Source organism: Myotis yumanensis, unplaced genomic scaffold (assembly GCF_028538775.1).
Source record: "Myotis yumanensis isolate MYYU_CA2020_CCGP unplaced genomic scaffold, mMyoYum1.0.hap1 SCAF_6, whole genome shotgun sequence".
NCBI lineage: Eukaryota > Metazoa > Chordata > Mammalia > Chiroptera > Vespertilionidae > Myotis > Myotis yumanensis.
The window spans coordinates 26,115,896-26,187,984 of NW_027223757.1; the positions used below are offsets into that span (position 1 = coordinate 26,115,896).

General features: G+C 39.2%; 1 protein-coding gene across 1 annotated transcript; it reads right to left on the bottom strand.

Moving 5' to 3' along the window:
* Positions 1-211: 211 nt before the first annotated feature.
* Positions 212-44,316, bottom strand: TXLNB (taxilin beta). The gene is made up of 10 exons (XM_070417797.1): positions 44,218-44,316; positions 41,247-41,698; positions 32,471-32,562; positions 25,949-26,119; positions 21,714-21,908; positions 19,636-19,755; positions 15,800-15,874; positions 8,329-8,421; positions 6,197-6,292; positions 212-5,016 (listed from the first exon to the last, which is right to left on the bottom strand). The coding sequence occupies exons 2-10, from the start codon at positions 41,683-41,685 to the stop codon at positions 4,228-4,230; spliced, it is 2,070 nt and encodes a 689-aa protein (XP_070273898.1). The 5' UTR covers positions 41,686-41,698; positions 44,218-44,316; the 3' UTR covers positions 212-4,227.
* Positions 44,317-72,089: the final 27,773 nt, after the last annotated feature.

The window sequence follows — 72,089 nt, forward strand, 5'->3', positions numbered from 1 at the left end:
CATGTTCTATTTTCCTTCCCTTCTTCTCCTTCTCCTTCTTCTCCATTATTTTCCTCCTCCTCCTCCTCCTCCTCCTCCTCCTCCTCCTCCTCCTCTTCGTCTTCTCTCTCTCTCTCTCTCTCTCTCTCTCTCTCTCTCTCGCCAAGAGATTTTGCAAAATGTTCACTCCACTACATTATACTCAGACAGAGATAAAACAATCAACCAACAGCAGAATAAAACCATAATCTTTGTTAGGTGTTGTTGAGACATAGAAGCAACAAAAGTTAACATAAACATAAATTAAAATTAAAACATAAAACCACTGCCAGAGTATTTGGGGTGAAAAATACCTTTTTAATAGGTAAATTATACTTACTTCATTTAGAAAACACACCAAACAACTTGTGTTTTTGGCATCTCTAGAAATAATTACATAAAGTTGATAAGGACCTTATTCTTTCAGTTCTTACAAATTACTAGTGGCCCGGTGTATGAATTCGTGCACATTGAAAGGAAATTAATTAGAAGAATATTTTAATATTGCTATTTGCCCTTTCTCTATAATAGAAGTGTCAACCAAATTCACGATTGACAATGAGAGATCAAAATACACATGTGCGTGCGATTGGTGCCAGTGAGAGCTTTATATGTATCACTCATGCTCGAGTCAACTTAGCCTTTTATGGATATAGAATAAACTTGCTTAATTAGACCTGATTTCTGATTTAGCTAAACTTTTTCCAGCCCAGTGAAGCACCCCAACTTCTCTTTCAGGTAATTGTCAGCAATAAAGCAGTAAATATCAACACGAAGCAGATTATTATTGTAGATCATGCAGGGAGAACAAGGGTAAATTTGACTATATTCTGTGCAGTGAGAAAACCTGAAGTCATTTTCAAGGTCCACTATTTCTTACTTCTTTTCAGTTGGATCAAGTTTCTAAGCTTTCTAAATCTCCATTTTCTGGCTAATGAAAAGAAAATAGGATTCTACTGAGTCTCCTATCTACCTACTCCAGGACTTCTGTGAGGATCAAATGAGATGAGGCACAGGAAAATGCTTCACAGACATTTGGTTAAAGTGTAAAAATGTTTGCCCCTGGCTATAAAGCAAGTCATGTTCCTAGGCTGAAGAAACTCCAAGGAGGCTAGTCGCTAGGGAAAGGAAGCCATGTATTGCTACATGACATCATTACCTGGTGCCCACAGTGACTGTTTCCGGGCTGGGCTGGGCTGTGGGCCACATTTTGTACCATGGGGTCTTGGCAGCATTGGCTGTAATTTGGTGGGGTGTTGCTCCGGGGTGGTGGTGGGGCCTGTGTCCCACTTGCGGGAAGCTGAGTGTTGCTTTGTAGGCACCAGGTCTATAGTGCCATTTCTCTGTAAATGGCCAGTGCACATCACGGCAGCTCCTGCGTTGAGTGTCTGTCCCCTGGTGGTCAGTGTGTGTCATAGCGACCAGTCAGACGGTCGGACACTTAGCATATTAGCCTTTTATATATATACTAGAGGCCCGGTGCACAAAAATTTGTGCACTTGGGGGGGTGTCCCTCAGCATGGCCTGTGCCCTCTTGCAGTGTGGGACCCCTCGGGGGATGTTCACCTACTGGCTTAGGCCCGCTCCCCAGGGGATTGGGCCTAAGCTGGCAGTCAGACATCCCTCTGGCAGCCCAGGAGCCCTCGGGGGATGTCCACTTGCCAGCGGCAGGCCTAAGCTGCAGCCGGACATCCTTAGCACTGCTGAGGAGGCGGGAGAGGCTCCTGCCACCACCGCTGTGCTGGCAGCCATAAGCCTGGCTTGTGGCTGAGCAGAACTCCCCCTGTGGGAGCGCACTGACCACCAGGGGACAGCTCCTGCATTGAGCGTCTGCCCCCTGGTGGTCAGTGTGTGTCATAGTGACCAGTCATTCACAGTCGTTCTGCTGTTAGGGTCAATTTGCATATTACCCTTTTATTATATAGGATATAGAGATTGTTATAATTAGTAAGGCCAGATTCTAACACAAAGGACTCTAATAAAACATTCTTTGAATATTAAAATAATTCTTCCAAAGCCTAGAGTTTTGCAAATTTCAGGCAAGTTATTATATCTGAAACTCTGCCCAAGATATATAGTGAATACTATGTTGCTATGAAAGCTTTTTGGATGAAAAAAACAAACAAAAAACTTTGGGTATTAGAATATTTGATTTACTGGATTTTGGCTCCTCTTGCTAGACATGCAGACTGAGACTTTACTATGATTATCAAATCTTAGTCCATTCTTGGAAGTTTAGCCTATGTAAGTAGTGGAAAAAGGGACCCTACAGAATTGTTATGGTGAATATTTGGCTCTGAATTAAATGAATCTTCAAATCTCTAAGACTTCATGTAATGTTGAATTTGGCTGGATACCCTCTGGTTGTAATATGTTAAGTCTTTAAAAATACATGGGTTCTTAAATAGCGATATGCTCCCCCCCCTCCCCAACTAGCATTTTGTTATTATCCTCACTGTCTACTTCAAACAAATTTTATGCAGTTTACAATTCTTGTAGCATATGGTTGCTGCCTACAAGCACTTTGTGTGCCTTGGCAGACAGCCACATGTGACACTGAAGAATGATTTCCTGCATAAATAATAGAGGATCTTGCTTTCATCCATTTTTCTACTTGAGTTCAACTTTTAAGGTAGGGCTGGGTTAGATCTTTTTTTTTCTTTCTTCTCTCCTCCTTCCCTCCCTCTCCCCTATCCCCCCTCTCCCTCTCTTCCTTCTTATTGTTTTTTGTTGAAGTCTCCCTTTACCCTAGGCAGAGTGACTTATGCTGTTTTCATTATTAGAGGTTCTTGCCAAGCAATGATAATGTAATACTCATATACACAACCTCAGGTGTTTCTAGCTTTTGCCTTCTCCTGGATCCTCACTTATTTTTCAAGTCATTTTGAGTAGGAACCCATTTTTTCCTTTGCTTTGTACTTCTGGCATTAGAGAATTACTCAAAATAGAAACTGTGTTGGTTTGTAAGCCTCATCACTCATATTGAGACCCTGTTCTGGAAAGATAATAGCTTTTACTTAACAATAATTGAAATGAGGATTTCCTGCTGGAAAGAAGGAGCAGATGCTTTGAGATTCTAGACTGAGGCAGTGACAGCAAGAGGTGGTGAGAAACCCTCTGGAGAGAGTGGTAGGTGACAGGGAGGGAACTGAGGAGTTGGCAGGGCCAGGTGAATATTCTGTCTCAAGACCTCTGTGTCACAAGAGGCAAGGGGTGAACATGGCCTCTCTTCATAGGTTCCTGCAACCCTTTCTTTGCAGGAGGCTATAAGTAGGCTGGGTTGCAAGGCAATAGGCTAAATTGAGTAGAAGCAGAAGCTAGAAAAAGTGAGCAGTTTATAACTGTGATTTCCCCCTTTTCTGTTTAGAACCTGTTGTGGTCATCTTTGTGTTTATGTATTTTACACAGACTTGCAGTCTAACCCAAGTGCTATTATATGATTTAATCAATTGGTTGAATTTATTGACCTACCACTGGGTTACTTATTTTTGCCCAACATTACATGGCCTAAATACTTGTATTCTGAACCTACTACTGATTCATAGAGCATTAGTCCCAAGTACAAGTAAGAGATCATTTTTTGACTAGCATCTAAATATTTTGCATGAAAGAAATTTTTAAAAGGATGAAAGAAATGTATGTAAATATATACATTTTTTGATACACACATGTGTATATGTGTGCATAGTACACATATGTATAGATTCACACACATATATTGTATGCCTTTACATACATGTACACATGTATAGTATATGTACACATATGCATACGTTACAGATATCATGTTTAAATAGAACCTGGACATCCATTACTTATTATGGACTTAATTAAACTACATATGGAAATAAATAGAACATCACATTTTCAGTATTTATATATTGTAGTGGGAGTCTTTAAATACCAAATCTTACTGTTGATTAACAAATTGAGTGAAGTACCATCTTAATGGCAAATTAATATAAATTTTCTATTAGCATGTTTTGTTGCCATTTGGGAAAATTATACTATCAACCAGTGATAAATAGAAAAGCTCCAAATTGAGAACAAATAGCAAAGGCTGAGTGAGCTCTGCATAACATTTAAAAATGTTTTGATTCTAATTAAGTCTCTTCCATTAGACATCCCTAGCCCTTATGCCTCTTTCAGAAGTCTGTTATGATAAAGATGTGAAGTCAGGAAGAACAGCCTCCGGAGGCACCAAGAGGCTTAGTCTACTTCCTCCACGTTGGTGTCAGCCACTTTGGGCAGCTGGGGTCCAGCTGAGTCCCCTCCTAGCAGGCCTTCTGCTGCTGCTGCTGGCGGAGGCTGCCTACTGGGCTCACATCCAGGCACCTCAGCTGGAGCTCTCTCACCTCCTGGGGGTGGTGGAGCAGGACCATTGGCCTCCATCCCCCATAGGGAGGCCTCTACTGGGGACTGTGGGGTCTGACCAGAAGCTTCTGCCTCCAGAAGGGGCTCCAGATCAGCCAGTACTTCAGTGGGGAGACCCTGGTCTTGGGGCTCTGCTCGGGACCCCACAGGGAGATTACTGGCCTTGGGGGGAGGTTCTACCTCATTGCCTCCTTCAGTCTCAGCTTGAGAAGCTGAGGGAGGTTGGCAACTCTCTGAATGGCAGGAAGGGCTCAGAGAGGGCTGTTCTGGCTCCTTGAGGGCCATGTCACCGCCCCCTTGAGGACTGCTGAATTCTGGTTGGAATTCTTTGGACTGGTCAAGGGCCAGCTCTGAATGGTGAATAACCATAAAGGCTGCGGCCAGATTTTTCACAGCATTGTGAACACTATTGGCGTTCTCAGCGTCGGCCTCTTCACCCACAGAAACCGTTGACTCGGGCTCTTCGTCGGAGGTGTGCTGACCTTGGTCATCCTTCTCAGGCATTTTTGCTTCTCTAATCTTTTTGTAGAGTTCGTTTCTCTCTTCTTGTAAAGCTCGACAGAGATTCTCTAGTCTCCCAATTTTCATCACGAAGCACTCATATTCTTTGGCTCTTAATGCTTTCTGTGATTTGAAAATACACACACACACAAAATGTCAAAAAGCAAAATTGCCAGAATGTTCTCTGGAGATAAGCAAAACCATTTGTCTAGGAATTTGCCTACCAGGCTCTGGGGTTTGACCACAGAGTGGTGGCTGGACGGACACTTGGTCAGAGGCATCAGTTATTATTATTATTATTATTATTATTATTATTTGCATTGTATGCTAGGTTCTGGTAGAATTTAGGAAAGAAAGATGGCAAAGCCTCTCTCTACTTCAGTTCAGGGCCTCTAGAATTGTACATGCATGTGGTAAAATGAATGAGATATATTGGGTCTTGGCAGTCAGCAATGCCTTATCTATTCTATAGATAAACTGCTATATGCTAATCCAGCAATGGTTTGATTTATGTTGATGGATAATAAACTCATGCTTTAGAATTGGTTGTAATTTGGGATGAATTGTTAGGACAGTAATTATAACCAGAGAAACTCACCACACACTAATTCATGATGCTGGCTGCTCAAACTGTTCTATTTTCCTTCTCTCTAGAAATGTCAGTGTGTTTGTACATGAAATTATTCCTAATTATCTTACTCCCTCACCCCATCTTTGTGCTACTCTGTACCCTTTAAGATGCTTTTTTTACTTGTTTACATGGATAGACCTTTACCTGTAAGTCCTGCCTCTCAGGTCAAAGGCCATGTATCGTTGCCTTTATAGTCTCTAAACCTCCTCAGGGCCTGACATAACATCAGTGTTTAAATGCCTGTTGGAGGAATTAAACAATATATCTCCGTATCTGTCTATAAAATAGCACGTACCCTGGGTGCTTGGGCTGGTGTCTTCTCTCAGTATGTTCAAATCAATGAATTAATTCATTCTGTGCCTGTTATATGCCAGGCACCAGGGAAATTCAAACACAAGTAGGACACTCATCAAGCCTTTAAGGAATTCACAGCCCTGCAGGCCTGCTGCTACTTGGGGGGACAGTAGGCATGTGACTTAAGGGACACAAGGCTCTTTAGGAGTCTGGGTAGAATTCTAAATTACTTTCCTCTTATTACTCTATTATAATTTCATATATCACATCCCAGAAAAAGTCAGTCCTTTTTCAAAGGTAAGCATTAGGGTATAATGTTCTAAGTATGAATCCTTTGACTGGCCAGGGGAGAGTAAGCTAAGGGGAAAGCTCCCTCACCTCTTCAATCATGTCCAGCAGAGCCTTGTTACAGTTCTCGAACCTGCCCTTCCACGTGGCTGTGTCCTTTTCCAGCTTCTTCATTTTCTTAGTCGTCTGCAGAAATTAGAGTGTTTTAATATTCATCCTGAAAAATTAACCTACCAAAGAAGCTATCAGTTTCATAGGCGATGTCAAGGAAAGTCCTTTTGTTCCAGCTGTTGAAGCAAATATGAGTTCTATGTGAAGGGATGAGGAGTGAATGGGGAAGTCACCATTTATTCCTGTGCCATCAAGGTCAGGGGTGGACACACGTATTTGCACCGGAGCCAGTTCAGGAAAAAGGAAACTACTTAGGGCCATGCTGTTTTGTCACTGGCTTTTCTCTCTTAAAAAAAAAAAAAAAAAAAAATAGCTCATCCTTCTCAGGCATTTTTGAGTCTCTAATCTTTTTGTAGAGTTTGTTTCTCTCTTCTTGTAAAGCTGTCTTTTTGAAGCTGAAACTGCTCACGATCCTGATTGTAGGATCTCCTCTCTGCTTGGATGAAGTAAAAGACAAGGCACATAACGCAGGAGCAGTGACCTGGATTTACCACAGCTGGCACTTGCTGTATGTGCCAATCTGCCCGAGTCTGGGTGCCCTCAGCGCTGGGCCCGTCTCTGGCCACTGGCCTCCATAGAGGAGCCTCGAGTGTTTTTTGTTTGTTTTTATTTCTTAACTAAGTTAGTAGTTTATGAACTTTTTAGGGTAATTGAGTTCTTTAGGAATTTGATGAAGTCTATGGGACCACACTCAGAGAAATGCAAATATACATATCAAATTTTTTTGGCTATAAATAAACTCCAGATTAAGAACTCCTCCTTTTAATCTTTAAGATTTAGATTTCTCTTTAAGATTTATCCCAATCTTAAAGCTATATAATTTTAAATTAAAACAAATTTTCATGCTTTAATTTTCATCTTAAAACTCTATAGTTAAGTTTTTTTAAACGGACAGATCCCTCCAGGGGTAGAAAAACTGTGATTATTAACAAGAGCTAGTCTACTTATGTTTGCTCACTGAATTGTGAAACTTATCTTATAATTTTATGAAAATATTTTGAAGAGGAGGCTTTCTACACTTAAAAATGTTTAATGCCAATGTTTTAGAAACACAATTATGATGCTGATTTTGTTTTGGGAAAACACTGAATTAAATAAGAGTTAAGTGTTATATCCCACAATAATATGAGCACCTTTTATTTGTAAAAAATTGTTTTTAAGTTGAAAGCCCTCTTAAAATATGTTAATTTATTTGAACTTCATATTCTTATGAAGGAAGCAAGGGGGACATTGCCTTGAATTGTATTAAAAATAAAACTGAGGGAAGTTGAGTGAATTGTCCAATGCTACTTGAGGTGTAAGAACACACCAGAATTTCAATTCATCATCTCATTCAAATACTCTGTCAGTTACATCATACTACATATCTTCTCTTTTAGGAAGGATCCTATGAAATGGCATTTTCTGTTTTAAAATTCTACTCTTGCATATTTATATGAAAGCTTTTTAAAAAATATATTTTTATTGATTTTAGAGAGAGGAAGGGAGAGGGATATAAGGTATAAATATCAAAACATGGATGAGAAACATCATGGATCGACTGCCTCCTGCATGCCCTTTACTGGGATCAAACCCACAACTCCGGTGTGTGCCCTGACCGGGAATCGAACTGGTGATCTCTTGGTTCTTGGGTCAATGTTCAACCGCTGAGCACATCAGCTGGCTGAAAGCTTTATTTAAAAATTTTTTAGATCATATATATATATATATATATATATATATATATATATAATTTCAGTATGAACAGCATAATGTTAAACTGCTAAACTGCTAGCTCTTTTCTTTTTTTTTAAAAAGCCATCCATGAAGTAGGAAAAAAAATCTTCCTCAGAATGAAAATGTGTCCTAGTGTTTTGGAGCTCTTTTTAAGATTAATACACTAGATATTTACCAATGAAAAAATACAACCCAAATCTCATTGGCACCTATAAATGTTTCATTACTTCATGAAACGCACTGGAATATCTTAGCAAGAGAAAAATGAACCCAAAGGAGAATTGCCCGTCAAAATAGAAAATGTCAATATTTTGTGTGGGGTAAGCTGTACTCACTTTATCCATTTCCTGTTTGAAAGTGGCAAACACCTCATTGCTTTTTGTCAGTGTGCTCTGGAACTCTTCAAACCGCCCAGAGTAGAGGGTGAGCTGTAAATGGGAGAGAGAGGATCTATTTTAGGGCTCCTTTCTGAATGCTTCCAGAACAAAACATGTCATTGTTCATTATTTGTTAAGATAAATGATTTAAGGGAATTCTAATGCAGTGTTAGTAATAAGTTCAGTTCTTTTATTTACTACGAGATCAACCGAGGTCAGTGACTATGATTAAATACATCTTTAAAGAAAAATGAAATAATAAAATATGTCATTACCACTTCATTGTATCATAAATTTTTACCAACAAACATTTCTTGAGCTCTGAACATTTGCATGGATTGTATATACAAAAGTATTTGACATGTGGCTCCCACTTTTGAGGGACTTGTAATCTTGATGGAAAGACAATCCCAAAGACAATCTGACTAGTGTTCAGTGAAAATACAGTGCCAATGTGGAGGAGCAGCCATGTTTCTGTGGGGGAGGTGAGCCTTGAACTGGGCCTTGGAGGAAGTGAGAATGTAGACAAATGAAAAAAAGTGATAAAGGAAATGTGGGCTGGACATGGACTATGGCTGCTGCCATGATGCAGGTTGTGCCACTGTAAGCAATTTCCATTGTAGACATTGTGGTTTTGTGTATTTATGAATATAGTGTTCTAGCCAATAGCTGTTAAATGTCTCTTCTCATCTAAATCAGTTTCTTATATCAGTTTTCTACAGATGGAAATAATGAGTCTTGAGGAAGGAATGCCTTTTTGTGATTTGCACAAAACAACATTGTATGGGTTAGCATTGGCAAGTGTGCAGCTCACCACGGGAGTATAGGGAGAAGCCTTTGTGTCTCCACATCCTTAATTCCAAAGCTTTCCTTTGGGTGGGAATAGAGAAGAACAGGAAAGGAAGGTGTGTAAATACTTGATGGTTAGTGACAGTAATACAATAATAAAGTTTTGTGTTTGAAAATAATTTTAGGATAGCATATTTTTGGGTGATTGATTTAATATGGCTGATTTAAGTGACAGAAGTCGGCATTTTAAAATGAGTCGTTGGTAGGTGCCCTTGAGTGCCTGGAACAGCCCCAAGTCCTCAAATGGGCACAGAAATGTCTTTTGTATGAAGAAGCAAGCTTACAACACCCAGCAACAAACAAGAACCCGAGACTACCGTTGGTTGGTAGACTGGGATGGTTGGATTATTGGGCAGATGGTAGGCACCAACTTAACCAGCTGGTGATACTTGTGATATTTTTCTTTCAAAAGCAGAGAAGAGCTGACCAATTGAAAGCCAGTAGAATGTAGAGTTCTCAGTCTTGGAGGTGGGAGTGAGAGGGAGCGTGTGGGAATCAACCCTAGAACTCATAAAATATGCTTATCTAGAATAGTTCATTCTCAAATGATTCAGAACAGCAGAGTTCTTATTGCAGTAAAGATCAACAAAATGATAACATAAAACCTTTTCATTAGATATAATATTTCCAAAGAAAAGCCAGACTACAGCTGACCATCATTTGAAATCATTCATTAGCACTGTGAATATGTGACAGAGTTTGGGGCAGCTCTGGTGGTCTAAAATTTGATTCCATGCATACAGATTAGGGAAGGTTGGGTAAAGGGGCATTGGGGAATTCATGGCCAGGGAAGTTCTGTGCGCATGCACGCACTCATACACACACACACACACACACACACACACACACACACACACACAATGTATAAGACAATAATTTTATTGCCTGCAATGCAGTCTCAAAACAGATTTAATTCTGTTTTATTTTTTTTCGAAGTCCTGGCTGGGATCCAATGAATTTATTTTCAGGGCCCATGAATAGATCAAGCCTCTCAATTTGAGAGGCTCCATCCTAGTGTAAGTTCCTGTGGGGCTGGCTACTAATATTGCACATGATCTGGTAGCCTCTGGTGGGAGTAACTACCCCTAACTGATCCTCTTCACCCTCTATCACAAAATCCATTTATTTGCCTTCTTGGCCAAGCATTCCTATTAACTTTTTTCTTGCTTCCTCTCTTTTCTTTTTCAAATTTTCAGTAATTCCAGCAGAATTACATGGATGTCTCAGATCCTATGGTCTCCCAAGCCCTCTTGCAGCCCTTTAGTTGCAGGTTGCAGACTGGAGAGGGCAGGAATGATCGCATGCATGGTCCATCTCATAGAGGCAACCTTGACACTAGAAGTGTAGAGTAACCACATCCACCCCTTAATTTAGGCATAATGTTATTTTTATTGTATCAGTTGGGCTGATTGAGATGACAGACATATCCAGAGTGCCAGGAAATAATGTCTTGCTTCATTACCACCTTTTCTGGCCTTTTTCTAATGATTTTTTTTCAACATTTCCCTTTTAAACAATTTTAAATTTTGGTAAAATATACATATCATAAACTTGACCACTTAACCATTTTTAAGTGTATAGTTCAGTATTGTTAAGTATATTCATATCATTGTGCAACCAATCTCCAGAATGTTTTCATCTTGCAAAACCGAAACTCTATATCCATTAAACAACTCCCCATTTTCCCCTTTGGGTGACTGTTCTTAATATTCTGCTTTTCTTTGTATTTGACCCTATTGCCATATGTGGCAAAACCTGTGTGGGGTATACCTTTCTCAGGTAACCAACTCTGACCCTCCACTTATACTACCTAAAGATGTATACTTCCTGTTTACTATATGGATATTTGTTTGGTCGTATTTTTCCTCTCACTACCAAACATGGTGCGCGTTTGTTTTGATGTGTCATACTCCTGCACTCTGGTATTTCAGAGAAGTGTCGAAGGAACATCCCGAGGTCATCCACAGTACCTCTCTCTCCTGCCAGAGGCCGAAATAGAAACAAACTGTTCTCGGGTTAGTAAACAATAATTGTCTCAACATTTCTATTTTAAACGGGCTGACACGCACATTCTTTTAACCGAGCGCCAAATTTAATTACAGTCATTCAAAACATATAGGGAACAGAACTGTGCTCAGGGATTTTCTTAGCAAACTTTTGAGATTTGATTTGGGAATAAATCCAAATATAATAGTAGTTGCAGAGGACTCTTCTCCCACTGTATATTGATAAGGTGAGGATTTTGGGGTTGAAGGATGACGATTACCCATCTCTAACAGTTTACTCGCTGATCTTTCCCCTTGGGCAGTATTTCGTGTCTGCGTTGCCAGGGGTTGCTGACTTTCCACATCTACTACCATCTTCATCCTGATCGATCCAGTGAACACTCTATTTGTAGTGATGATTGCATCCCATTGATCACCTCTGACATTTAGTCTATTGCCTTGGTTTGTATAATTGCAAGCCAGACATCTCTTCCCTAAGTGAGAATCATGCCCCAAACTGGCAAGCTGTTTGACTGAAAAGTGACTTCCGTCAAGGAAAACACAATCCGTCTTGACATTTCCCTTGCTCAGATGGAAGAAATGAGAACGGAGGCCTCCCTTTCCTGTCATCCACCCATTTAAAGACATTGTAAACCAATGGCAGTGTTTGAGTGCTGTGCGAAATAATCTGTGATAGACTTTGCTTTTCAAGGTTTAGAAGTTTTACAAGTATAATATTGATACTTGTCAAGAGGAACTTGTCTAAACATGATTACACACAGGGATTCAGGGCCTCTTTATTCTTCTTGACGATTAAGTAGTTATTGGAGTTTTGAAAGTGCCTTGAAGGCAAAAGACACAGACAAAGGTGGATCCTTGTAGAGAGAGCCACGTGCCATGGAAAATGGGGCAAAAGAGGAGAAGGCAGGGTTAACTCAGTTTATGGCTACACTTCTTCAGCTCTGGAAGTTCTTTGCATTCATGAACTAGAGCTGAACAGGTTCTTGATATCATATTTCCAGAGGTTCTTAAACTTTTGTGCAAATAAAGACTTCCTTAGACTCATATATCACTGTGTGGTCCTCACCTATGAAATAGTACTGATATTAGCTCATATACTCATTGTTATTAACATTATTGTTATAACTAGAGTGTAAATTTAATTAGGGAGGGATTTTTGTCTCTCACTGATTATATCTCCAAAACCTACAAGCATGCCTAGCACTTAGTAGGTGCTCAATAAATATAAGTTGAATGAATTATGTTTATTATGATCTAGGCACTGAGCTAAGTGCTTTGCATGCACAATATGAAAACAAACTTCATATACTACATATTCATGAACTAATTTTTCTTTTAAACATTTAATCAAATATATGAATAATTGCCATCCATAGCCATAGGTGCGTGATTGAGAACTGATATAATGTCAAAAACAACTACATTTTGGATAGCAACTGCCGCCTTGTGTGCTGTTATGTTTTGGAAATATTGAAAACTAATGGGCTTCCCAGAGGACTCCAGCTTGGGATCATTAATCCATGACATCATCCTATTTTACAGACAAGGACATTTAGGTCTAGGGAGGCTTAGGTGCATTGCACAGGGTCACCTAGCTTTTCAGCAGAAGAACCAGGACTCTGACCCTGGTCCCTGGACTCAGGTCAGTATTGAGGGATGAACGAGAAACATTGGCAAGTCTAGAACCCCGGATAGATGCTTTTTCAAGTTTTAGGGGGATATAGGTGGAAAATTAGGGCACACCTTTATTTTTTATTTTATAGGTCACGTCATCTGAGTGAATCACTCTTTAGCCCAGAATCATATGATATTAATATACTCTTCTCAAGTTCATTCTCTTTATTTAGCAAAGAGGAATAGAGATTGCTTGTAACATGATGTGAGTAGTTGCAAGTATTGCCGCAAGGCTCTGTGTTGAATAGGGAAGAGGTAGGGCCAGAAGCCCTGGCTTGATTCTCTCATGCCATCAGTTGGTGAGGTCACACCTCCTCCCCCTGCCTGGCTCTGGTTAGAGTGCCACCTTTGCCTGTCATCGCCCCTACACAGTGATGTGATGGGCCTTGTGACTGCCTGAAGGATGAGCTGGAGTTTATGACTCGAGACTTTAGTCTTTTAACTCTGAGTTCCTTCATTCTATTAATAGTCAAAAACTTTATGGCTCTAATGTTGATGTAATTAGTATTTTTAAACTATTTTGATATATTACTGGGGGAAAACAATTCATTTTGCATTCAGTACACACATTGAAAAAGTGTGCTTTAGGAAGGTTAGCTTTCCAAATGTTATCTATGCTTTTGTCTATGTGTGGAGAATGGCTACAGCGTTTGGACAGGATCAAGCCTCGGATTGACTTGTGGCAAAGCCACATACAAGTCCCAGCTTGGAGGGCAAAGCCCTCTCAGCACAATTATAGCCGAAGGCTATCGTTGTAAGCTTGACCTTAGAGTCCCACCCTGCAGTCCTAGGTAGCTAAGGGATGTGGGCTGTGGGCGGGGGTGGGGGGGGGGGGGGGGGGAGGGGGCGCGGTACAGCAAGTGCTGCCAAAACAAGGCTTGATAGAGTTCAGAGAATGGCAACAATAGGAAAGAAGCAGATTTAAAATTCACAAGAACATTGTAAACATCTTGCCCTTGTTTTGCTTTGTGACTTGACTATAAAATAAAGCTTCGGCTCACAGGCATGTCACTGTTTCCTTATCCAGACACAGTGATCCACCTGGTCCCAACTGTATTCTCTTGTCTGTTTATTTTAATCCTTCACCGCCCCTCCTCAGGTTCACCCCTGGCCATGCTGGATGCGGTTCATCTATGTAGTGGTATAATTTGTGATTTTAACTTGCTTGTTTTTCTCATTTGCCTTTTCTTTTATAACGAACAAGTATTCAGCAGTTAGTGCATAAACATGGACAAACGAATTGCTCACATCTTTATGCTGTCCAGTTTGGAAGTCTTCTGATTTCAGCACCTTGTGTGAATTTGTTCTATGTGATTTCACAGTTCCTGTAGGACCCTGGGCATTTCTCCCAGCAGGGGAGCCAGAGCCCCTGTGTGGGCCAGAGCAGAATGGCTCTCCTGGAACCTGGGAAGGTTTGCCAGGAGGCACAGAGGCCCCAAGGCCCAGGAATGATGGACAGGTCTTGCTTTCCCCCAGAGTCAGATGCTGCATGAGGCTTTATTTTTTTATTCTGAAATATGAATTCCCTTAATCTAGTCAAAACACACATATGACATCTTAAAGCCAAATGAGAACAGTTCCTGACTTGTCTGCCATTTAGTCATTTGCCACTGACAGAGCCAACCTCTGAGAGCACAAAAGCTTGGGTGCTCATTCTAATTTCCCTTTGTTATGAACTGGAGGCCCTATGCATGAAATTCATGCATGGGAGGGGGGTTGTCCCTCAGCCCGGTCTGCGCCCTCTTGCAATCCAGGACCACTCAGGTAGGGTCCCTAGGCCTGGCCGGCAATCAGGGCCTATCAGGCTTTCCTTCCCCCAGCTGCTGGCAGCTGGCCCCGCCCCCGCTGCTGCCACTGCTTGCCATCTGTGCAGCGCTGCCCCCTCCTCCCCCTCCACTGGTCACCTACCTCTGCGGGCGACAGGTGTGGGGTGTGATTGCTTGGCTGGCCTGGACCTCCCTCTCTGGGGCGATCAATCACAGGGCCCCTAGATTGATCGCCCCCGCAGAGGGAGGCCCCGCCCACCTGGCTGGGGCTCCATGATCAATCTCTGCGCAGAGGGTGGCCTGGGCCTCCCTCTTTGGGGTAATCGCGGAGCACCCCCTCCCCCTGATCGATCGCCCCACCAACCAGTGACCTGGACCTTCCTCTGCGGTCCGGTCGATGGTGGGGTCCCCCCAACCAATTGCATTGCACCACCTTGGCTGACCTGGCGCCAGTGCGTGTCATAGCATGGTCATCCGGAAGATTGTTCAGACAGCGGTTCTGCTGTTTGGTCATTTGGTCGATTTGCATATTATGCTTTTATTATTACAGATAATATCAAGCAAGCAAGGACATTTTCAGTATTGACAGTATAGATCAGAGGTGGGCAAACTTTTTGACTCGAGGGCCACAATGGGTTCTTAAACTGGACCGGAGGGCCAGAACAAAAGCATGGATGGAGTATTTGTGTGAACTAATATAAATTCAAAGTAAACATCATTACATAAAAGGGTACGGTCTGGATTTTTTTTTTTTAGTTTTATTCATTTCAAACGGGCCGAATCCGGCCCGCGGGCTGTAGTTTGCCCACGGCTGGTACTGAACAGTTTACATTTTATTCTTACCTTAATAGGGTGATGTGGGGAGAGAGAGAGAGAGGACATATGTATGAACAGGTAGGTGGGAACCTGGACACCAGCTTATTCTCATTGACTATTTTGGTGCCCTTTTTTGCATGGATGCTGTTGGTGCAGAGCTTTTGTTTTTCTTAATAGACATGAAGTTATTCTTTATTTTCAACTCCTGCCCCCCTCTCCCTGCCACAAGTGAGCCCTCTGCAGACCACCTTTGGTTCACAGCCTCTGACTTGGGGACAGAAGGAGAGCACACCCCATGCATGTTTCCCCTCACTTCACCTGAGCCTGCAGGACTGTCTCTTGTTCCTTCAGCACTTTGGCTTGAAGTTTCCACTCTGCTGCCTGGTTCAGCAACTGTGAGAAGAGAGAATGCAGGAAAAAACGGTCAGATTGTCTTTTAAATTATCATTTGGTTGTAATATGAGTATAAGACATAATAACTTGCTAATTCACCCACTCAAGTAATTTTGGGAGAACTTTGTAGAGACTCTAAGAAATATAAGAAAACAACTAGTCTCAATGGTTGGATTCTCAACTAAAAAGTAGTGGTTTTATTTGGGGAGAAAAGGGGAAATCATTTTCAAGTCAAGCATGAATTACACAAAATTTGACCTCCCACCAAATTCTGGAGCCTTCTCTAGCAATCCTGCCCACCCATTATTTGTCCTCTGCTTGAACATCTCCAGAACATCCCCACCTGGGGCACTTTTGTGAACAACTGTTTCTTTATATTAAACCCAAAGTTTGTCTCCTAACTAACCAGTGTTCTCCACCAGAACAAGTATTAGAATCACTTAGGGGGCATGTCTAAATTCTGATTCCTCTCAGAGAACATGAGTAAGGAAGTTTAGGATGTGTGATTGGAATCCATACTTAGAGCAAATACCCAAAGTGGTTTGGATGTTGGTGGTCCATAGATTACATTTTGAAAAACACTGGGTTAGAAATTGACCTATTGCCCCAAATCCTGTGTTAGGTTTAGAAAATAAGTCCTGTATAAGTTTACAAAATAAGGTCCCTCTTCCATAAGGTAGCCTTTCAAATAAAATCAAGGCTCTCATAGGAAACTGGATCAGAACTCTGAGCTGTGGGGTTAAATTGAAGAACTTGTTTTAGGCATAAAAATGACACAAACATGTTATTTTTGACTTAAGAGATATGTTCACTTATCCATTTTGATGTAGGGCTCTGGTCTTTTTTTGGGGGTATGGGCCTTCATGATGGAACCTAGCAAGGTTTATTTTGTTTTACAAAAATGATATCCATGATGTGCCATATAAGATTTAGAATTTTTTCTTTTTTAAACAAAGGTGCTGGAGTGCTAGACTGACAGATACTTGTGAACCAGCTTGATTTTTTTTTATTCTGTAGAGATTTACAACATTCTCCCTGTCTTTTATAGCTACTAACATCTGATTTGACAGGTGTTTCTTGCTGTTTGCTTATATCTAGTCTTTCAAAGAAGCATTATTCATAATTTTCATAGAAACAACTTTCTTTTCATACTCCTATTTCTTCAGTTAATGTGTGATTCTGTTGATTTACAGAATAGAAACACAAGGATAACTGGACAGAAAAGGTTTGGGAACAAAGAGCTGATTCTTGGTCAATTCCATCTTACTTATTGGGGGCAACCATGTGTAGACAATCCAGATCAGCTTACTAGCCACAGGACTCAACATGTTGTGGGCATCTGTCAGCAGTGTGTTTACAGAGAGGATGGTGAACATCATGAGTTAATCTGGTTAGTTAGGCAGGTGGCTGTCAGTTAAGAAGATTCTCATGTCTTTGAAGAAAGGCTGATTTAAATTTTCTTCTTTGTATTTGTCTCTATTGTATAAAGGTGTCCATGAGGTCCATGTATTACATTTGTAATCAGAACAACAACAACAAACAAATGAAACCATTTTTTAAACCCTGAAGATATCTTTTTTCTTAGTTTGTCTTTTTTTCTCATGGCTCGATCTCTCCATTTGTAAGATGGGTTTTATATATTCCCCTATACCTCCCAGTGTGCGGTGAAGATGGATTATTATAGAAGTGAAGTAATTTGAGTGCTCTGGGGCAGCTGTGAGGTGGAAGACCCCTCTGGCCATCTGAGCAGCATGGTGGCCGTGTACATGGCCCCTGCTTTCTAAGTGGGTTAAGGAGCCCTGTTGTTCTGGGTGGTCCCTGGCAGAGGGGAGGCAGGTGGCTGCCATTTCTACCTGGAGTGAAGGAACCTCCCAGCTTTGAAATGATTTTATTACTTTCAGAGAAAAGTATCAGAGCTAGAAACAGGGTCAGTGGCCAGCCAGCTTTGAAGAACTGAGGCAGGCTACTTTTCTTTGACTCAAAACCTGCTATGTTTTACTAACCTGGGATAGGAAAATAGATAGCCTGGGAGTTTCTTGCTAAGGCTGGGCCAGTCACCCCACGTCTGCCCCCCAGTCTCCTTCACTGAACCTTTACCTAGATGTCCCTCTGTCATGTCTCATATATTATAGACCACAGGTACTGATCTTCTAGGAAGCATATTTTACCTACTGGAGTAATTATGACAACGGTAGAGTATCTGTTTTCTTAAATGTATTTCTTTCTTTGAGAGCTAGGTTATTATAGATGGATTAATAAATTAATCTTTTTTTAAAGAGCACATGGACTTCTGATTTGAAATTATTTAGTGACCACTAGGTTATGTACTCGAAAATTTGTCCTTTTGTTGCTACATTTGAAAACCAAAGTTATTTTTAAATTACTATTCTAACAAATTGAAGTGATTCTGATCTGATTTTCAGTAAAGGCAAAGCTCGTGATCAATTATTAAATGGCCAAATTCCAATGACTGGCCCATTGACTATGTCTTAAATCTCTCTCTCCCCAGCAATAGACACACACTTCAACTTTTGCCTGTGAAACATGCCCTTGAGTGTGATGTACTATCACAGAGCTTGGGCTTGGGGGCAGATACACTTTGGTGTACTATACATCTTGGTCCCTTAGCAGCGTGTGACCTTAATTATAAAATTGCGTATCTTCTTTGAGCCTCTCATCTGTAGAATGGCCCTACAGCTGTCCTGGAGTATTTGGGGTTAATGAGATGTCAATAAAAGCCACCACTTGGTTTCTTAAGCCAGAAACTCAGTAGCCAAGTTTAACTCCTTTTCTCACTATTACCTTCAGATCACTGCATTGCCTGCTGGCTTTGCATTGAAAACGTAACTTTTATGCATGTCCAGCTCTCCTTCACCACTGCCTCCCTTCCTAATTCACACCATCATCATAGCTCAGCCCGATTGCTGCAGTAGCCTCCTAACTGTCTTCTTGCTTTCTGGTCCCTCTTTCATTTATTTGCCACCCAGGAGCCAAATTCATCTTTTATAGATGCCAAGCAGATCATGCCACTTCCTTTGCTAAAGCTACCCAGTCCTTTCTCATTATTTTTAGAATAAAATCCAAACTACTTTCCAGGCCTACAAAGCTATACAACTTGGCACCTGCTTCCCCCTCCAACTTCATTTTGAAACTTTCTTCCATGGGGTCAACATGTTCTTGCTACCTTAACCTTTTCCTATTTCTAGAGGATGCCAAGCTGGTTCCAGCATCAGGGCCTTTGTCACTGCTATAGACATTGCTATTTGAGACATCCTTCTCATCAGGTAGGGCTCAGCTCAAGCCACCTCCCCTGTGGGAGGCCTTCCTGGTCACCTGGTCTAAAGTAGGTCCCCTCCTTCTGCCCCTTCTCAGTTCCTCCTTATTTCCCTAGTAGCACTTATTATTATCTGCAATTACCCTTCCTTGTGTGTTTGCTCGTTAATTGCTTTCCTCTTTCCGGTTAGACTCTAGTCTCCAAGGGTCATGACCTTCTCCATCTTGTTCACTGTACCCCAGGACCCAGGATGGTGCATGGCATATGACAGGCACTGGGGAAAGATTTGTTGAATGGATGCATGACTGTTTTATGTAGAAAGTTGTTTAGGTACAGTGCCTCCTACCGGGCTGGCCAATTTAGGCTCCAGGGGAGCTCAGGCTCTTTATCAGTCTATGGCTCTGAGACCATTCTCAAAAACAACTTTCTCAGGGTCCTCTGACCCCGAGGCAGACCAGACAAGCACACTAACTCAGATGATAAGTACATATTCCTTTTCGCGTTTGTGTCGCTCCTCTGCTTCCTTCATCATCTCTTGCGCCTGCTCCAGTTTCGCATCCACTAGCTTCTGCTGCAGTTCTCTGTGCTTAAATATTTTGTCCAGATGCTAAGGAAAAAACAAAGTGCACATATCAACCTTGACTTGTTATTGGTGCTGAAAAATATAAAATAAAAAGTAATATTCATATAAACACACAGTCTCCAGGTTTTAAGATTTTTTAAAGAGAGGGGAATAAATACATTAGCATCACTTATGGCTTTGCAGAAGACCATAAATTGGTGAAGTCCCCTGCATTTTGCATTCACAAATGTGGTGGCAAAAGGTGGAGGTGCTAGAATTCAGCAATTATATCTCCAAAAGGCCCCAACATTAATTTTCTAGAATTGGTAACTATTGATATGATGCTGGTAATAGACCAGGCAGCACAGACTGTGATGTATATCATAACAGCACTATCACTTGGTATTTTGGCACTTTCTATGAATATAAAACTAATTTTAAGCACAACATTAATATAGTTTATCATGGTGAACTCTCCTCCACATCCTCCATGTTCTTGCTTCAAGGATTGTAAGGAAGTTCTGGCGTACCAGTATGTGGCCCTGGATCAGGGACTAAGGCAGGAGCCCCCTGACTTCAAGTCTGTTGCTCTGGTGGGCAAGACAAGGCCAAGGGCCATTACGTTGATAGGCAAATGTGCAACTGTGTGCCTCCGTACCTTTTGACCTCTCTGCTAGCTTGGTCAGGAGAGGCTTCCAACTCTACCCCAATGTGGAGAGTTTCTTGCTCATTAGGAGGTCCCATTGGCAAGAGGACATATGGAATTCTATCCTTTGGCCTTACTTAGAACCAGTCCCAGAAATTGACAACCAGTCTACCAGGCCATTTCCATTTGAGATCTTCCTGAAGAGTATGGCTATTTTCTTTTTAGCTCCTTCCTTTCTGTTTTCACCTGGTCCTCCACTCTGGAGCAGTGTTGATCTTCCTGACAAGATGAAATGGTCGCTTGGCATTTTGGCTTATTATGAGGAGTTTCTTGATTTACCTAAGTCAGGGGTCCTCAAACTATGGCCCGAAGGCCACATGCAAATACAAATATTGTATTTGTTCCCATTTTGTTTTTTTACTTCAAAATAAGATATGTGCAGTGTGCATAGGAATTTGTTCATAGTTTTTTTAAAAACTATAGTCCGGCCCTCCAATGGTCTGAGGGACAGTGAACTGGCCCCCTGTTTAAAAAGTTTGAGGACCCCTGACCTAAGTGGTACTCCCATGTGCCTTTGGCTCAGTGGTTTCCTTAGCATGTTGCCAACAGAACCACTTTGACTAAGTTAAAATGAGGAAAGTTTAAAATGAGGAAAGAAATATGATCAATCAAAATCCTGATGGGACTTTAGGAGTCCTAAAAACATATTAATTAATAAAATATAATTTTGGAATAATTAAAGATCCCCATAGTCCCCTTAAAGTGAACTATTAAAGCAAACCTCCTTTTGTGACTGTGGGTGATTTAATCTCATAGCCTCTGCTTCCCATCTGTAAAATGTAGATAATATATTATTATCTAGTGCATAAGATTGTTGAGACAATTAAGTGACATTGTATGTATAGTTCTTAGCACATGACCAAAACTAAAGTCTGAATCAATAATACCATGATGGTTATAATTATTACATTATTAATACTGGTATTGGTTTGTGGGGTATTTAGAATACAGATCCTTAATGACATGGCGATTCTTAAGAGGGAGTGTGTGCAGCATTTCTTGGCTCTGTAGAGGGCATTTTAAAAAGGCTGAGGATAACTGTGCTCACAGCCTATCACTTTCTATTTATTGCCTTTGCTTCACAGTGATTCCAGTTTTGAAGAAATTCCATATGACTTTCAGCCAGGTATTGCGCAATACCATCTGTTTTTATTTGGCTAGTAGAAGAAATCCAATCCTAACTATTAATCAACTGAGAAGGCTGGTCATAACTTTCTTATTAACCACGTTCCCTACCTTCACAACCCAGGTCAGGATCTGTATCCAGTGCTTCTACGTTGTTTGATGTGGTTCTTACCTCCTCCCTGAGCTCATATTGATCAATGATGCTTTTCAGTTTCTCTGCGAGCTCCGTGTTCTCCTGACACAGCTTCATGTTCCGCTCGCTCTGCTGCTCAATCTGGGCCTGGATGTCTGTCAGGGTGCTCTGGAAATGATTCGTGATCTCCTTTCTCTTCTCTTCCTCCTCCCGTGCCCGCTGAAGGGTTTCCTCCTGTGGATGAAAATCTTCCATTATACTGGTTTACATGCACCCTCCGTCATAGGGTTCAAGGTCAATGAAAGGAGATTCATGTGCAGGGGAAGCAGGATGGTTCTTCTCAGTTCTCTAGAGCCATGTTGCTCAGCCCCAAAATAAATGTATGAGCAAAGGTTTCAGTTGTGAATACACGGTCACTGAGAGCAGGTGCAATGAGAGCCCTGACTTTGATAGCTGGTGATGAATAGGCTTGTTTTAAAGATGACGGGTGTCCTGCGGAGTGAATGAACTGCAACAATTTCTAACAAGCATGCAGTCCCCTGGTTTTGATCTCTTGGTTGTGGCCTGGGAATAAAAGGCCACTTGGTTTTATTGATAGATGAGACAGATCATATATATGTGCCTTTGGTTGGTACAGAAAGAACAATAGATCTTATATTCCTCTATACAAATTATGGGATGTGAACCACATACTTGCATGACCCAAGTTTTGTAAATATAAAGTGAACACAATGTATACTTTTCCTTGGTAAGAAAAAGGTTTCATCAGAAAGCTTGAAAAGGAAACTAAGATAGCTAGAGATCAATTACAGCAATCAAAAATGTAAAAGGAAATCTTAAAAAATACGTTGGCTATTTTATTTCTGAAGAACAATCATCCCACGTGTCATGTAGGGTAATTGAAACATTCAGTTGTTCATTGTAAATTTTGAAACTGAAAGCAATATTAATTTTCAAATATACTTTAACTCTAAAATGAAACATCTAATTTCCCCTCTTCCGCTTTGTTAACATTCACAAATTGGAAATTAACTTTTATGTTATTTCTGTTCTCTTTGCTCTTAAAAATCAAAACCCGCCTTTCATTGCTAACTACTAACAATGTACCCCTTTTTCCCCCATATCTATATTTAAAATTGTTTGCTTTGTGATTATTCCTCTCATTCTTTTAGAATAAAAGGGTTTAATCTTGCTCCATCATACCAAAGATACACTGCTGACAAGTGATATAGACTTTGTAGGATTCCTTGCAGTTCAGATTAATTGTTATTATGAAAGCTTGCTTCATTGTTAGCAAGTAAAATTATACTGTATTTAGTTGCCTACTCTGATCACATTATGTAACAAGATTTTTTAAAAACTGAACCGATAATTTAAACAGAAGTAATTGTGCAAATCTTTATTATGATAGTAGAATAATGTGATCAAAATAAAAATTGATGCTGAAAGTATATGCTCTGGAAATATTTTAATTTATCATCAGGTGTCCTCTTTCCTTTACAATTTTAACAAAGTCTCTAGCTTTAACATGATTCCTAATATCAGAATCCTAATTTATTCATGGTATAAACATTTGTTGAGTGACAATATCTTAGAGATATTGTAGAAGATAGCCGCACTTCCTAACCTGAAGAAATTAACTATCAGAGATCTTATTTCCCTGAATTTTGTACGCTAACCTACAGTTACTCTACATATTTCACTAAAAATGATTATGGCCATTTGTTAAGAAAAATGGAATATACATATGGTAGTGGTTGTTTCCTCATTGCTCCTAATTAGCTTAGAAATCAACAAGTTCCTAGTCATAGCCTTACAGACCATGATCTGAATGACATTTGCATTTATAACAATTCCATCCATGAATGAAAAAGTCAATGGAAGAAGCACCCCATGCTACTCAGTAAGTACAAGTTTTTCATTGGCAACTGGATACAGAAAGAAGGTATGGGTATTGTGAGGGCATTAAACACACATCAAACCATCATAGCACTCATTCCTGGCCACAAAATGGCATCTTGTTTTTTACATTGAATTGTTTTTTAAAAAAAATATATTTTATTGATTTTTTACAGAGAGGAAGGGAGAGGGATAGAGAGTTAGAAACATCGATGAGAGAGAAACATCGATCAGCTGCCTCCTGCACACCCCCCACTGGGGATGCGCCCGCAACCAAGGTACATGCCCTTGACCGGAATCGAACCTGGGACCCTTCAGTCCGCAGGCCGACACTCTATCCACTGAGCCAAACCAGTTAGGGCTGAATTGTTTTTTAATAAGAGAAAAATAAATCTAAAATGATCTTATAAATTTTGAATCAATTGATAAAGAAAATGCAATCATTTGAATGGTGTCTGAGATAAAATTTTCTTTATCAAGCACGTTAATCAAAGTGAAAATTAAGGCAAAGAAGATTGAGGGTCACAGTCTGAATACTTAGGGAAATAAACTCTGCAAGCATCATTATCCACCTTAGAATTGGTGCTATGCCTGGCATAGGTGTTCAGTAAGTGTTTATTTAATGAATCAATGAATTGTTCATTTAGATATAGACATACGAGTAGCTTGAACTAGATGATTCCTATAGTCCTTTCCACATTAAAATTTTGTGGAATTCTATTATAACAAATCATTATTCCTTTACTAAAATAATGTTGCCTAAGACACTTAGCTATTCTTTATAGGGCAGTTCTTTTTCAGTATAATTTGAGGCTCAGATTTATTGCTTTGAATATATGTAGTATTTTGTTGAAATGAGCCCATATTTCAGACTTTCACTGGTCTTTTTCTAAATTAAGTTGAATTGTGAGGTTTTTGTGGGGGTTTTGACTCACTGAAGAATCAATTTTAATAAGTACCAGTAAGCGCTAAATGTTATGGTGGTGGAAAGAGCTATGCATTCTCTTCCTATATCTTCCCAAGTTTCTATCATAATAATGATACTAAATTTCATTGTCTGTAACTGGAAGCCATTATTGAGGGTGTGTGAGTATTCCCACAGGGTCCCCTGCCATTGCCACTTCCATCATTCCGTCTTTGAATGTCACCCAAACAGACCTTGGCACATTATTCCACTTTTAAATCTCTTTGTTGCTAAATCTTTCTACTACATCTGGTTAATTTCTCTCCTTTCTATAGAGCACTAGTGAAGGTCAGGAGATTTGTGTAAACACAGAGCGCTATTCCTGGAGCACATATCTTGAGTTGTCGATGATGCTCCCCTCCCCAAGCCCCCATCTAATCTCAGTTTTGAGTGTCCTGAGATCAGTGATTGAAGAGATGCCAGAAGCTCATCTCCTACAACTCATGATTTGGGTGTTAGAATTCATCACACTGGCTTCCCATTTCCCAGATATCAAAAAGCAATTTTCGAATACGAGGAGACATTATCCTCTTCTATTTTTTTTTCTAACTTCATTGTACAAACTCATCAGTGATCTTAATCTCTCTGTTTCTTTAAGTATTTCCTTTTAAACACATCTAATAATAACTCTCTCCCAGGAATATTGGCGTCTAATTAATACTTGTTCGTCAGGAGTTTTAGGATCTTCTGCTGGAAAGGGGATTGTGGACACATGCAGTATTATCTTGGAGAGCCCTGCATCTTGCTTCATTGAATGGGGCTAGTGTCTGTGTGTAATCACATTAAGCACACTGCTAGAGGCTTACGCTGTAATTAATGAAACCCATGCAGGCTGAATGAAGTGGTCAGTCTATTATTTTGAGATTGAATAATTAAGTCTGAAGAGCTTCAGTGTTTTCTCAAGTAACTTCTGTTTTCAGATGACTATTGACATTTTGGCTCTCAATTTTGCTTTACCGTGTCAATTAGCTTTGTGTCAATTCATGTCATGCAGATTTCATTATCACATAAAAATGTTGCATTTTTACAAGTTTGTATTTTAAAGAGTAGAATGAAGTCCTACCTAAGAAACAACTAAACAAGCTCAACATAAGAAAAAGGCAAGGGGAATGGCATGCATTTTACTAAGGGCCTGTTCTGTGTCAGGCACTATATGGACACCGTACATATGTGCCCTCATTTAATTTTTCCCCAACCACACAGTGAAGTTCCTACAACCCCCTTGTTATGGATGAGGAAACAGGTGTGGGGAGGTTAAATAATTTATTGAAGGTCACAGTGAGCAAGTGGCTGGGCTAGTATCTGAACCCAAGTCTCTCTGATTCTGAAACTCAAGCTCTTGCCATGAGTAGCAGAGGCCTGTGTCTCTGCAGCAGGAAGAAGGTGTTAGCAGGGCCTTGGTGACACATACCTTCAGTGTCTTGTTGTGTCTCTGCAGCTCCCGACACAGACTCTCCAGTTTGCTCCGAGCGAGGATAGCTCTGCTGTGTTCACTTTGTAACTGGTCCTTTTCCTTTTGGATTTGTGCCTGTTTCTTTTGTAGGAGCTTTAAAGTCTTCTGCTCAGTGCGATGTTCATCCAGCTAGACAGGGGCGTGGGGATGCAAAAGGAAATGGCAAGACTCTCTTTTGAGTTGATAAAAAAGGAGCAAAAGAGGAGATGCCTAAAGATCACTCTGTGGTTGTTTGGAAATATTTTCTTTGTTATTAACACCGTCCCTCTGGAATCAAATGATCCTCACCAATGTTACCTTTGTAGTATTTGTGGATACTGTTTTCACAGCTTAACATTCACAAGTTTTTCCTTATTATTATTGACCTCTTCTTACTTTTGTCTTCTTTTTCATAGTCTAGTGCCGTGGTCGGCAAACTGCGGCTCGCGAGCCACATGCGGCTCTTTGGCCCCTTGAGTGTGGCTCTTCCTAAGCCTTAGGAGTACCCTAATTAAGTTAATAACAATGTACCTACCTATATAGTTTAAGTTTAAAAAATTTGGCTCTCAAAAGAAATTTCAATCGTTGTACTATTGATATTTGGCTCTGTTGACTAATGAGTTTGCCGACCACTGGTCTAGTGTTTTCTTTCTTGAGTCTCTCTAATGATGCCAGTCAATATTGGAAAGGCATGTTTCAGAATCTGTAAACTGCCAGAAGTCATACTAATTAATGCCTAGCATTGGGGCAGTGGTCAATGGTGTGTCTGCTTGGTTTACCTTTACTTGTCAGTACTTTCTCAAAATAAGCTTATAGAAACTATTTTAAAGAGTAGGAAAGAAAAAAAGTAGCCTCCTGGTAAAAAGAAGATGAAGTTTGTGGGTTGTGATAAAGGGGGAGAAGAGAAGGCACCCATTGACTATCTAAGCATTGACGATTTGCCACCAAAGTTTCACAAATAGCCACCACACAACTTAGCATGATGACTAGTATCTGTAACGTGCCCTGCTCTCTGCCCATCCACATACCCCTTGTGCTTATGCTGAATAAGTCATGACCGTTGTTTCTGCTGAGCACAGTGGGGCCTCCCTCCCCGTCTCCAGCAGCCATACCTAAGCATCAGGGACGGCGTGGAAAGTGGAGCCAGTGCACCCTGGACCTTCCAGCTCAGGATGCTCAATAAAATGTGGGACCAGTTAAAAATGAATTTCAAATAAATAAGGAATAATTTTTTTAGTAAAGATATATCCACAGTATTGCATGGGACATACTTTTACTAAATAAATTTGTTGTTTGTTTACCTGAAATGAAAAGTTAACTGGCTATTCTGTATTTTTATTTGATAAACTTGGCAACATTTTTAAAATCCTCACCCAAGGATATATTTTTTATTGAGTTTAGAGAGAGAGGACGGGAGAAAGAGAGAATAAAGAACATCGAAGTGAGACTCATTGATTGGTTACCTCATCTATGCGCCCAACTAGGGATGGAACTCAAAACTTAGGTATGTGCCCTGACCGGAATCAAACCCACAACCTTTTGGTGTATGGGATGATGCTCCAACTGACTAAGCCAACTGGCCAGGGCAAATTTGGCAACATTTTTATGAAATTCTAATTGGGTTGGGGCAGTTTGATTATCAACCTTCAGCAGCCCTCAGAGATTAGCACACTCTAGGAGAGTGAATCTCAGATTGACATTCAGCGTGACCACAAGCCAGTGCAGTCCTTTGTCCAGAGCCATGTCCTCTGCTGGACTCAGTCTGATCACCTGAATCACGCTGGTTAAGCCAGGTACGTACTTGTCGTAATAATGACCTTGCTGCCTAAGGAAGAGGGAAAGCTCTGGGAAGGCCCTCTATGCTTTAGGATCCTAGGTGTTCCTGGTGCCTCACAGAGCCCAAGGCCAATGGATACACACGCGACATGAGTCCTGATGTGTACCTCAGTTACCCTAACTTGAAGAAGCATTTGTTCTTTCTGAACTAGATGAACCAACTGTCACACTTTCTTCAGTTCACAGATTGCTTTACCACACTGAAATGATCATGATACAGCCTTGCCACATTTAGGTGGGGATAGTCACACATGATATTTTATCTTCATACTTATGGGAAATATTTAATTATTAGTGAGAATTAACACCAGAAAAAACTAGGCCTATATTACTATACATATTGATATTCTTCTTGAATTTCAATTGGAAAAATCAGTTGTATTTTATTATATATATATATATATATATATATATATATATATATGTATTTTTTTTTTAAAGATATTTTATTGATTTTTTACAGAGAGGAAGGGAGAGAGAGAGAGAATCAGAAACACCGATGAGAGAAAAACATCGATCAGCTGCCTCCTGCACACCCCCCACTGGGGATGCGCCCACAACCAAGGTACATGCCCTTGACCGGAATTGAACCTGGGACCCTCCAGTCCACAGGCCAACGCTCTATCCACTGAGCCAAACCAGCCAGGGCTTATTATATATTTTTCATGCTCATCTCCTGTTCATAGGATGTATGAGGTCCTTTCACTTTGCATATGTTTATTAGATAGGGGTGAAACTTCTCATACTTGTGTTTAGCCTGGAAATGATCTATTGTCCTTTCTTGAAATTTATATATTGTTGTTGTTATTGCCTTTATGCTTTAGACTTTACCCTTTGAATATTAAACCATATATCAGCATTTCTCAGCCTTAGCACTATTGATCTTTGGGGCCAGATCATATTTTGTTTTGGGGGCTGTCCTGTGCACTGTTTAGCAGCATTCCTGCCCCCTACCCACCAGATGCTGGTAGCACACCCCCAACCCCCAGTTATGACATCCAAAGTACCTCCAGACAGATATTTCCTATTGTCAAATGGTGGGCGAAACGGCCCCCTCTGGGGGAACCTGCCCTATGTGATTGATCTGAGTGTCAGAAGGAGGATACCGTACATGTGTTTCATAAGTTGGAAGAGATCATTTGTGTTCTAGTTTACACAAGATCATACACATCTGAAATTTAGCTAGGTCAGTCTTGCTTTGCTTTAAATAAAAACCCTAAACTCTCTAATATTTTTTTTATTTTAGAGTGTGGCTTACTTTGTATAATTAGTTCAGATTTATGTGAATGCATATGAAGTGACTTGATTGATGAAAACAAACATATTGCAACTGAGTCCGATGCTGGCTTTGTGGTTTAACAATGCACTTAGACACACTTGTAACAGGCATATAGGATTTTTATCTGAAAGTTCTCTTGTTCTCTATTTTGTGTTATTAAATTAAAAAAGTAAAGTTGGTGCCAAGAACTAAATCACAATAGTATTAGCGAAGTTGTTGTAACTACATTAATATTGAGGAAATTTGCAAAAAATACTTCTCTAGCTCATTTCTTAATTTAGTCATGAGGTGTTCTTATTTATTAATGAACTTATCCTTATTTAAAAATGAATACCATAGTAGATACTATTACAAAACTCCAAATCTGTAAGGATGAGTGAGCTGGAGTGGCACTTTGGTTCACAGCTTTGAATTTGATGATTTATTCTATGCTAACACTTATATTTCAGACACTTTCTGTATTAATATTCAAATCAGTGAGCAGGAAAATAGGTTTTAGTCTCCAAGTAAAAGATTAAAATTTCTCATAATTTTTTCTTTCTGAAAAGTAAAGTTAATGGTTTTTTTGGGGTCAATTTTCTCCTATGTTTTCTAGAATGCTCTTTGGGGTTTTAATGTTTATTAGACATGATACAAATGTCAAGGTATAGTAAGTAAGGCTTGAATTGAGGAGGCTCTCTGGAAGAGTAACCTCTGTGGGGATGGCTGCTTGACTAGATGGCGAGCAGATGCTGGGAGTTCCCTAAGACCAAGGTGAGCAGCCCTGGCTTATGAAGAAAATATTGGGCAGAGTGGAGAAGTAATTCTTCTTCAGTGAACTGCTGTGGGGCTGCAGTACCATGAATGGCTTTCTGTGTGAGTCTGGAATGCCACACAGTCCAGTCAAGTATGGAGCATGGCGCTAGAAACTAAACATGGCATTGTTATGAATAGCTACCTTGAAGGGGCAAAGGAAAAATGATGCGGAAAATATTGAAAAGAACAGGATGGACAGATGAGAATGGAAGCCATATTTCTTGGAAAAATATTTTTGTCACAACTTATTTTGTGGTATTGAAATTGTTCATAGATGGTTAACAGCCAATGTTAAATAAGTTGCAATAAAATTGATACACTGATAGCTACTTCATAAATTTATACCATTCTTATGGAAAGCAATATGGCCATAAACACACAAAAACAAAAGGTATTCATACTGTTTGATTTAGTGATCCCAATTCTGGAACTTTTTCCTAGTATGAAAAAGAGAGAGCAGGAACAAATCGAATGTGTGATAATGTTCACTGCAGCAAACACTGGAAGGAATCTTAAGTTTCCCAAAATGAAAGAACCAGTAGATATGTCCACTTTGTGGAAAATGACAATGCTTTTACAAAATATAATTATGAAGACTATAAACTATATGGGAAAATATATGCCATATGAGCCAAAATACCAGATTCCAAAGAGAGTGAGAGAGAAACACAGATTTGTTATTTCACTTATTTATGCATTCATTGATTACTTCTTGTATGTGCCCTGACTGGGGGGTGAATCCGAAACCTTGATGTATCAGCATGATGCTCTAACCAACTGAGTTACCAGGCCAGGGAATTGTATTTTTCTTGCCCTTATGTTTTTTTAAATAATGTTTTATTTTCTTTAACTTATATTATTGTAAGAATACAGTATATAATACATATAACATACAAAAATGTGTGCTAATTGACTGTTATCAGTAAGGCTCTAGTCAACAGTAGGCTATTAGCAGTTAAGTTTTTGGGGAGTCTAAAGTTATATTCAGATATTTTATTATGCAGGGGGTTGGTGCCCTAACATTCATGTTGTTCTAGGGTCAACTGTATATGTACCTCGTGATGGTAATTATAATAAAAGGTACCTCTGCATATATAGCAAAACTGGAAAGGAAGATGTATAAATCAAAGTTTGTGTTTTTAAATATGGGATTAGAGATATTTTTACTTGAATTGTGTATTCAGCATTTTTCTTATATCATAATGATATGGGTTATATAATGACAAATAATTAAAAAGCATTGTTGGCTGAGTTAGGAATAAGCTAGTCTCTCAGGATTTCAGAAGTTCTGTGAGTCTACTGCATAGATAATTTAGCATAACAGGATGCACAGATAAACGAAAGAAAGGACAGAGCAAACTGGGATTCCAGGACTAAAATTAAAGTGAAAAAGAAAGAAAACAAGTCCCTCAAATTCTACGCCATCAGGTACCTAAGGGGTTTGTGGGCCTGAAGCTCATTCAGTTCTGGAGTTCCTCTTTTTAAAACCAAAACCCAAAAATACATAATTAAGAAAAGAGGAGTATGTCCAGGGCCTCAGAGGGGCCCGTGCAAGTGAGAGGCCCTGACTCATAGCTGCTTTGGCTGCCCAGTGAATCTGCCCTTGGGGGCAGGGCAGCCTGCTGCCTGGAGGAGTTGTTCTGCTGTGTGAGTGGACATAAGTTTCATTCTGTCACCACTTCCCTAACAGAAATAAGTAAGTTAATATTTTTTAAAGAAAACAAGCAGAAATGAGAGAGAAGCACATTGCCTTGCTTCACTTGAGAGGGTGCCACCTCTCAGCTATGGGCTTCACACACCCCAGTGTAGTACACAGGCTGCTGATGTCACTCCTTCAGCAAGTTTGGGCAGGGTTCATTGAAACCAGACAGGCTGGCTTCACTGAAGGCTTCCCCTGTTCCGCCCTGCCCATTGCAGGAGTACTGGTGAGGATACAAGACACATCATGGCTTCTCTGAGGTCTGGGAGGGGCTGCCCTTCCTCCAGTAGCCCTGATTTTTTGCGAGGGAGACTGAATGGGGAGGACCTAGAACTGGGCACAATGTAGTTTACATCAAACACTATGCCATGCGGGGGAAGGGGAGGAGAATGTAGATCAAAGAGAATAAATGAATGAATAACTAATCAGCTAACTGACTACCTAACTAAAAGTCATCAAGACTAAATGAGAATGTGTCACAAACTGAGGGGGTGGGATTAACTCAACCCTCTTCCTGAGGAAAACCCCTCCAAAAACCTGAGCACAGAATGGAATGAAAGTTTGCCTTTGTTTTATTGCAAAGCTAAAAAGAACTTTAAAATATCCAGAATTTTCAATTATCTATAATTTCTGTTCCATCCCCCAAATTACACATGTACTCAAAGGTGGAGTAGATTCCAGCACTATCTTCTTTCCCCACTCAGCTATTATTCCTTGGATTTTTTGTTTCTTTTTCCTATAAAATTTTTTGCTTTTATAAATTCCATCTTTGGCTTATCTGAGCTAACCAGTCATGGTTGTAATGATGTACCTAAAAAATTAACAGCCTCCTTTTCTCAGCTCTAACTGAGCCTGAATCTTTCTGACAAAAAGCGTTAATCAAAGATCTTACCAATTCAGCGTACTTCTTGAATAAAAAATCAAGCTTTTCTTCCGGTGTTTGCAACTTGTTCAGATTTTGCATTAGCAGGTTGGCTTCTTTGCCTTAAGAGAAAACGAGAATGGTGAAGACATTTTTAAAAGTAAGTGTTAAGCTTGAAGTGAGATAATATGGAATCTCAGATTGTCCATTTGCTAGTTACTATCCAACCCTCACCAAGCTACTTACCCTGACCCTCAGATATCATTTTCTTCTCCTATAAGAAAGGTAGGCATCTTGGATGACACCTACCTTACAGAGTAAGGATTAGTTGAGAAGTTGGTGAAAGCATGGTCTACAGCATCAGGCTCATGGTAAATTCTTAATATAACAGTAGTGCCCAAGAATCCATTCTTGTTAATCTCCACCCCCTCTCCCCCATATTCTAAATGTTCAAAAGAATTTTAAATATTTTAAAAATATTCAAAAGAATAAAATAAACTGACTTTAATGAAAGAATAGATCACCAATTTCCCCACATTAATTGATTTTTAAAAAGGAAGAAACAAAATGGTCCATCAAAAGTTCTGACTGCTATGAAATAGCCATCATTGATACATAGAGTTGCTATAATTCCAGCCCAAAACAGAGAAACTTGACAGTTTTGTCTGTCTTTTTTATTTTAATTTTATTTTTTTGGTGTTGCTGTTCTTTTAGTACCTTTTTCCCCTCTCTTTTGGGGGAATCAGATTCTCTTGTTTCTGTGCATGAGCCCATCCATGAGTTTTGGGTGGAAATAACTGATCATATTTCCTATCAAGCAGAGAGTAAAATCAATAGATAAAGAAAATGGACCCATGACATGCAAGGTCTTTTCCAGGCCTTTGTGTGTCTCTTTGGTTACAGGTTCAGCCTTCCTGGGCCTTCCCTTCTCCCTCCCAGGACTTAATCTCTGTTGACAGTTTCATTTTCTGTTCCCAGTATGAGTTTGTGTTACACTAAAAACTCATCTGTTCATGATTATTTGATGGTAAGCCTCAGATTCTTTCCACCTCCACTCCATTGTTCTTCCTTTTGTCTTCAGCTCAAACTGTCCAGTTTGCCTTCCTGTGGTGCCCAGAAATCTTGTCTTTAAGTAGCCATTGGGAGGAGAGAGACCCTGAGGCCTACCTGTACCACTGAGCATATATTTTCAAAAGTCCAATCAGGTGGAACAGAGTGACAATCACTCTGTCTAATCAGAATAGGGAGGTCAAGCCCCACAGTGGAACCTATGTCTCTCAATATAAATATGCTTAAGAATATTAACAACTAGAGGCCCGATGCACGAAATTCGTGCAAGGGCCTCTGCCTCGGCCCCCGCCCGCTGCGGCTTTGTCCAGAAGGAAGGATATCCAGAAGGACATCCGGTATAATTAGCATATTACGTTTTTATTATTATCGATTTGGACAACCTTTCCCTCATGAACAGGCATTTCCTGTTTGCTGGAATTTTTTGCTTTCATCCCGGATAGGAAGAGAAATCATGAAATTAGGGTACAGGACATGGAATATAGTTGTTCTAAAAAAAAATTATGTATCATTTATCTAAAATTAAAATTTTCCTGGCCATCCTTTGTTTTTATTTGCTAAATCTGTTAACTCGAATGGCTTCAAAGAACTTTAGGTCTAGAAAGAACTTCAAAGAGCACATAGACAACTGGTTAATTTTACAGATAAGAATCTAAGGCCCAGGGAGTCCAAAGTTACATGATTAGTACTGGCAGAGCCAAGGCCTGAATCCAAAGTTTGTCTACTTGCTCTAAATCACTTCACTCCCTTGTGGAATTTTGATGCCAGGGAAGCCAAGAGAAATAAAAGGAAACTATTTTTGAAAAAAAAAAAATGACCTCATTCCTAACAGCTGGTTTTGTCTATGGTTTCATCTGTCTTTGCCCAGTGCGTCAGTTCAGATTAGAGACATGGCCTAAGACAGGGGAGAAGGTGGGTGTGAGAGGTGCCCCATCAGCTCTCCAATCATGGCCTGGAATAACATGCTGCCTTTAAACTGATAATCACTGCTGTCTCTCCCCCCGCCCCCCAGCTCTCCCCATGGGCTTTGAGTTATTTCTCTAGCAGCAGGGATGAGTGTGCATGGTACAGGTCAGGCCATCCCTTCACTCTTGTCTTCAGTTTGGGGAAGGTGCCCACATGAAGACTGCTGTCCTGAGTTAGTGTCATCTGTGAAAGGCAAGACACTGCACTGTTGATCACATCAGGCCCAGGATCCAGCACAGTGCTTGCTCTGTGACAAGTGCTCAGCAAATGTAGGTGATAATGGAACAAAACAAAGCCAGTACACACTAGCATCAAATGAATACTGTGTAACTGACTAGAGCAGCGGTTCTCAACCTGTGGGTTGCGACCCTTTTGGGGGTCGAGTGACCCTTTCACAGGGGTCGTCTAAGACCATCAGAAAACACATATATAATTACATATTGTTTTTGTGATTAATCACTATGCTTAAATTATGTTCAATTTGTAACAATGAAATTGGGGGTCACCACAACATGGGGAACTGTATTAAAGGGTCGCGGCATTAGGAAGGTTGAGAACCACTGGACTAGAGGAAAGATAGGTCTTACTGTCACTGGTGACATTTAGTGTATGCTAGGATAACTCAGTGTGAGTATGGACACGTAAAACCATTACATGTCTCCTTTGGGGGGCGATAGAAACACCTGAGTGAGTCCAGTGGCTCCTTTTCCCCCCACATTAAGTATCTTCTCCTTTTTGTTTTCTTTAACTGTGAGAAGGGTTGCTTTCTTTTTTTTTTTTTTTTTTTTTGATCATCACACTCACTGAGGTCTCTTCCCATATGCTGTTATTTTGTATAGAAGAATGACATTCAGAAACATCATCTACTCTTCAAAAGTGATTTCTCCCTTCAACAACAACAACAAAAATCCAAGAAATCAGAATCAGGCATGTGTAGAATTCATAAATTAGCAACACCAGAGAACTTATTTTTAAGCTTTCATTGATTTTGCTGGACTGGAGTGGTGTATGGGATTATCATAGAAGAAGGGAATACACAAAGAGATTTGCTCATCTTTTAAGAAAGGCTGTAATTATAATTCCATAGAAATGGGGTCATTTGGTGGCAGAGTTGGTAACAAGAGGAAAAATTATTTTATTTAGGGTCATTTATTGGGAAGGGATGATCTGTCTTCTCAATGTGTCATTCGAAAGCAACGTGATTGTGAAATTAGTTATAAAGAAAGCAAGGGACTGACCTGAAGTCCTCATTAAAGCTGGGTAATGTATATGGTGGCAAATGGCCATTACCCCACAGAATGCTCAGTTTGGTTGTAAGTCTACACGAAGAAGAACCACCTGTGCAGCAAGAACAGCCATGTCACATGGCTCTGGCCACTGATGATATTGTAGACTGCAGGAGTATTGGAATATAAAGGAATTATTTCTACACCAAAGAAACTAAAAGCCTTAAATTAAGACAATTGAAGTTAGCTATAGAAATGTTGACTGAGATTTTTCTCAAACTTTTAGCAGAATGATAACTATTTATGCAAATTTTGGTGACAAATTATATAGATTTAATGAGTATTCAAAACTGCTTTTTCTCTTGTAAAATTATCTTTTAGAACTTTGGTGCTAAAATTTGGTCTTGAATACACATGTGCGCCTATCTTCTCTCTGATTTCCAAAAGTGGTGGAGGAAGCTTAAAGCAAGAAAAAACTGTGAATGTTCTTTTCAAATGTTAGACCCAGAATATTTCATTGTTAACTTTGTTTTCCCTCTAACATAATTTAAAGATAATGAGTATAATACAAATAATTCTTGAACACCTATAGATACCTTTTAAGGGAAAGATGTATGTATTAATGTATGTAGACAGGGAGGACAGTATACTTAAATTCACACTGGACTCAGTTTGGGGGACCTGGGTTCTAGAACTGACTGCATAGTTCAACAACTAGTTGAGTGACCTTTTTACAGACTCTTGAACTTTCTATGCCCCATTTTTCCTGTCTATAAAATTAATGGGTTGACTAAATGGATTCTGAGTTCAGCCTCTAAAATTTGATGACAGCATGACTGAAGTAGCTTTAACTATTTTTAGCTTGATACAGAAAACAACAACAACAAATAACATTGTTTGGTTGACATATTTGTTTACCTCAAGTGTTCTGGTCCACTTTTAAAATTTATAAAGGCTCTCTTACCCCCTCACTGTCACCTCGTATAGTCATGGTTTTTGTTTGCTTTGCTTGTTTTTACTAATTACATCAGTTTTGAAAATACTATCTTCCCTGTGTTCTCTAGTCACATTGTTTTCCATTCAGCTGACATTTTATTTCTCTTGTATTTTAGTGACCTTATTATATGTAATTGGAATTTTGGCTTCTCACTCATTTGGAGAGTGGTTTTGGACTTCTTATTAGTTCTGTTAATGTGTTTAAACCACTGGAAATTCCTTGGCTATAACTATAAAGAAAAACTTCTTAAAAAGAAAAATATCTTTAAATCTAATAATGAGGAAATTATTCTAGGAAAAATAAAATAAAGCAAACATTATAATAAAAAAGAAACATACTATAAAGAACAGTAAGAAATGAATACATCCTTTCTCAACTCCGTTTAAGTTTAGAAGAGAGTACTAGTTATTTTGCTTGAGAGATATTTTTCTCTCTTCTTCCACCTGCTTCTCCAGACCCTCCTCTCCTTTCAGGATCTGGCCTAAGTTTTAGCTTCCCTATGACTCTACTGTGAACCTTTCAGTCTCTGCTGGTTCTTCTTCCCCATGAATTCATCTGGTCTCCAACCATCTCTTCCAGAAAATTTAGAATTTGTTTCAAAGCAGCAGTTTGTTTCCCTCTCACAGTGAAACTAGAAATCAAGCTAAAATGGATGAAACAGACCATCAGGGAAAGTGGCTGTTCTAAGGCAAAGTAAGTCAATGGCTGAAGACACTTCAGAAAAGCAATGTTTTAGTCAAGGTGCCCTTCCGAAAGTAGAACTGAAACTCACCTGTAACTAAAAGATGAAACACATTAAGTGAGCTCAGTGAATGCTCCTCAACCAATATACGGATTTTTTATTTTTATGTATATTTGGTTCTGCAATATTAATAACTTCAGAGCTTCCCCTTGCTTTCATTATGAGTAATCTCACAATCACATCAATTAGTTGAATAAACTCCCTCCTCTCTCCTCCCCTCCAATCTTTAAAACTATCTAGGCTTCAGTTTCCCTGTCTATAAAATCAGTGGGTTGACTAGATAGAGTCTGAACTCAGAATGGACCTGCAGATCAGCTGTTTTTCTCTTGGACTTATGCTTCAAACTGATTTCCTATACAATTAGTTATCAACCAAAATACCAGAAGGTATATTATATTTTATCATTGTTTTGTGCTTGTTACTATGTGGTGCTTGTGCAGCCCACGTAATGTTAACAGAGACATGATTAATAAGACACTTGTGAGCCTGGAGGATGGTGTGAGGGAAGCAAGGGGGATACTTTAAATGTTAACAGGATATGTCATGGTGCTCTCTAATGTGGAATCTGTTTTCTTTCAGTTCAGATGCCATGGAAAAAGTGACTCTAAAAACTAAGGAGGTTTTAAAACGTTCCCCCAACTGCTCCAGTGTATAGCGTGTTGACTGTGGGAGGATATGCAACCTCTAAAGGACAAGTAAGTCCTGAGTGCTTGGGTTGTAGAGACATGTACAAATGTTCCGCGAAAGAAGAGTATTGTGGTCCAGTACATTTAGGAGATGTTGTAAACTATGCCCATCACTGTTGGAGATTTTCTTGTTGTATGCTATATTAAAGGTCAGAGAATTCTGGCAGATAGGGAAATTTAACTTGGTCTGAAATTTCCAATAACCCAAAGTTGGAAGGTTTTGGGTTAGAGAGTCAGAACATTTCAGAACCCTAAAAATACCAATAAAGCAAATATTGCTTGATAAACATGTAATAATTAAAAACTCATATTTGACCAAGTACATAAATCAAGTCTAAGTACGTATCTTCAGGTATGGGTAGAATGATTTAATAAAATCCTCCAAAGAGCTAGATAGATTTTCAAAGAGGACCACAGCTGGCACTTTATATTTTCCCCGAAAGGTGGAGGAAGGACTTTCAGAAACATCAGAACCGTTGCTTCCACAAGCCATTTGTGTCAAAATTACCAAGGGTACCTTGGACCCACCAATTCTGAATCTATGTGCTAAGGAGCGGCATTTTTGACAAATTCTGTATTTGATTCTAATGCAGTCCAGTTGAAAAACCATTGATCTAGATCAGTGGTCGGCAAACTGCGGCTTGCGAGCCACATGTGGCTCTTTGGCCCCTTGAGTGTGGCTCTTCCACAAAATACCATGTGTGGGCGCGCATGTACGATTGAAACTTCATGGCTCATGCGCAGAAGTCGGTTTTCGGCCTGGGCGAGTGTATTTTGAAGAAGTACTGTTGATATTTGGCTCTGTTGACTAATGAGTTTGCCGACCACTGATCTAGATGATATGCAGTGCCATTTAATTGATAAACGGCCAAGAAGCATATTAAAATCACTTGCGGGCAACTGAAATAATGTTTAAAATAGTGGTTGCTGCATATTTAGATTATCCTAAAATGTTGTTTTAACTCATATTGTAGTTGAAATAGTACAATGATTGGAAGAATTTTCTGATGGTGTTCAGAGGAATGGCATGGAAGGGTCAGACGCATGTAATTAGAGTGGACCCATAATTCATGAACAGAAAAGAAACCAAAATTGGCCATCTTTAACTTTACTCCTACTTTCTTCATATCATCCCCTCAGTACAACACATACAAATTCCTATGTAGAGGAAGTTTTAGAGTGAGAAAGCAAAATAACTTTTCTGGTTAGAAACACTTGACATCATTCACCTCTGCATGTGATTTTTCTATTGTCTTATGGGAAGTTTAACAATGACTGATGCAGAGACCTTTTTTTTGAGATGTCCTGGATAGAGAAGGAAAAAATAGCTCTGTAACACACAGCAATTTTATTCTCCTTCCCAAAGTTCTCAAACACTAGAGAATTTGCACATTGGAACTTGGTATTGTCTGGGTTAATCTTTTGCTGGATGGGTCAAGTATGCTATTCGAATGTGTCTTTTAGCCCTTTTTGAAAGCATTGCCAGCAATGGGCTTTAAGCATCACAGTGATGTCATATGCCAGCATAGGCATACTTTTGGGTTTACAGATAATCCGTTACTGGAGTCTGAATCCAGTTCTAGCTCCAACAGCTCACAACCTTTCACTCTGCCACATTGTCTTTCAGAAATGAATAAGATGTGATCACTGCCCTTGATAGATTCTCCATCCAGCTTGGGAGGAAGCTATATAAATAAATGATTGCTGTAGAAAATTTAATAATGAACTAAGGAACGTGATGCTAACTGGACCTGGGCATGTCAGGAAATGTATCACATAGGAGGTGGTATTTATAGTGAGTGTTTCAGTAAAATTCACCAAGGAGGACAAGCAGAGGAACATTCATATGCAAAGTAACATGCTTTCATTCCTAGCTAAAGCATTAATTCTCTCACCCTTCTTTCACAACCATTTTTGATGTTACCAATCCCTCATGGCTCTCCTAACAATTTCCCTGCACCTGTTCTAGCACTTACCCTATGTAATATAATTAGTTTACATGTTTTTTCCTCTCTTTATACCTAGAGCTCCTTGACTAAAAGGCTATGACAATTTAATTATCTTTGTGCACTTAGCACAGTATCTTATAAAGTGGAGACATTAATAAGTATTTGCTGAACCAATGAAATAATGAGATTAAAAATATTTTCTGCAGTTGTTGACATTCTGAAATTGACACATTTCCGAAGAGCTTTGTTAAATAAAAAATATCTTATACAGTAATGGGACATATTACTAGGTGATCTGACAATCATTTTATATGTACAAATCAATCCCGACATTTATATTTTGTTTAAATCCAAATTCCACTTGCTTTGATTTAAACAACTTCCAGTTATTCATCCATTCATCCTTACAACAAATATTTATTGACCACCTACTATGTACTATCCATTGTCCTGGACACTAGGCCTCTGATGATGTTCAAATATGTACAGAGTCCCTGGCCTGCCCTTGAAAAAGGAGCTAGTGGGGAAGATACCCATTAACCAAAGAATCACAAAATCAATGTACACACTTAAATGCTGATATATGCTGGGAAGGAAAGATACATAGTAAGAAAAAAGTAAGACTTCATCTATAGTTCAGCTAAGAAAATGCCATTTGAGTTGTAAGCCAAATGATGAGGTAAGTGTCCTAATGACTGAACTGGGGAATGGGGACCAATTTCTAGGTAGAGAATATAGGATGTAAGCAGGCCCAGTGGCAGGTTTAAAAAACTGCAAGGGAAGATCAGAATGACTAGTTATTAGGCGGCTGTAGAAGTGGTGATGATAGGGGCAGAGTGTTCAGGAAGGGGATGTTGTGGGGCAGAGTGATGTGAGATAAAGCTGGGAAAAAATGGTTTGGGTTAGACCATTAGGGCTGAAAGACTATGTTAAGAATTTTGCTCTTTGTTCTAAGAGTTAAACCATTAAGGACAGAGGGGAGGTGGGTAACATGTTGAAAGTTCACTTTAGCTCATTTGAGGGAAAGCAGCTGGAAGCCAGTACAGCAAGAGAAGTGTAGGGAAACCCTGTAGTAATTCAAATACGAGATGTATCTTTTAGTAAAGGTTGGAGGAAATGCCCTTTTGGAAATAATTCAAAGAAAAAGCATAATATAGAATGTAACTACTTGCCTAATCCTTTTAGGATTTTCTTTTCCAATTTTTGCTCTTTGTTGCTGGCAGGCTCTTTGGCTGCAGGTGGCTCTCCAGAAGCCACGGATTCTCTCTCGGTTTCTTCAGTGGCTTCCTCACAGTCCCTGTCCCCGCTGTCAGCTGGTTCTGTGTTCTCAGGCTGCTCCTTGGCCTTAGTAGAGCTCTCTTTCCCTGCTGTGCAGGCAGCAGACCCGTACGTGTTAATGATGTCTTCCAGTTGTCTATTCAACTCTTCAGTGATGTCATGAGCCCCTGTTTCAGGCTTCACGACTGCCTCTTTCAATGGTGCTTGGAGTGGGGTTGAGGAATCCTGATCGCCTGGCTTCCCCAGGCCATTTTGACTGGGTAATGATGAACTGCCCCCTGGAGGTGTTGACTGGGGTTCTCCCGGGAGCTGTACAGAGTGATTGGCCTCCATATGGGAGTGGTACCTAGTAGCAAGCACAGTCAGGTTTCATGTAGCGAATCCAGTTGCATGTAAATGATAAGGACATCCCCAAATGAGCACCTACTAATTACAGTTTCTAACATAGAATGAATGTACTTTCACAAACCATAAATATTAGGAACAGTGGGAAGCTATTTTTCCAAATCGAGTCATACTGTTAGCATATCTTTGGTTTTGGTCTTTAAAGTCCAGTAGCATCTCCGATTATTGGCATTGACAGAGTAACTCAAGATGTTGTTTTTCATGGCCATATTTGTTATTTTGCTTAAAATAGTCAATATACCTTATCATTCTCTTAAATAATTCTATGTAGATTTACAATTATTAGGAGTACTTGGATGTATACATTTAAAATAATTACATTTTAAATGGTGTTACTTTTTCAAAGTGAAAATATTTAATACAAGAGACACTGAACTTACTAAAATCCTTCATAATAATAATAATGTTTCTTAACTCTATTTTAATGTATAAATGGAGATTTGTTTGATATGAGTACATTAATATAAATTATTATACTGGTTACAGAACATACTTTCTTGCTTTTCTGGTATTTTCCTTTGCCCAGATGAGCAACATATAATTACCAATGATGAAAACACTTTTTTTGAGGTTCAAACTAGTATCATTTTGGGAATAAGACAGGAAATGAGAAAAGGTATAAATTAACAAATAAACTGGTATGGAAACATGGTGATACTCATAATAATAATTCTTTGAATTCCTATAATATTTTGTTCTAATATAAAAATTGACTATCTTATAGAAAAAAAGAAGAGAGTACAACATTCTTAGTCAAGAAGCATTAGGGTAACTTAATTTTTAAGAAATAACAATGTTTAATGAACAGGGAGGGAATGAACTAGAGAAATAATCAAGATATAATTTGGGCTCTTTGGAAATAGGGGGCAAGGAATGAGCTGAGTCAAGGATTTCAGGGTTTCTGGCTATTACCAATCTGGGCTTGCAATAGATTTAGCTTAAGCCTTTAAGTTATGGTGCATTTTATTTATAAATGATAGTTAATGGTGATGGAGCTAATTAGGATAAAAATATGACAGGATCCCCATAATGCACAGGTTTTGCTGTGGTGGTGGCATGAAAGCAAAAACAGAAACATACTGCTCTACGCATTGCATGGCTTCCTGCTCCCTTTCTCAGGGCAGTAGATGTCAAATGCTCAAACACCAACAAGAACGGAAAATTCAACGTACAGACATCGCCTCCCACTTGTGGCCCTCACCAAGTACTCGTTAACTTGGAAGGAAGAACTTTTTTTCTCACCCATTTTATTCTATTTTTCTTTTTTGTTGAATTTATTGGGGTGACATTGGTCAATAAAATTATATAGATTTCAGGTCTATAATTCTATAACACATCATCTATCATATTATGTGTTCACCATCCCAAGTTAAGTCTCCTTTCATCTCCATTTATCCTCTTCTACCTCCTTCACCCCTTTCTCTCTGGTAATTGCCATACTATTGTCTGCGTCTATGAGGGTGTTTTTGTTGTTGTTGTTGTTTTTTGCTGATCTTTTCACCTTTTTCACCCAGCCCCGAAATCCCCACTCACCCATTCTAATCCACCAACTTTATTATCTAATGATACAGTAAACAGTTTCATTCTCTTCATCACTGAAATTTCTTTATCCCAACCCCTACTTGTTGGGCCCACTCATCTATATATAACTATGCCTCCCCTGAACTTGGAGAAAGACGGGTAGCACCTGTTGTCCAGCCAGAAGCTATTTTAAGCTCTTCTAAAAGGAGCCATGGCATTTAGTGCTTTATCCTTGAAAATCAAGGGAAGAGAGTACTTTTAATACAAATTGAAAACAGTAAACATTTACTGGCTTAAATCCATATGCAGATTTTAAAGTGTTAGGAAGGCTTTTTAGGATGTAATAAAGTCTAGAGTAAACCAAACTTCAAAGCAGTGAATTTAAAACTGACACTCTCTATGAGTTTTAGTGTGGTTAGTATACATGCAAGTGTTTTTGTTTGGAATAGTTTTATTCTTCATTCGCCAGAGGCCATCATCATTGATGTTTGTATGTTAATCCCATGAGTACTTTTTAAACACATGTACCATATTTACTTTAAAACGGAATAACTTAGTCATTGTAAACCACAGAACAACTCAATTCCTAAAAGTAGCCTAGCCTCAAGATCATTCTACAAGAGGAAAAACAAGGTCAAAGAACTGTTACTTTTAAATCGTCTCTTTCTAGATTAATTTGACAGCAGAACATTTGTAAATTTTAGCTTTTATAAACTTTCCTGCCTGCCTTTTTCCTCCTCTGGGAGAGAATTTTTCACTTGTACTAGCAGTCCCAGCAGATCATTACACATCCTTTCCTGAGCAACATATTTTAATTGTAAATAAAACAATGGAAAGTTCTTAAACAGTTCACTGGCAATCTGCAAGTTTCAAACACCACAAACCACACCCCATGTCTTCTCACACTGCCTGGGTCGGGGGAGTGTTTGTCATACTTACCAAAAGGCAAGGAACTAAGCAGAAAGAGGAAAGAAGAGGCAAAGAGGCAGCAAAAAGCTAGTCAGAACAGCAGTGACAGCAGGAGACAGGCAGGCGGCTGGGTTCTTGCAAGGGAGAGAGAAACCAAACACACACACACACACACACACACACACACACACACACACGCGCGCGCCAGCAGGAGAGCAGGGAGGGGGAGGGGAAAGGAACGCCTTATGACATAGCAAGAGAGAAAAACCTCTAAGCTTTAGTAGCTGTCTCTTGGGCAGATGTCTTAGAAAGGAGACACAGCTGGTAGATCTTATCATATTCTATGTTTTATCCTTTAAACAATTTAAACTCTCAGCATACAGCCCTTTTGCTAGCACACTTTTTTCACCATTGTTCCTCTGGGCAGAGATCAGTTTTTCTTATTTCTTGGTTCATTTCCAGTGTGGTCTATGAATCATCTCCTTTTTTTTCTCTTCTTATGCTAGTCTAATTGGGATCAGGTTTCTTATAAGAATCATGGAAAAAGAGAGACAATGCATAACCAAAAGGAGGTGGTACAACTACTTTAATTCTGATGTCATCGTTTGGTTTGTTTGAAAAATATGAAATAAAAATTTAGAGGGCTATCTTGGCAGTGGGTTTAGGTCGTCTTCACGTGCACGGAATCCGTGTGACCCCAGGTCCCACGCCTTACTTGGGTAACTGCTTCATGTCTCAGGTAAGCCCCTGGGGAAGCAGGTGCTCTTCCTTCCTTAGTTGGAGGCTTCCCCACCTTCCGAAGCAGCCTTGCCAGGTCTGTTCCACCCGTTCCACACCCTCAACCCGCTCCTTAATTCCTTTGAAAAAGAACCACCTCCTCCTCATTCACCATAAAATGCTTCTCTTAACCCTACAGCCATTCCCTTTTACTTGCTGTTTCTGGAGAATGTGTTCCCACACTTTTCCAAAGTGGATTCCTCCATCAGAGTTTCTGCACTTGGGATAGGTGGGATTTAGTGACACCCCTGTAGCTGGTAGAATAATGCCACCTGAGTAACGTCCAAATCCTAATTCCAGGAACCTGTGAATATATTGCTTACTTTATATAGTGAAAGGGACTTTATAGGTATGATTGAATTAGGGATTTTGAGATGGGGGAAATTATCCATAACTAGAGGCCCAGTGCATGACATTTGTGCACGGGTGCAGTCCCTAGGCCTGGCTGGCGATCGAAGCATGGGGGTCTGGCATAGAAGGGCAGGCCCCAGCTGACCTCTGGGCCCTGGGCAGCACCTGGGCCCCCCGGACCACCATGTGCCCCCCTCCACCTGAGTCATCGGGCCCCCCACCTGACTCCCTCAGTGCCTGGGAGCTGGGTGGCAGCCCTGCCCCCTGCCACCACCACTGGTCGCTGTCTGCGGGTTGATTGGCCCTGCTTGCACCCGTCTTGGCCTGGCGCCGCCCGCTCACCTGCTCCACCATCCCACCACAGTCCCGCTCTCATCGGGGCCCATTGGGGCCGGCAGTGCCTCCACTGCCACCGGCTGCCAGTGCCACATCGCCAACACCTGCCTTATTCCACACCGCCCCCTGGTGGTCAGCACTTACCATAGCGAGTGGTTGAACTCCCCGTCGTTGAGGGGACAATTTGTATATTAGGCTTTTATTATATAGGATTGGATGGGCCCAATGCAACTAACTACAGGAGTCCTTGTAAATAAAAGAGCAGGGTAGGAGGGTCAGAATCAGAAAAGAACATTTGATGATTCAAACAGAGGTCAGAGTGGGGGGGGGGGGGGCGGTTAGTGGGCAAACCCAGAAATGTGGGAAGTCCTGGAAGCTTGGAAAGGCAAGGAAATGAATTTTCTCTAGATCCCCCAGGAGGAATGCAATTTTGTTGACACCTGATTTTAGCTGTGAAACTCACTTTGGATTTTTAACCTCCAGAACTGTAAACTAACAAATCTGTGTTGTTCTTAAGACACTAGATGTGTGATAAATTGTTATCATAGCAAGTAAAATATCCTAAACCTTCTATTTTCCTTCACCTCTTTCTTCAAGTTCCAGGGAGGCATGTATTATATATATAATGTCAATTTTTGACATTATCTATTGTCTTCCCATAATGAGTGTACCCAACAAGTAGAGATCAGGATGAAGAAATTCCAGTGATAAAGGCAGTGAAACTGTATCATTTGATAATAAAATTGGTGAATTAAAATGGGTGAGAGAATAAAGTACTTCCTTGTAAGTACTGAATAGTCAGTGAGGGCCACAAGTGGGTGGTGTCCCATATTGAATTCTAGCAAACTGAACCATCAGATCTCAGTAAATACAAATAATAAATGAATGATTCTCACATTTAAATGATGTACAGATTCTTTTAATAGAATAACTTAATGTTGAAATTCATTTAAAGGGAAAAAGAGAACTCACTATGGTTGATCCAAATTATTATGTTATTATTTGTACCAGTATGCACTACTATAAAAATAGGTATAAACTTCTGATGCTTATTGTTATTATATGAGATAAACTTTAAAAAATATTATTAAAAATACTGCAAAGTCAATAAATGCGATTCAAATCACAACATTGATTTTATGTGACAGATAATATTTTGCTGAACCCCAACTGCAACTTCAAACATGAATATGGTACTGAATGTTGGTCCTTTGAATTCATGGACCACTTTTACAGTGAAATGATTCAATTTCTTCAACACTCAGTCCATTCAAATTATTATATGTTTCATTTATATGACTTGCCATAATTTCTCTAGGACTTCCTTTCATACTAATGCATCATTTACTGCTCTTTCTCATTTTCCTACAATTATTAAAATAGTGCTACTTGGTGCTCACTAACTTCTTAGATAAACTCATGGTAGTGAAGGCACCAAAATGACTGATATACATACTGACACCAAAATGACAGCTACCCAGATGATCCAGAATGGACTTATTCATTTTTAACTATAAATTAAATTAATACCAACACACACACTGTGGCTCCTAAGAATCCATCTATGGCCTGCTAAAGGCCCAAAGATCTGGAGTATAGAAATTTAGAAGACAAATTAATAGAGCTCCATGCTTATTATACAATCAACCTTTGAGTTATTATAAGGAATAACTTTTTTTTGAAAATAGCATTTTCATTTTTATGTAAATATTACAAAAGTTAGTTTAAAAATCAAATGATGCTAAAAAGCTCATCACAAGAAACAATAATCTTGTCCTCCCTTTGTCATGCTCCCCAGACATGACAGAAACTTGTGCAGATATTTCTTCTGTGGTTTACTTTCTCGTTTGTAAATGAAACACTTATCTTGCTGCCTGTCAACTCATCCATTTTTGACATTACCTATTGTCTTCCCATAACGATAGATGAAGATTTAAATTGTTGACATCTGTTTTTCTCTCCTCACTTCTCAATAAAATTACATCTTATTTTTAAATTCATATTCTATATTTTCATTATTGAAATAAAGTTTCCTGCTAAATCAGGTAGACCACTGTGACTATAGTTCCATTCTTTCAAAACTTTGTCTTTTTTCCTGGAGTTAATGATTACCTTTTTAAAAAACTTGTTTATTATGTAGAACTAGAGGCCTGGTGCACAAATTCGTGTACCAGTGGGGTCACTTGGCCTGGCCTCCAAGAGCAGGTCGCAACTGGCTCTTCGACATCCCCTGAGGGGTCCCGGATTGCGAGAGGGTGCAGGCCAGGCCAAGGGACCCCACTGGTGCATGATCGGGGCCGGGGAGGGACTGTAGGAGGGCTCCAGGGCGTGTCCAGCCCCCTCTTGCCTAATCCTGATCAGCCAGACCCCAGCAGCAAGCTGACCTACTGGTCAGAGCATCTGCCCCCTGGTGGTCAGTGCACGTCATAGTGAGCTGTTGAGCGGCCTTAGCATAGCATTAGCATATTATGCTTTGATTGTTGAATGGCCAACCAATCGACTGGACACTTAGCATATTAGGTTTTTATTATATAAGATACTCTGTTTTCCCTAACTACACAAGAGCTCTGTAAAATGCCTTTCTATGCAATTTTCCTCAAGATCAAATCTATTAGACAATTTATACATCATAGTATTTTCTGGCGATAACACTCACATAGAAATACCTTCAGAACCTCAACTTCCTGCTCTAGTCTGGTTTGGTAACTCTCAGCCTGCTGCACAGCTGTGCTCCTAGCACTTCCCCCGCCGTCATCCTGGGAATTCCCTTTACTTCTCTCCTATTTCTTGATTCCCATTCTTCCTCTTTCTTTGCTTCCTCATTTAGTGAAACATTGTCTTTTGGCTTCCTGAAAGAGCATTTATGGGAGATTTTGTATGTCTCAAATGCCTTTTTGCTACCCTTATATTTACTTGATTGATAGTTTGGCTGGATATAAACTTTTACAAAATAAAAAAAATTTTTTTTGATAACTTTTTTATATTTCTATCAAATGTGTTAAGATATTATTCCCTTGTCTTTTAATATTTATCCCCCCCCCTTAAAAATTTATGATCATTCTTATTCCTGGTCCTGTGTATGATTCATTTCTTTTTTCTTCTCTGGAACTTTTTAGGATCTTCTTTTTATCTCTGATATTATGAAGTTTCACAATGATAAAATTCAATATGTTTTTTTTTCCATTTATTGTATTGGTTTCTTAATGGGTTTTTAATCTGGAGATTCATGTGTATAACTTCCTTTTCCTTTTATCATTGTTTTTCACCCTTACCCTCTACTGGACCTCACCCCCCTGAGTCCAGAACTTTCTGGTTAAACTTCACCAGAGAACAATCCTCAGGTATCCTGAAAGGATAGAGAGAAATTACTTGACTTTGTGAGTGGGATTTGGGACTTTTAGGTCTAACTGTTCATTCTAATTTGAAAACAAAAAACTAACCATCAAATGATTCTACTATAGTCCCCCAGCCTACTGCTACTTTCGATATTATCTCTACTTGCTGAGAACTAACCTCAAATTTTGTAGTCTTTTCAGAATCTACCAGGCAAATTAGCTAGCTTCTCAATTTCCTGCTGCCTTTCCTGCAGTCACCCAAGCCCATTTCTGTCAAGCACACTTTTACTGTTGGGTCATTTCTATTACATCTTATGTTCTTGTCCTTATTCACTGTGGTTTGGAGTTCTTGGATTCAATTCTTCTGGTTTCACTGATATTAGAGTTTCTATTTCTGTTTCTCTTCTTGTTTGCTAGTGAATTTTAGAGGAGGAAGTGGTCAGAAAGATTTTTACTGTGCTATCTTGGAGTCAGGAAGATCTGTTTAACCATTATAGCAGTCCAGTATTAAAATGAATTATTCCCCAAATGAGAAATATCCAATAGACCCTGGTTGCTCTTTTAGGGATACTAAAGTAGAAATTTCTGCATGGTGGGGTTGAGTGGGGGGGTGGGGGGTGGGGGGGGATTAGATTAAATGACTCACTTAAGGTCTCTTTCAAATGCAAGAATTTATGAATTCTATACTTTTCTCGCTATGGGCTTAAGGGAAACATATCACATAACAATTTAGATTATATGCCTGAAAATCAGGCAACTTCCATATGAATTCCAGATCTTTTACTTAAGCTATATTTTAATTTCTTCAGCTTCAATTTCCTACACTGTTTCACATGGTTTTATGAGGCTAACATAGTCAACGTAGTCTCTCTAATGAACACATAATATGTGTTGCAATTCCAATAATAATGGGTTTGAGTGAAGACTATGAAATGAGAATTTATATTTTCTATACCAATAACATTTTGAAATTGTGGCTGTCTAGAAAGAAGTTCAAGTCTGCCAATCTATTGTATCATCTCCTAGTTGTGGTATACATACACTTGATCTGGGTTAGATCTGGCTTGGGGTGAGGAGGAAATCTTTGTGCACTCTGTTGCTACTCAGCAATCGCCCCTATGTTTCTAGAATAGAGGAAAATGTGGGCTTGTGGCCGAGCAGAGATTATTTTTAATTAGTCTATATACAAAACCAGGCAGCAAGTTACACTATTTGATTCCTAACTAGCATGTCTTTAATCTGTATTAATCAGTGTGCGCAGTTTGTCTCCAGAAGTGAAAAGTACGATTCATATCCTATGCAAAGAATTTGGTTTTATTTTTTTAAGCAAAATTAGACAAAGGTGGTCTAGCTTTACTAGTGGTCTAGTAAAGGGCAACGGGGACTAGCTTTCTGGCATAAAATGATTTGAAATGTACATAAACATTGGATGCTACACTTGTGCTTGAAAAGCGCTGCACTTCTTAAGTAAATACTTTTTGCATGATAACAACAGAATCATGAATTTCTTCTTATAAATAATGCAGATAAATTTTAGGTTGTGCCCTTTACCCCGATTCTCTGTTTCATCTGAATTAACAAGATTTGGCCACATGCGTTCTATAGGGGAGATTTAGTTCATGTCAATATTTTGTTCAAGGAAGGTCAGAAGAAAGTCCATCATATTGTAGTAATATTGGACCCCTCATCTTTGAAACCCCCCTTCCTACCACATTGCTGAATGTAGTAGAGATCCAGGCTCATGAGACTGTTAGCTTGTTTATCTAGAACATGTCCACTGAGGAGAGAGCTGAGTTTTAATGGCTGCCAATGGCTGTAGCCAGGTTATTCCCCTGGAACAGGCTTCACTATTCCAACCTCTGAGAGGAGCAAGTAGGCTTGAAGGCCACATGGCTGAAGCATGGAGATGTTTCTCCCTCTGGTCCTGTCTAAAACTTGTGTCATCAGTGGTTTACCAGTGGAATTCCAGGACATTCCTTTGGGTGAGGGTCTGCTTATTGCTACAGATCCACAGGAAAACCCTGGTGGTATTTGAATAATCATAACATGCCCTTAGGGCAGAAGTGCCTGAGCTACAGGGGTATAGTCACTTTGTGGTGTCCCACTTCCTCTGTCTCATGTTCCCTACAGGAATCTTGGGAAACATGTCTCATTTGAAAGAACTCTGGTCACAAGATACCAAAATTAATGGCAACCAGAAGGCAATGAGATACATTGACTAAAATGTCAATTGCTGGTGGTCTCAACTTTGAGGTTATCAACCCACCAAATGCTTAGGACTGGGACCCCCTATCAGGTATATTTTTTCTTCTTTCCCCTCTTCTCATTCCTCCTTGTTTGGTGAATACGATGGGATCTGAGTGAGGAATCTTGGTGAGGGAAGGAACCTCACAGATCATCTTCTCACCTCCCTTGCACTCTGCGGTCCTGTCCAGAGCCACCCTGACCTGTCCTCAATAGATGACTTTGATGAGAAAAATCAGCCCTTTCTCATAAGGTAGCACTACTTGCCAAGAGTTAAATAAAAATAAAGTCTTCCAAAATGATAGATCCATGTGTTTTACTACACAAACACCAAGCCTCCTTTCAAAGTTTTGACAAAGGCATTTTTTTTTCCAAATAGCCTTTCTGAGGTTTGCTAAGCAATGACTACCAGATTCATCTTTTTCTTCTCTGATTAGTATAGAAGTTCTTTTGATTCTCCTCCCTAAGGGTCATGAGTTCTTCTTCCCCCTACCTGTGTGTCATGAGGCTCACTTCCCTGCTGATCACAAAGCAGTTCTTAGAAGGGGTCGAAGGTTGAACTTATGTTTAAAGGAAAGGGTATCTTTGATGTGTTAGAAAACAGGGGTGTGGTGGTCACCTAGTTACGATCTGATGAGTACTTTTCTCCTTCCTTCTTGCAATGCAGTTCTTATCAAAGGGTATGGATCTATTTTTAAATACTAAGTGTGTGTTCTTTTTCTCCACAGTAATTTGATGTGGTTTTGATATGTTCTGCAACAACAATACAGACCCTGAGAATAGCAGAGGTGGTCAGCAGTTTAGGACTGAGTAAATACTTGGACCTCTGATACCTTATTTTTTAAATCCTCCTTAGTTCCCGCCTTACCTCCCTACTGTGGTGCACAGATGCCTGGGCTTCATTGTTTGGGAGAGAGACCATTAATTTGAACTTGACTATCTGCCCGTTTAGTCTTTAAGAGCCTTTTCTGCTCTGAATATCTCTCGTGTGACTGTTTGTCCCTAGACTAGATTGTTTTACCAGGTGTGCTCCTTAATTTAAGTTCAAGGACTGGGAAAGAAGCACCTCATCACTTCTATTCATCTTTTGACCATTGTATGGGCCCGGTTTTGTATCCATATGGAATTGTACCAAATTGATCTTGTTGATCAATTAATCTTATTAACCAGTTAGTATACCAGATTGTAGTTGGATCTTGGCAGAACTGCTATGTTGCCTAACTCCAGGGGTCACCAGTCAAACAAAATAAATGTGAGGCCCCCTGGCTTTGTGCAACATGGTTGTCCTAGACTCAACCTGGAACTACAGCCAGATGGAATCATGGTATCTGTGAGAAGGACAAATTTCTAATTGCCTTCCTCAAAGATACCCAAGACAGGTTGCAAAATCATTAAAAACATGAAGGAAAAATACAGGAAAAATCCTCTTAGGTTTCTGTATAGTGCCATCAAGTACAAAAGATGACACCTTCAAGAACTTAGTTGTAAGAAAATGTAACTATTATTAAAAAGTAATGATAGCCTGGCTGTTGGGGACATAAGTGCCCAAGTAAACTTCTGTGACTTCTGCTGTTGCTCTTAGCCCCAAATCTACCTTTCTAAGATGTCCCCATAAACTACCATATATTCCTTCCCTAGGGATACCAAGAAGTCTTCTATAGATTGTCTGGAAATACAATTAGTCCCTTGACATGATCACTACATCCCCACAGATTAGAGATACAATCTAGAAGTAATAGGTCTGGATCCTCACTCAAGGAAGTGCTGTGCTGCAGCGTCCCACACTGAATGGGGAAAAGGTCCCTCATCAGGAGAAGCTGTTCACAGAAATCAGCGCTTCCACTGCCTGAACCTTACTTTCAAGTCACTGGATGATGGACTTGTTTCCCCCAGAGCACATATTTAAATACATATGTATAATGGTAAAAAACTCTGTGTGCACTAACACAAAAAAGGTTGTCCCCTGCCTTAAAACAAACAAACAAACAAACAAACCAAAAGGAAAACAAAACAAAGAACCCCTGGCAGGCTACTCACATACTGAAAATCAGAGATTTTAGAATTTAAAGAATAAGGGTTTTTTTTGGGGGGGGCGGGGGGAGGCAACAACAAGCAAACAATTTTAAAAAACCACTTAATTGCCCTAGCTGGTTTGGCTCAGTGGATAGAGCATCAGCCTGCGGACTGAAGGGTCCCAGGTTTGATTCTGGTCAAAGGCACATGCCTGAGTTGCAGGCTCCATCCTCAGTAGGGAATGTGCAGGAGGCAGACGATGGATGAGTCTCTCTCATCATTGATGTTTCTCTCTCTCTCTCCCTCTCCCTTTTTCTCTAAAATCAATAAAAATATATTTTTTTAAAAAAACCACTTAGTTGAAACTGTAGTTTCATTGGTTAAAAAGCACATATGAAAATTTGTATTTGGCCGAAACTGGTTTGGCTCAGTGGATAGAGCGTCGGCCTGCGGACTGAGGGGTCCCAGGTTCGATTCCGGTCAGGGGCATATACCTGGGTTGCGGGCACACCCCCGGTGGGAGATGTGCAGGAGGCGGCTGATCAATGTTTCTCTCTCATCGATGTTTCTGACTCTCTATCTCTCTCCCTTCCTCTCTGTAAAAAACCAATAAAATATATTTTTAAAAAAAAAGAAAATTTGTATTTGAATAGTTTGTTGGAGTGGATTGATGTATATTTAGCTAAAAAATAGGATGACAATATGAGTGTCTGTATAGAGTTAAATATTATATGAATTAAGCTATTTTAAATGAATACTTTTATATCAAAGATTTAAGCTCAGCTATAGCTGGTTTGACTCAGTGGATAGAGTGTCAACCTGTGGACTAAAGGGTCACTGGTTGAGTCCGGTCAAGGGCACATGCCTGGGTTATGAGCTCGGTCCCCAGTAGGGTGTATGCAGGAGGCAGCCAATCAATGATTCTCTCTCATCATTGATGTTTCTATCTCTCTCCCTCTCCCTTCCTCTCTGAAATCAATAAAAATATTTTAAAAGAGATTTAAGCTCAAAAGAGAAGTTCAACTTTGTGTTAATAAGAACAAAAGTAAGACTAAGAAAGAGATAGGAAGCTAGGGTCTGAGTAAAAGTCTGAGAGGGATAAAGTGGCCATTAAAATCTGTCCTAATAACAAAAGCCCCAGTTCTGGAAAGATAAGGGTTGAACAATAGTAACAACCAAATTAATTTGGTGGATTTTCTAAAATATTTTTCTACAATTAAGTCATTTTGTATTAAAAACCTGTTAAATTTCAAAGGTTAACCATATCTATATAGTATACTGAAACTTGGAAATTTAATGTGATTTTGGGTTTTTCTCTATAAGGATGAGTGACACAAGTTTAGATTTCTGCATAAAAACTGAAGTGAAAATGTGCTATTACCTTATGTCAATGTATATAATATTTCTACTGAGTTGTTTTATTTTGATACATTCTGCTTATTTTCTGATAAAACTCTAAGTAGTTTTTGGAAATTTGAACTCATAAAATATTAAGCAAGTGATATTTTTATTTATACAAAGACCCATGAGAAATTGGAGTTTATACTGGTGTCACTGTAATTAAATTCAGGACATATGTGTTTTTGAAAAATAAAAATTTGTCAGATGACATAGTCAAAATATATGAATTTTGAATCATGGGTCAAAGGAGAGACTTTCAGTCTAAACCTCACAAGCCTGAATTTGCATGTATGTTATTTGCATACAAACTCTTTCTTTATCTTTCTGCAGAAAATGAAACACCTTGAACTGGCCTGGTGCTGGGTTGAAAGTGGTACTAACTGGGCAAATCACTTAGGTTTATAAAATGCAAATAAAACATTTCACGATACATTAGGTTGCTAAGGGAATGAGGAAGTGTTAAATGGTATTTGTAAGAAAGTGCTTGTGGGTCAGGAAAGGGAGAGACATTTAAAGAGTTTTAGATAAGAGCAAAATTTAGGAGTGCTAACATTTAATTGTGTGATAGAAAATTTAAAGAGGAATGGAAAGAATCAGTTTGACCAGCATCTACTTGGGTAAATAAACTTGTATTTTTCTTTGTGTAGTAAGTCATAGTAGGCAAGAACTGAAACTCTTCCCATCCTCTAAGAGTAGACTTGACTAGCTCTTGGGTTCTCTTCTAAAACTGCATGAATATCTGTACCAAGAAAGGAAGAGTGACCCAAAACTTCCACTTCTGAGAATGCAAACCTGGCAGCTGGGACCAAGACCTCAGACTCAAAACCAATGGAAACAAGTGAAAAAACCCATCTGTCAAACAAGCACTACTGACATAGCCAAAAAGAATGTGGCTGAAGAATGAAACTGAAACCAAGTAGCTGGAATCCACATCCTTTCTGGGATCCTGTCTCAAAACAAAAGCAATAGCATCTATAATAATAAAAGTATAATATGCAAATCAACTGAACGGCCGAACAGTGGAACGACCATCTGCACGACCTTCTGGAAGAAGCCAGGGCTGCGAGGGCCAAGGCAGCAAGGGCTGCAAGGGCCTACCCTTGCACGAATTTCGTGCATCGGGCCTCTAGTAGAAAATATTGAGCTTCATTCAGTACTTTATTGCTCGTAGTGATATTAGGGTGGGCATTTTGGAACTCTATGTCAAGTAAACAATAGATTATTCTTGCTTGTGCAGCACTTATAGAATTCCTCAAATTAAGAAGGAACATTGCAATTTTAGGACAGAATTAGAAATATCAATGTAAACTTTAAAAGAACTTTCATAGCTTTGATACTGAAATATCCTAAGAATAATATTATGTCATGTGACACCCTGTTATTCAGTTCTTATTCTCTATATTTTTTTCACTAAAATAACCTTGGATTTTTGGAGAAACATCTCAATCTATGCTTGGCCTAGAAATATATATAATAGCTTGGATCATTTTGTGCCTGAAAGCAGGAAAGCTTTAAAAGATTAATAAAGTCCTGTCAAAAAGACATAGGAACCTGCATATAAAAAGCTACCACTGGCCCGGCTGGCGTGGCTCAGTGGTTGAGCATTGACCTATGAACCAGGAGGTCATGGTTCGATTTCCAGTCAGGGCACATGCCAGGGTTGTGGGCTTGATCCCCAGTGTGGGGCATGTAGGAGGAAGCCGATCAATAGTTCTCTCTCATCATTGAAGTTTCTCTCTCTCTCCTTTCCACTCTGAAATTAACAAAAATATATTTAAAAAATAGAATATAATAAAAAATAAATAAAAAGCTACCACTGGCAAAAGTTATGACATTAAAAAGTATAATAAGTTCTCCAGTTAGCTGAAACACATTTAATCTATCAAAAAAGGTGAAGGGATAAGCAAAAAAAAAATCCTCAAAATTCATAGACAGTGATTACTATAGGGAAAGCGGGGTGGGGAAGGAAGAAGAGAGTATAGGGGGAATAAATGGTGATGGAAGGAGACTTGACTTAGGGTGGTGACACACAATACAATATATAGATGATGTATTATAGAATTGTACACCTGAAACCTATATAATTTTATTAACCAATGTCACCCCAATAAATTAAATAAAAAATAAAAAGCCATGATTCCCAAAAGATGAACAAAAATATGCATGGAGTATTTGAAAAGAAGATGAAGGGACTAGAATGTATTATTGTTGAACCTTGTTATTTATTTGGTGTTATTGGCTCATTTATTGTGCCTATAAAGAATATAGAAATTAGGTAATATGAAATACATCAGTTAGAAGGCATTTTCTGACACAAGGTGGGAATGTCAGTGGAAAGACTCCATAAAATGTGACTATAAGTCAGACAAAAGTCAAAGGAAGTATCTGAAATTCATTTGTATCAGTTTTTAAATGATGTCAAGAAGGAAAAAAATGCATCACATACAAATGTCTTTAAAGGTAAATGGAAAAGGTGAACACTATCACAAGGTACAAAAGGAGGTCAACTCAAGTGAAGGAGCAAAAACAAGAGTTCAAGAGGTGATGGCCAGGCTGTCAGTCAAGCCTGTGTGTGCATATTGAAAAAAAGCCACAAAAGGCAGCCGGACAACACATCTTCAGACAAAACGAAATGCAAACAAAAGAGAAAAGGCCAGATAGCCAACTAAGAAACTATAGAAGACTCTCCTGCAGAAACCAGAGAAATAAAAAATGAAGAGAGTCCAGCCACTGATGAAGAAAGTGAGAAAGAAGTCAAGTCCAATTAGTGTCCTATACCAAGTCTCACCAGTGGTCCTTGTATGTCTCTTCTAGCTAATTCAGAGGTATTTGTCTCAATTCTTTTATAAAGGCAAGTTGTTGGTAGCTCTAGGAGAACATTTTAAAAGCAATAACCCCAGCCCTCATTCTACTGTTTTCCTTTTTTTATATATTTAGTTGGATGCCTTTTTTTTTTTTTTTTTTTTAGTACAGATGTTGTTTAAAAAGTGAGTACTGTCTTATGTGTCAACTTAACCTTCTATAGGCTGCAGAAGGGCAGTTTTAATATCCTCTAATTGGAAGTATAACCAAATAGCAATTTGAAGTCATAATCATGCATTCCACATGACAAATATTTTAAATGACTAACAGTTAAACCTGTTTTTAATGTAGAATAGTACCCACAAATGCTTGCTCCCTGTTCTTAGTCCTTCCATTAGAACTGTGGTAGTGGTAGTCTATTTTGGTAGTGGTAGTCTAGTTTTCCTAATTATTTTGTTAATGTGCTGTGAGAATTGGCAATTTTTGAGCATGTGGTGTGTATGTACTAAATTATATATTGGAAGGAAATTAGGTCTGACAGCTTATCAATATTTAATAATACTGGTATTTGAGACCCTCTATAAAAGAATAATTTGCCTAGAGATTTTATGATAGAAAGTCACTGGAAAAATTGCTGTGGATTATAACTCATGAATCTTTAAAGTTTTAGTATTTGTATTAAGAATTGTTTGCAAAGTTTTATGACATCTGTGGACTGATTATGAAACAAAAATTTCAATTTTGAAATAAATGAAAAGGCATATATCTATTTATGATATAATCAATTTATAAGTCTTGAGAGTCAAAGAGATATTTACATAGTTAAAAAAAACCCAAACCCCTATGTTCATAGCAGCATAATTTACAATAGCTGAGATTTGGAAACAGCCTAAGTGCCCATCAGCAGATGAATGGATTAGAAAACTGTGGTGCATCTACACAATGGAATACTACGCTGCAGTAAAAAAGAAGGAATTCTTACCATTTGCAACAGCATGGATGGAACTGGAGAGTGTTATGCTAAGTGAAAGAAGCCAGTCAGAGAAAGATAAATATCACATGATCTCACTCATTTGTGGAATATAATGAACAACATAAACTGATGAACAAAAATAGAACTAGAGATACAGAAGCTTCGGACAGACTGTCCAACCTATGAGGGAAGGCAGCGGGTGATGGAGTAAGAGATCAACCGAAGGACTTGTATGCATGCATATGAGCATAACTAATAGACATAGACAGTAGTGGGGTGAGGGCATGAGAGGAGGGGGAGAGGTCATTGGGGGGGGGGAGACTCATGTAATACTTTAAACAATAAAGAATTTAAATTAAAAACAAAATCAAACAAACAAATAAAAACCCCAAACACATCACATGGTTTAATCAGGATGGGAGATGTAGATTTCTATAAGTAGATGAAAGAATTAGATCTTGTGTGTAATGTACATCCAGGATAGTGAGCTTGATGATAACTTATATCAGGTTGTGGAATTATTAACATAATAACCATATATCCTCAAGTCTTGGCAAGATCCAGGTCCTCCATCGTCTCTAATATTTAAAAAAACCTCAATTAATTAGGAAGGGAGCTATCTTTCCTAATAAGTATGCATCTTTTAATCCCCAGAAGATTTAGAATTAAATATAGAAACATTTAAAAGAATAAAAATGGGTAATTGATATTAGTGTCAAATATGAAACTATAAGATCTACCTAGGAAAATAGCTATTATTATAGCATTTCATCAAGTTTTATTACAGTTACCTATTTGCCTATATCCCCACTAGACAGTGAGTTCCTTGTGAATAAGGGTGATGTCTTTTATCTCAATATTCCCAACACAGTGCCTGGCCAAGAGTCAGTAGTCAGTAAATTTTTATGAATGAATAAGTGAGGTCCTTAAGCTGGAGTAAGATTTGGTTCTTGGAAGTGTCTTTCCCCAAAAAGATCAGGCAAAGTCTGTCTCATTACAGGACTAGGAGCTGCCATTTTGAAGGCTCCCTCCTGCATCAATTCAGAGTGTAGCAGAAATAGAGGAAAGGATTTTTCTGATGTTTTTGATGTTAGTCCAGGGCATGTTTACAGATGAGAAAGGTCAAACTTCAAGGATGCTCCAGGGACCTCGCCTTTGACATTCTCAGTGAAAAAGATGTGCTGTACAAAGATCTGCCCACTAAAAGCTGTGCTTGAACGCCGCATGACCGAGGCATGGAGCCAGTTTTCCGTTCAGACCCCAACTAAGCATTTGTTATCAGAAGAGATAGATAATAAATTTCAAACCACTTCATTATGAAAACCTTTCAAATGTTTGAAAACCATATCTCTTCTATCTACTGATTCCTGCTTTGTTCAATTGTTCCTTTTATGACACCGTCTCTAGACCTTTTTTCCACCAGGTTTTCCTCTTCTCATTCTCTATGTTTCTCCCACATATTGTCCTGAAGTCCAGAAATGCACCCAATATGCAGGTTGTAGCCTGACACAGCAGAGAGCAGGGGACCATTGCTGTCCTTCTTCTGGGAACTGCACATCCATTGTAGCTAAGACGCCATCTTCTTGGCAGCCTTGTCATGTTCTTGACTCACTTGCAGCCAATTCAAGTCTCCGTGTTTTGTTTTATGTTGTTGTTTTTTTCAATGTGATATATTTTAAATATGATTCTCCAATTAGGTACTTGTGTATTTTGAACTAAGTTGGTATTTTGAATCTAAGACTTTTACTTGAATCTTTATTAAACTGAAAGGTTTGACTCATTCCAACTGATTTAGACATTTTGGAATGACGATTCTACCATTAAATGTTTTAAATTTCAAGCTTTGCCATCTATACTTTTGATAAATCTACTGCCACATCTTCATCCAAGTCACTGATAAAAATATTGAATAATATAGCTTGAGGGAATAGCCCATAGCACAACACTATTGTTCAACAAATATTTGTGAGTTAGATAATGAATTTGGCAGAAGGGAAAGGAGTAGATTGTAGTTATTGTCTCTAATCCTAATGACCAGTCTCCTGAATAATCATATTCAGGAGAGATTGTACCCTTTCAAATATTCTCATAAAATAATGAAACATACTTTTCTAAGGGATAGTTTTCTGCCTTTATAGAGGTTTCCAGGACAATCTTATTATTCTTATTTAGTCTTTTACCCTTTGATTCATTCTTTTGCAATTTTAATAACAATATTAATAAGGATTCAATATTAATAACACATTATATTTGTAGCATACTATATCTAGCATACTAGATGTCTAATGTGACATAAGAAACCACCCCAAAACTGTGGGATCTAAAACAATGACAATTTATTTATCATAGTTATGTTGGTAGACCAGTCTCAAGCTGGAGTCACCTAGACTCACTCATATGGTTGCATGCAGCTGATGGATCATCAGGGTGCTAGGCTCAGCTAGAACAACTTGAGTGGTTTTGTTTCTTCCTCCATGTGGTCTTTCATCTTCAGGGAGGCCAATTTAAGCTTCTTCACATCACATGGAAGTGGTGACATTTCAGTTGGAGAAAGCCCTATGCATAAGTCTGAATCGAGCCTTTGTATCATGAGCCTTTGCTGATGTCTCATTGGTCAAAACTAGTCATATGACCACATTAAGAGTCAGTGAGAAAGGGATGGACCCAAGGGTGGATTACCAGGAAGTGAGATTTATTGGGGGACATTAATGTAACAATCACCACAAACATTTGTAGCACTTTTAGAATTTAGTAATTTGTTTCTTTTAATTAGCTTTAGTGATAATCTCTATTGCTAGAAAAATTTTACTTAGCATGTATTATGAGGGGGCTTTTATGAAAAATAAGTGGATATTGGGTAAATATAAAAAAAAAAACACTAAAATTAGCACAGCCTGTGTTGCTCAGTTGGTTGAGCATCCCATGCACCAGGTGGTCACTGGTTCAATTCCTGGTCAGGGCATATGCCTGTGTTGCGGGCTTGATCCTCAGCAGAGGGCATGCAGGAGGCAGCCGTTTAATGTTTCTCTCTCAACGTTGTTTCTATCTCTTTTTCTCCCTTCCTCTCTGAAATAAATAAAAACATTTTTTAAAAACCGAAATTTAAAGTTTTCAGCTTAAATAGGATTTATAGGATCTTCTAATATTTGAAAAATATTTTCCATTAGCTTATTGTCTTAATGATGAATATCTCAAAATGTCCAACCTGATGTACCCATGCTCTATTCATAGAAGGTTAAATAAATGCATGGATTATGTATTCTTTTATTCTCTGATAATCTGAACAAGTGGCTTTTTTAAAAATATGTTTTTATTTCAGAAAAGAAGGGAGAGGGGGAGAGAGATAGAAACATCAATAATGAGAGAGAATCACTGATTGGTTGCCTCCTGCACACCCCACACTGCTGGGAATCAAACCCGCAACCCAGGCATATGCTCTGACTGGAATTGAACTGTGACCTCCTAGTTCATAGGTGGATGCTCAACCATTGAGCAACACTGTCTGGGGTTAATGGCAATATTGAATTTATTTAAAAAATGTTTTAATTTAAAAAAACATAGGCATTATCAAAGCTTAAGAAATAATTATTTTATTTTCTCTGTATAAAAGTCTTAAAAATATTTTTTATAAATTGATTTTGTCCAGACATGTATTTTAAGACAAACTTGCTCCTGATTAAACAGAACACATTTGTCTGAGAACCAAGAGTGAAAGTGGGGGTACCCATTGACCCTTGGGCTCTGTTGTGCTCAGGATCTTAGAATCCAAATGAGCAATGCTACCACAGGCTACAATGGTTCTATGAAAATTAAAGTTGAGAGTGATACCTGGATACTTGGAGCTCTAGAATGCTATTGAACCAAGGGGCAAATCGGCAGGGGCATGGTGCTGGTAGTTATTAAGAAGTTGTTTTGAGTCACAGATTCTGGCTATGAGGGGCATGTCCGTTTGTCACCATGTAATTGGGACAGGAGGAAGTATGGATGGAACCTAAGTGATTACACCTGCCCAGCTGCAAAAATTAATGAAGACTATTGTTTCACTATATTGGAAAGAACCCCAGAGCCAACCCTGATCAACCAATATGCTGACTGAAAGCAAAGGGAAAATGAAGGAGATAGTGGACAGGGAAGTCAGGGAAGTCATACAGACCACATCTCGTAAATACCTTGTGAAAAGTTACAAATATGACTACCATAGCCTCTACTTTTACTTCTTTGTTTTTGCCATGTATTTCAAGTAATTTTTTTCTGTTTCTCTTTCCCACCACACTTTTTAAAAAAAATATATTTTATTGATTTTTTACAGAGAGGAAGGGAGAGGGATAGAGAGTTAGAAACATCGATGAGAGAGAAACATTGATCAGCTGCCTCCTGCACACCCCCCACTGGGGATGTGCCCGCAACCAAGGTACATGCACTTGACCGGAATCGAACCTGGGACCTTTCAGTCTGCAGGCCGACGCTCTATCCACTGAGCTAAACCGGTTATGGCACCACCACACTTTTGTGTGTGAATTATGTTGGTGGTTTACTTTACGATTCAGTCCATAGTTATATTATATAAAGATAGAGTTATATGATCACTAGAGGAGGAATAAAAGTTGCCAAGAGACCTTAGATTTTGAGCTGAATGCAGAAACTATTGAGTCTGGGTCATTTCCTTTTGAGGTGAGTACATTTCCTACTCTGTAAGGGATCAGTGTATGTATATTAGGCAAGAACACTGATTTTACCAGGTAAATGTTTATTTTCATATAAAGGACAAGCGGTGCATATAGATCTAGGCAGCTAAAGTAGTAAATGGCAGTGAATACTTGCCTAGTGAATTTGACCTCATTTTGTTGGCTGCCCAGCATTAGAATATTCTTTCCATTTCAAACCACATTCACCAATGAATCAGTCTTGTTGTGGGCAGGATTCTGCCTATCCCTGTTAAGATAAAGGAGGCATACATTTCATTTCTTGCTCAGCAGCTAGGAGCACGTGACCTCGCCTTGTCCAAACACACTCCCGACTGAAGGTGTGCATGTGGGGAGTTATGCAGTGATGCAGGGAACAGCGGTTATTTCCGGGGGTGTTGGTACGTATCCAGTGAGGGGGGTAGTTTCCAGCAGTCCCAGTACTACTGCCAGAGGTTTTAGCAGCATAGTCTTAATCAGAGTATTTCTGAGCCAAGGCTCTTTCCCTCTTTCCTTGATTCCTTTCCACTTCTAAAACCTGGTTCTCCATTTTTCTTGGATTCACTAGGCTAGCTGTAAAGTTCCCCTCTGTTTAAATATGCCAGAATCTATTTCTATTGTATGCAACAAGATTTCTGAAGCATACAATACACAGAGTACAAATCACAGGGTTTTGTAGATGTACATTAAATGGTGATTTCTTTACCTCCTGGTGGACAAGGTAGCCCTGATATTTTTGAAATCTTGATCAGCAGAAGCTGGAATGATTGAGACGGAGTCTTTTCCTTTTGAGATGAGTACATTTTCTACTCTGTAAGGGATCAATGTATTTATATTAGGCAGAAACACTTATTTTAACATTGTAAAAGTAGCAAGACTTTCTGCTTGCTAAAATGTTTTTTTGCGTGTTTCCCCCCCAAAAAAAATTTTGCATAGGACCCTGTGAATGAATAATTGAGTTATGTAAACGTAAATCAAGGGTCCATGGTCAGATCTGCAGGCAGGTCGACAATGTTGCAGAATGCAGCTGGTGATGCAAACTGGACCATGTCCTCAAGCCCAGGCCATGCCTTTGAGGCTCTGCTTTGTGATATTTGGGGGGTGGGGGTGTCTAGCATTATTAATTTAAAGTCTGTTGCTGAAATTTCTTTTGCACAATCTTATGAATCTGCATATACTCTTCCTCAAGTGGTTTATGGTGGTTAGATTTGTTTTTACGTGGGATACACTGAGTTGGAATAAACTGAAGGAAGGACATCCAAAAAGAATCTTGACCTCATCCTGGAGAAAAGAACAAAGAGAACAGAACTGGGTTTGTGGCAGCTCCATCTGGACTGGACTGTTTGCATTCTATATGTCATGTGAGTCAAGACATAATCCCGGTTGACTAACGCTGCACCATTACGTTTTGGTGGAGTCTGATGCAAGATCACACTCCTGTGACCGAGGGCCAGACTTTCCTGTGAAGGAGCCATTTCTTCTTCAGTCACCTTTGAGCAAGAGGAGACAATCTTAAGACCTTAGCCTTAAAGAAAGGTAAAAATCTTTCTCTCTCAGTTTGTCTTAAGTGCTCTGGACTCTTAGGCACAGTTATACTCAGACCATCCCTACGGTTGGAATAACCTGACCCTTACTGTGTTCAGGCTGACTCAGAGCACACTCCAAGGACCCTGAAGGCAGGTTGAGACTACATTGTGAGGGTAGCCACCTCCAGCTACCCTCCGCTGGATTGATAGGATACCTTTCCGCTGGATACCTTGCATAAGAGAAACCACAGTACAGTTTTGTTAAATACTGTGGCCTAAACTTACCTGCATCATGGAGAGTTAAAGGAAGGATCTGTCTCTTAGGTTGGTTGGCTGCTAGCAATGCCATTGTTTATAGACTGTAGCTGCTCCTGTATCATGAACACATATCAGCAGAAAAAGAAGGAAAAGAGTGCCTTGACCAAGTGCTTGGGGCAGAACAACCACATGTAGGATCTGTTGTTGAGCCCTGTGAGAAAGAGCCCAGTGGCGCTTTCAGAAACAACTTAAGGCAGTTTGATATGGGAAAGTTCATCACGGGAAGGTACATTTTGGATATCAACAGGGCACAACCTTATTTTCTAAGACACCTGAGTGGCAGACAGCTCTAGTATTCGTTTATTAGATTTTCCACAAACATAATGGGATTTCAAACTTTACAATATTTTTATCTAGAACAATACTAAGGAGTTTTGTTTTTTTTTAACTTGTTACTGGCATGAAAGAGAGTAAATTATGAGTAAAAGTCATGATTTTTACATTCTTTGGATGAAATCTGCTTTCATGTAATTATTTGTTTGTTATACCTCTCACTGAAATTATTACCCATATGAATGATTTAATGAAGAAGCAACTATTTGAATACACATTTTTTTTTACAATTAGAATATTTATAGCATCCTAGCAACATTCCAAGTTTCATATTCTGTTTTAGTAGAATATATTATTCAAACTGTAAAAAGTAAGGATGGAGATTGCAGCCAGGGAGTTTGAAACTCTTTGTGAGAATAAAATAAGTGATCAAAGAAAAAGAATTTATACTGACATGAATCAGAATAAAATGCATGTGGGCCAGTTTTTATAAAATCACAATTCCTTTCTTCTAACTTTAGAAATAAGCCATTTAATCAAGAGAATTACAATAGCTGTTCTTTTGGACACAGAAAATTTATAGAGAAAATTTGAATTATCATATTAAGGTTAGAGATGGAAAAGAAACAAAGTATAAATGATATAGGTTTAAATAAATTGAAGAAAATGGAAAACTAGATTACATAATGCAGTGATAATACTAAAATCTTTTTTTAGCTGAAATAATAAGTGAAAAATGTCAGGGAGAAAATAAATTTGGTAAGAATATATAGAGAAGAATGCAAAAACCTTCACAGAAAAAAATTTCTCCTTCTAGCTATGACAGAGTAGCTTGTATTATATCAATTCCCTTCCTCTGAAAAGAACAATGAAAAAAGATAGTAAAATGTATTAAAGTTTAAAAACAATAACCAGCTTTTGGAGGCACCAGAGAACAACGAAGGCTGGTAGGATTAATGCAGTGGTTCTCAACCTTCTGGCCCTTTAAATACAGTTCCTCATGTTGCGACCCAATCATAAAATTATTTTCGTTGCTACTTCATAACTGTAATGTTGCTACTGTTATGAATCGTAATGTAAGTATCTGATATGCAGGATGGTCTTAGGCGACCCCTGTGAAAGGGTCGTTCGACCGCCAAAGGGGTCGCGACCCACAGGTTGAGAACCGCTGGATTAATGGGATAAGATCCTGGAGACAAGGGCAATGCATTGATGTAAACCTGACATTCTTTTATTATTATTAAATATATGGGTCTCTGCTCTTTTTAAAATATATATTTTTATTGATTGCAGAAAGGAAGGAGAGGGAAAGATAGATAGAAACATCAATGATGAGAGAGAATCATGGATTGGCTGCCTAGATAGAGCCTGCAACCCAAGTATGTGCTGTGACTGGGAATGGAACCATGACCTCCTGGTCCTAGGTCAACGCTCAACCACTGAGCCATGCCAGCTGGGCAAACCTGACATTCTTTATTGGTTGTCTTCACAAGCCATTTTCTAGTATGTAAGTGACACAGGTGAGAGGATAAGCAGAAAGAAATGGCTCACAAAACTGGGGAGACAGAAGTTGGGGTCCAGCATGACTAAGGTAGTCAAGGTTTCAGTGGTCAAGACCTGGGAGAAAAGGGAATTGCAGAAAACTCAGCCTGATGTCCTACAATTTTTCCCCCTAGAGGTATTTGATAACCTGCAATTTTCCCCCTATGGGTATTTGATAAGCTGCACAGGGTAAAAATATAAGCAGCAAAGGAGAAAGTAGAAGCTAAGATGTTAAACAGAACTTTAGGCAGTTTTATAGTGTTTAACAAAAACTAAATTCAGACACTGCCAAAGACCTCTTGAATTTTAATCTCTGATTGGATCAAGGTGATCTATAACTTCTCTGTCTTAGGGAAGACAGAAAGGTCCTCTTTATAGGAAGGTATCTTCAGGAACCCTTTTAATTCATCATGCACAATGACTGGCATTTAATTTAAAAAAATCAACATTCATTCCAGGAGACAGGGGGAAATGGCCAAAAACAAAAGCAAAAGCAATAAAAATGGACCCTTAAGTGATCTCCATATTGAAGTTATCAGACAGAGGCTTTTAAATAATTATGATTAATAGATTTAAGAAAATAAATAAAAAAGATAGAGAATTTTACCAGAAGATTGGAACCTACAAAAAACATGGTCCAATGGAAACTCTAGAGTTGATGAACACAAATATTAAGATCTCATTAGCAGATTAAACAGAGCAGAAGAGAGGACTGCTAAATTGCTGAATAGAAAGTATGAAATTAAAAACATGAAAAATACAAAAGAGAACAAGATATATGTGATAAATAGTAAGAAGTTGTCGCATATGTGCTATTGGAGCCCCAGAAGAAGAGGGAGAGAATGGGGGCGGGGGGCGCGGAAGAGATACAATAATTGAAGTGATACTGGCTGTGAATTTTCTAAAACTGAAGCAAGACATGAAGCCAAAGATTCAAGAATATAAAACCCAAGGCACATCTGGGCACATCCTAGTAAAATTGCTTAAAATCAAAGACAAAGAGGAACCATTAAAAGCACCCAGAAAACAAAACAAAATGATAAATGCTAGATGATGATGATATTTTTAATGTGCTGTAAGAATATAAGTGCCAACTTAAGAATTCTATGAGCACTGAAAATAATTTTCAAAAATCAGGTTGTAATAAAGACATTTTTCAGACACAAAATCTCAAGAGTATTTGTTGCTACATTAAAAATTGATTGATGTAGAGATACCCTCAAATATTAATTTACTTAAATGAATAGACTGAAACAATGAATTCACAAAAGGCAGTTAACTTTTTTTGGAGCTTAAGAAAGTGCAGCTTTGGTCAGGATTTTTTAGGTTACCTTCTTTCCTTTTCAAAGGGGATAATAGGAGAACAAATAAATCCTTTGAATGAGTAACTCACATTAATGAATTAATGACAATGTGAGCCGTTTTTTAAAAAAAATTATAGAATATGACAAACAAATTATAACAGGAAATGATGTGCAAATTTAGAATAGGCTTAGTAATATACAACATACTAAAATGGTAGGTAAAAAATCCAGAAGCTTATCAGTTTAAAAATACATGTCTACTTCTTTATAAGTATTTTGCACTTATTTATCTTTACTTTAAGTTTCTGCTCCCAAATAATTTCTGGTAACCAAAGAGAATATTTATTGCTGGGTTGTTATGACCCACTATTTTACTCCACTGCAGCCATACTCTCCTCTTCGCTATTATACCAACACTCCAACATTGTGCCTCACGGCTTTTGCACTTGCTACTTACTCTGGCTTAAAAGCTATTTTCCCTGATAGCAGTAAGGAGAGATCTTTACCTTCTTTATTTCTTTATACAGAAATTCTCAATTGCAAGTGCCTTCCTGTCACCCTTCTAAAATATCAATGCTCCCACCCCCAGCTTCATACTTCCATCATTTGACTTGGTTTGCTCTTTAGAACTTATCTAAAATACTGTATATTTTTTCATATTTCCTTTTTTTTGGTTCCACTAGGACAGGAATTTTGAAAGATTGAAAGATTCAGGATTGGGGTTGGGGTAGGGGAAAAATCAACATTCATTCCAGGGGGCAGGGGGAAATGGCCAAAAACAAAAGCAAATGCAATAAAAAACAGACCCTTGAGTGATCTCCATATTGCAGATCCCCTCCATCCTGAATCTTTCAATCTTTCATTGAACAGTGAGTGTCTAGGACAGAGACTGTTGAGGGTAATCACTGTTTTGATGTTGGTTTCCCTAAATTACTTGATATCCTCTGGACCTTTCTTGATTTTCAAATACTAAGGTAGGAGTTCCGTAAGAGATCAGGAATAATTTCAATAGTCTTTTCAGTAAGAAGCTTCATTTGGGTCAGCTACTATGCTTTTCCTTCACTTAAAGACATGGGACATTTTTGTTTTCACTACTGATGTTTTTAGTCAACACAAGATGAAGTAGGGATTTGGACTGGTGTGTGGTTAGGGACTTTTTGTTTGCAAGAAACATCTAGATATTTACCATAGCAATCCCAAGAAATAGTGTTTGTTTACTTTTTTACTTCCATATATAACAGTGACACATGTGGACTTGAGTTGGGGAGTGATGGCATAGTTACCAAGAATCATGAGGCACGTGGTTTGTCTCTCAGCATCTCTCTACAATGTGCTCCATTTTCCTCTCTAGGCTCGCTTACAAACTTCCGCTGCTTACTCATAATTTCTGTTTCCTCTTCAGTTTGCAAGGGCCTTAGTCTACCTCAGGGCTTCCTTTCAACGTCTGCTCCCATCCCCCCCCAACCCCCATTCTAACTGGTTCAGCCTCTGTATCTCAAAATCGGTTTACTGTAGTTTCCAATAGGAGATAGTTCATGGGTTGCTCTGGTTAGTGCCCACCCAGTGTTCAGTCTGGTGCCTTCAGGGTTTGGAGAGGGTCCCATGAACCAAAATATGCTTTCAGGAGCTTTGAGTGGAGAAGGTAAAATGGAAGTCACCTCCCCCCCCCCCACCCCCCCCCACACACCCATAGTCATCTCCAAACAAATAGGTTCTATTCAAATTGTTTAACTCTTACATCTCCCTCCACTTTTGACCTCAGAAAGTACTCTGGGGCATTGACATTGATGATGATTCCCATTTTTGATCAAGCTATCCTAGCACCAAATGTAAACATGCAGCCTTAATGCTGGAGCAGAGCTTTGTTTTGGGAACCCCCCTGACCCACATTTTTAGTAGGTTGTCCTTCAGCTTTCTTCCAAGCTCAGGGACAGAGTCATGAGCAGTGTGAATACTGAATGGTGTATATTTATTTTTATACTGTGGCTAGCTCAGCACCACAGTTTACTAAATTGCCTTTCTTTGTATATCATTGCTTCTGGGGGGAAAGAAAAGTTTTATTAAAGTTGTTTTAATTTGAATATAGAATTTTTTTAAGATTAGGGCTTATTTTGAAAAAAATTCTGAGTATAGTTCAATATATGCCAATACTTTCCAGAGTCAGGAAATATTAAGAGACTTTTGTCCTCAATAAGATGGCAGAGAGAAAATTCTGTACATGCATATCCCCTCACACAGATGAAACATTGCTGGAGTCTTGTCTTCTGCTGCTGTAAAGAAACAGATGTGGAGAAGAAATATGTGGGAGCAGAGCCCCACTGATTTGAATATCTGACTATTAGTCACATGTCATTTTGATTCTGAGCATCAACTGTGACTGGAAGATAAAATTAGTTCCTTTTTTTCTATGCTTTTATGATCCTGTGTTTGATTCCTAATGTTCTGAAAAATGCTAATCTGTGTTTTTCACAGTACAAACCAAAATATATTTCCTTTAAGAAAACAACAGGATGAACCCAACTGTAGAAATTATATTTACTTTGTAAATCAAATTTGTTGCTAGCCTCTGCTTCTGTGGTCAGAGACCAAAACAATTTACTAACTGCAGGAGTCACTTCCTCATTCTTCAAGGGGTGTTGAGTTGTATGCCTGCTTATAACCACAATTTCCCTCAAATGCAAACACACAGAGTCACATAATTTGACATTTAATTGTCAAGTATTTTGTCATAGTATAAAAACATTAATTGTTTTCTTAAGAAAACCCAAACTCTAAGCTGCATGATTCTCCAAATCAGTAGTACCTCCATTTTATGAGGGAAATAAAATAAAGTCTCCTTAATTATCAAGAGGTAGGAAGAGATTTGCTCTGGGAAACCCTGGCATGGTGGCATCCCCCACACCTGTCAGTCCATGTCTCATGGCTGGGAAATATTGCCTTTGTCCACTGGAGCCTTGGGCTCTTAGCTAATCTTTACAATTGCTTCACCCACATGACTGTGGCCATTGTTCACCACTGCTTTCTCCTCTTCCTCCACCACTGTTGATCTATGACAAAGCCCCAGGTATTTGCCTGCTGTTTGCCTTTATCTTCCCAAGACTGCAGGCTGCATGAGGGCAGGATAGGTGTCTATTATATTCCCCTTTGTATACCTAGCCCTACTGTAATAAATATTTGTTGACTAATAATAGAACAACTCAGCATCACTTAGCAGCAAGCAGTCATGCACTTCCTGACTTACTTTTTTTAATGGAATTTATTGGGGTGACATCCTGTATAATAAAAGGCTAATAGGCAAATTGACCTAATGTCAGAACAACCAGTTGCTATGATGTTCACTGACCACGAGGGGGCAGACACTCAACGTGGGAGCTGCCCCCTAGTGGTCAGTGTGCTCCCACAGCGGGAGTGCCACTCAGCCAGAAGCCCTGCGGCGGGCTCACGGCTGGCGAGTGCAGCTGCAGTGGTGGGAGCCTCTCCCACCTCAGTGGCAGCGCTAAGGATGAGCAGGGGAGTGAGCTTGAGCCATCAGTTGGTCATCTCCCAAGGGCTCCCGGACTGTGAGAGGGCGCAGGCTGGGTTGAGGGGACCCCCCCCCCCCAGTGGATGATTTCGTGCACCAGGCCTCTAGTTGGTTAATAAAATGATATAGCTGCTTTAGGTTCCAGGTGTACAATTTTAGAATACATCAACTGTATGTTGTATTGTGTGTTCACCACCCCATGTCAAGACTCCTTCCATCACCATTTATTCCCCCTATACCCTCTTTGATCTCCCCCCAACCCCTTTCCCCTCTGGTAATCACCATGCTGTTGTCTATGTCTATGAATTTTACTTTACTAGTAATCCTTCACCTTTGAAAAATGCACTTTATTCAAAATCAGTACCACATACACATGTAGTAATCTCGTATTCAGCTGTGTGACAGTGAGAATCTGAGAGCTATCTGCACACCTTATCTATAGCTTTCTATTCCATTGTTAGCTTTGTTTGAATGACCTGGCGGTTTAAACAGGTGTTCATTT

Coding starts and splice junctions, on each gene's coding strand:
- TXLNB (XM_070417797.1), bottom strand. CDS start 41,685: ATGGAGGCCAATCACTCTGTACAGCTCCCGGGAGAACCCCAGTCAACA. Junction 21,909..25,948: donor GACACAACAAGACACTGAAG/GTATGTGTCACC, acceptor TTTCATCCACAG/GAGGAAACCCTTCAGCGGGC. Junction 8,422..15,799: donor AGACAGTCCTGCAGGCTCAG/GTGAAGTGAGGG, acceptor TCCCATTTACAG/CTCACCCTCTACTCTGGGCG.